Here is a 67,707-nt window from a genome sequence, read left to right on the forward strand (position 1 = left end):
AGTTCCAATTTCGCACCTTGGTTTGAGGTGTGGGAAATTCCCACACTTTGGACTGAGGAATTTCGCACCTTGATTTCCATCGTGCGAAATTATCCCTTAGCTTGATGCAGTTGTCTTCCGAAGGCCATATCTTCCTCATTTCAGCTTCAAATCGTACACGGTTTGAAGCGTTGGATTCTTGACTTCCTGAGCTTTGAAATGGTATATAGCATGTAGAAAATGGACTTCGGTAAGTGCTCCAAAAGTTCCAAAGAAGACTGCAGCTGCTGTCCTCTGTTTTCCTCTTTGCTTCTTTTTTCTTCTCTTTGCTTCTCTTTGCTTTTCTCCTTTTGTTGGCTTGCTTTGGTGTAGCTAAAAGCTTGCTTTAACTTGTCCAAGTAGCTCCTCCATCATTTGGCATGCTTGAATTGATTCATAAGCTAATAAAAACATGTAAACTTGCCACAAAATGGTTAAAACCAATTACTAAGGACCTTAATGAATTAATTGGGTTAAATGAATATGATTACTACACAAAGGTGCTTAAAACCATTATAATTAGGTCTACAAAATAGCACTTTTTGGTAGTAATCAATTTGCCTTTAAAAATCTCACATTGTATCAAAGCAATGATCAACATGGGGCCTTTCATTCTATCCATGGAATAATTGTGCATTTCATTAATGTTTTTCGCGGATCTAATTCTTGGGAGGTTTTTTGCAAAGAACTTTTGTTAGTCTGGATTTGTTTTGAAAAGGTCTTTCGACAACTTTGAAGTAGTTTTTTTTTTTAGGAAGAGGGGGGGAGGGGAGGGAAGAAGAAAGAGAGAGAGTTTCACAAGCATATTTCAAGATGTTTCTTTTGCAATCGTTTTAGAGGTTCGATTATTTGATATTCTTACTTGCTTTGTTTTATTAGGATTATATTGTGGTCAGATTATTACTTGATTATGGATGGTGAAAGATATGACTCTCTTCAATCCATTAGTGTCAGATTAAATAGAAATAATTACTTGTATTAGAGTTATGTGATGAGAAATTTTTTGAAGGGGAAATAAATAAGAGGTTATATCAGTGGTGTTTTGAGCAAACCTAAAGATATTAGGGATAAAAAAAATATGTTGATATGTTAAATAGTTGGGAACAACTCAAAGATTCTGACTTGGATTAATAATTCTATTGAGAATTCTATTAGCATACTATTGGAAAAATATGAGACTGCAAAACAAGTTTGGGATCATTTAACATGGTTGTACACATAGTCAAACTTTGTAAAACAATATCAGTTGGAGTCTGATATTCGAGCAATGCAACAAAAGGATATGAGTATCCAAGAGTTTTATTCTACGTTGTCTAATCTTTGGGATTAGTTGGCACTCACGGAATTCACATCTCTTTAAAGCAATGCTAAGTATCTTGCTCATTGAGAGGGCCAACGTCTTATTCAATTCTTAATGGCTCTTCATGATGATTTTGAGGGGCTTCGAGGAAATATTCTACATCGCCATCCTCATCCTTCTGTTGATACAGTGGTAATTGAGCTTATAGCTTAAAAGACACGTCTTAAGACTCAAGTAGGAAAGGGTCCTTCCTTAGCATCTAGCCCATCAATTCTAGTTTCTTAGCAAACCTTTCTTGAGCAACCAAATTAAACCACCTGCATAGGTTAGTTTTGATTAGTGCAACTTTTGTAAGAAGAAAGGACAATGGAACACTTAGTGTCCTAAATTGTTGCATGGAGCACAAACATCTCAATAGCCTCCTCCTACGCAGCAATAGTGGTGACCACCTCCTCCTACATAATAGTAGTGGCGACCATCTCCTCCTATGCAACAACAATGGTGACCACTTCCTCCTATGCAACAACAATGGCAACCACTCTCAACTTCACGACATTGGTGTCCTGGAGGACAACCTCAACAACAAGCTTATAGGTCATCGCAGCCTAATACTGCAACACTTATACCTAAACTTGCATCATCCTCATATCATAACATAGTGGTCATTCTAGAGCAATTTTAGAAGTTCCTTACCGCACAACCATCGCCACAATTGTATGCCATTTCTACTCAATATTTTTCAGGTCTACCCTCCCCTAACACTTCAAGTAAATCCTCCTCTACGTGGGTCTTAGAGTTCGGTGCCTCTGTAGACCCTCAATTTTGTCCCTCAACACTGACATTTATCCTTTGGGTGTCACCTGCACCCATCGTTCTCATATGGCACCACTAGGGCCCCTTTTGAGTTTAGTCGGTGTCTGAGCCTCGTGTGGGATTGTCTGTGGTCCATTATGGTGCGTATGTGGTTCATTTTGGAGGGTCATCGTGGCCATTTTCCTAGTCGTTCACATCACCCTATAGGAAGGAAGTGGGGTCATCCCGATGTTTTAGCTTAGTTGGAGTTTATAGGGGCATGTTGAGGTTCGGAGCACTCGGGCTTGTTTTGATCATATCTCTCTTTTACGAACTTGGAATTGGATACCGTTTTTTTTCATGGATTCCTCACTCTTCCAGGAACATTCTATCAAATGTTCAAAATTTTTTGCAACCGGTTCGACCGGTTGGCATCCAGTTCAGCCGATTCAGCCTGTGTAGAACACTGATTTTTTGTAATTATTTTGATCATATCTCCCTTTTCCGAACTTGGAATTGTGTACCATTTTTTTTATGGATTCCTCACTCTTCTAGGAACATTTTGTCAAATTTTCAAAATTTTTTTGCAACCTATTCGACCGGTTGGCATCCGGTTCAGCCGGTTCATCGAGTCAGCCGGTGTAAAACACTGATTTTGGTAATTTTGGGACCCAAATCCTACATGGCTCAGGCCCATAAGCTCCAGATCGGTTTTGGGCAATGTTGTAGGCCCATTTTGAGCCTTGGTTTGGGTTCCTTGCAGCCCACCATGAATCCATATGGATTCTTGGTGGTGAAGCAAGCTGAAAACTGAAGGGAGTGAGCTGACCTCGTAAGTGCAAGAGAAATAATAGGGGGTGTGTTTTCCATGCTGATGGAGGGGATTTTGGTGCTGAAGGGGAAGGAACCCAGGAGGCTCAAATGCTGAGAGGGGTATGAGTATAAAAGTTGAGAAGATAGGAGGGCAAAGAAAAAGAAAAAGAGGGCACTTTGGAGAGGGGATATTTTGCTGGTGAGAAAAACAAAAGGTCAAGACACTTTCTAAGTTAAGAGCGTGGGGGAAAGCTTCAGCACTCTGGTTATTTTGAAGAGGAGAGATACAGCATCTCATTTTTTGGAGGTCATCATCGGCATACACGGATCATATCTGGTGGAGATTCTGAGGTAAGTAGGCTGAATTTTTTTTACCTGCAGTTTATCTTCATCTTCTTCATATGCGTTTTCTCCTTCCGCATCATCTTTTATTTCCTTTGATATGAAGATTGTATTGCTTGGGTGTGGGTAATAAAGGCCACACATGATTTTTGTTGATTGGTTATGAATGGTTTAGAAATTTTCTGATCAAATTTAGGATTTTTCATCAACCAGCTAAACCGGTTCAACCGGTTCAGCGCCATAGCTGGCTGCCTCTGTCATCCATGAGGAACCCCTGACCTTTCTTTGTCCGGTTCTCACTCATCCGGGACCAGAATTGAGAACCGTTTGTTTTTTTTGTTTCCTTATTCAGTTAGAAACTTCCTGGACAAATTTGGGATTTTTTATCAACCGTCTGAACTAGTTGGGAACCGGTTTAACCAGTTCAACGCCATAGCTGGTTGCCTCTGTCTGCCATGAGGAACCCCTGACCTTTCTTTGTCCGGTTCTCACTCATCCAGGCTTGGAATTGAGAACCGTTTGTTTTGTTTATTTCCTTATTCAGTTAGAAACTTCTTGACCAAATTTGGAATTTTTTATCAACCGTCTAAATTGGTTGGGAACCGGTTCAACCGGTTCAGTACCATAGCTGGCTGCCTTTGTCAGCCATGAGGAACCCCTGACCTTTCTTTGTCTGGTTCTCACTCATCTGGGTTCGTAATTGAGAACCATTTCTTTTGTTTGCTTCCTTATTCAGTTAGAAACTTTTTGACCAAATTTGGGATTTTTTATCAACCGTATGAACTGGTTGGGAACTAGTTCAACCGGTTCAGCACCATAGCTGGCTGCCTCTGTCAGCCATGAAGAACCCCTGACCTTTCTTTGTCTGGTTCTCACTCATCTGGGCTCAGAACTGAGAACCGTTTCTTTTGTTTGAATCCTCACTCATTTAGGAGTTTTCTAGAAAAATTTGGGAATTCTTCTCAATAGGTTGTACCAGTTGAGAATTAGTTCAACCTGTTCTGCTAGAGGACTTTAGGTAGCCCTCGATTTTGGCATTTTTCGAGCCCTTATCCATTGGGGCTCAAACCCATTTGCTATAGGGCACTTGTGAGCCATCTTGAAGGTTTAAGTCAGTGTTTGATTTCAGTTAGTATGGGCAATTTTGAAGTTATGGGTGGTGTGGTCTAGATGAGTCTAGTTTGATTTGTATGACATTTGGGGAGTCCCTTACCTCATTTCAACCAGCTATCTTCCTTTTTGGCACAAGCTTTGATGCTTGATTTTGAATACATATTGCGTGGATGACTCACCCTCTACTGTAGCACATGGCTAGGGACCACAGGTATGCATCATTGGTTTTGATTGTTGAATCATATGCATGCATGGTGCTTAATCCTGAATGTTTGTTATGTGTTTATCTGTGTTTGGCTGACCTTTTATGCAGCACATGGCTGGGGACCACAGGTACGCACCCATTGTTTTGGTTGGTTGAATTCATATGCATGCCAAATACCAATTAGGATTGTGTGATTCATGACATCTATTTAGCCTAGGGTTTCATTTTTGACCCATATGCTCCCACATACCCAATTCATTAGTAGAGACCAAGTTCCGGGCCTAGAGGGGTGCTACCTCGCATGAGGTACCTTCCCAATGGGTAACCTGATCCCCGAACCCAGAATCTAGTTTTTGCAGACCGCTTTTTCCATACTAGGGTCATTAGGGGTTTTTGTTCTTACTTAATTTTCCCCATTTTAAAAATAAAAATAAAAAGTAAGTGGCAACTCCATACAACACCTTTCCTCACCGGGGGCGAGTTTTTCAAAACCAAAAAAGTCAACTTTTTCATTCTTTCTTTTCTTTTAAAAGCGAGTCGTGCCGGTCCGGTGGATCGGGTGAGGGTCCACAAATTGGCGACTCCACTGGGGATCGAACCTAGAATCTCTGGTTTCATAAGAAGATCAAGCTTGAACTTGAGTTGGGTATATTGGAGCACATGGTTCATTGATCAGTAGACTCTTAGGCTACATAGATGACTGATGATCACGTACTTGGTTGGTATTTGGCTTGCACCTGTGATGTGTTGTTGCTTGTGTGTTCACCTGTTGGATTCTAGCATGCTTGCTCATTGTTGATTGGTGTCTAGCTATGACATTTGGGATTAGACTTAGATGATTAGATTGTGTGTAGATGTGTGGTAGGTTATCTCTTTGTGCATGACTATTTGCTGTATGACTGCTCCTTCTCTTGCATGACTGCTTGTTGCTTGTGTTTGTGGGGCACGTGTGTATCCCCTTACTTCTAAATCACTAGTCTTGGTCAACTATTCCTCATGGATTGCTTGTGTTTCTTGGGAGTCATTCCCAATTGTTCGCCTTCGACCAAGCTAGGGGTTTGTAATAGGGTCTAGCATAAGGGCTATATCGATGTTTGTGAGCACTATGGAGAAGACGGATATCTGAGCAATGAAGACCTGTATAGCCCTGAGCTGGATTTCATGGATACATGTGTGGCCAGCATGTCACTTTGATTGTTGATTGATTGTTGGTTAGGACCTTAGGTTGCGTATCCCTGTGGGTACAGTCATCTAGTCTTTTAGGACTTGCCTCTTCTCTTTGTTGACTTTTGAGCCACATTACCCCTAAGGTATCACCATGTCAGAATCCCATTCCTGCCTGCAGAACCGTATATCGGTTTAGCTGTTGACATCACATGTCAGTGTATTTTCTCGGAAGATTTTAGTCATACATTCCTAGTTTGATGTCAGGATTGATAGTCATGGGGACTGGCGTACCCCTTTCCTTTTGTAGGATTATTGATTGAGATCGACCTGGGTTCCCGAGCTTGGATTCAGATTGGAGATAGACTGGTTAGAGGATCAGATCCACACAGCCAGTTAGAGCAGATACCAAATCATAGAGATATGGACCCTCAGTACGCTATTGTTGACCAGTTGGTTGAGATTACCGATACCATGGCGTCACTCAGGGATGCTATCTTAGGATTGGGTCAGAGGATTGATGGGCACCAGGCCCAGCCATTATCGATTCCGGGAAGCACCCCGCATGACTCTACCACACCACCACCACCACCACCTGGGCTATCTGGACCTACTATACAGCAAGACTACATAGTTCCACCACCACTAGTTCAATCAGCTCCCCAGGCTGGAGCATTTGTGTTGCACGGCCGAACTGAGACTACGCCGCATTTTGTTGTGGCACCTGCACATATTGTTGATGACACCCAGGCTCGTATTGACAGGATTGAGTAGAGAATGAGATCACTACATGTTTCTGATGGGATTATGAGTTGGGATGGATATGATGATCTGCCAGTAGCAGCTTTGCCTGTTGAGTTCCACATGCCAGACATTGAGAGATACACGAGGATAGGGTGCCCCCGTATTCACTTGCAGTTGTATAGCACTGTTATGCACGGGCATAGACTAGATGAGGCACAGATGATTATGTTATTCCCTCTGTCACTGAGTGGTGTTGCTCAACGTTGGTTTGCCTCATTGGACCCTTCGAGACGTAGGACATGGGCTAATTTGGGACAAGAGTTTATCAGACAGTATTCTTTCAATACTGTAGTGGATGTATCCCGGAGAGAGCTAGAGGCCCTCAAACAGGGGCCGGATGAGTCAGTCACTTCATTCATTTCCCGTTGGAGGGAAAAAATAGCATAGATTATTGATAGACCTTCAGAGCGCGATCAGGTCACTATGATTATGCCTAGCCTTCAGCCCCGCTTTGCTAGGCATCTCATGGGCTTCCCTTAGACAGACTTTGGCTCGTTAGTGCAGGCCCTCTATGGCATTGAGGAGGGTATATCTAGAGGTTTATAGGCAGATTCTTCCCATTCGGACTCAAAGGGGAAGAAGCTGGGATCAGGACCCAGGCCCTCAGATGTTGGTACTATTGGCATGACAGGACACAGGTCTGCACATCGTCCTCCATTTCAGAGTCAATTTTTAGGCACTCCTTATCAAATAATACAGCATGATCGGTACAGACCAGTTGCTCCCATTAGGCCGACAGGGACTACTTATCTGCACCCACCACCACAGTCGATATATGCTACACAGGCACCCCAGAGGCCGCCTATGCAATTCCATCATCAGTATAGAGCACCGCCTCCACCGAGGTCGGTTAGACAGTTCACACAGCTTGGGATGCCACTGAGCCGAGCTTTTCAGAGATTGGTTGAGGGAGGACTAATTGCCCCACTACCGCGTAGACCACCATTACAGCCTACCCCCCAGGATTTAGGACAGATCTTCACTGTGCCTACCATCAGAGAGAAGGCCATGATACAGACAGCTGTTCAGCACTGAGACATGCCATTCAGGATTTGATTGATCAGGGCTTGGTTGATTTGGGGCGCCCGGGTGTAGCCAAAGACCCGCTACCTACTCATGACATTAGAGCAGTACCTCCACCCCCGGAAGGGGTACATTTGATTGAGTTTGCAGGGAATGAGATATTTATGATGGGTTGGGATGGAAAGGCTCCTCTGTTGATCAGTCTATATGAGGAGTCAGATTTTGTTGGATATATACCTAGACAGCAGATCCCCAGGCCATTTATTTTGACCCCGGACAAGATTTATGGGCCACCTCCAGTATCACCAGTATATTTACAGCATGTGCCACCTATGACACCCTTCATTCTGTTCCCAGAGGAATATAGGCCCCCTCACAGAGATGTTCAGATAGTTACACGGAGTGGAAGGGTAGCACAACCTCCACTCGTTGACAGGCCATTTGCTGGTATAGCTGCCAGAGAGGAGGTTCAGAGGGAAGATGATGAGATATTACGCCAGCTGCGCACTACTCAAGCTCGCATATCTATTTGGAGCCTTTTGGCCTCATCTAGTACACACAGAGATGCATTGGTCAGAGCCCTTGGCCAGATTAGGGTTGACACTGCTACTACCTCAGAGGGGCTTATTCACATGTTGATAGCTAATAGAGCTACATGTATAGTGTTTTTTTATGATGACTTGCCACCAGAGGGATCAAATCATGTTCGACCCTTATTCATTGATGTTGTTTGTTCAGGCCGTTGGGTGTCGTCTATTCTACTGGACAATGGTTCTGCCCTGAACGTCTGTCCATTGGTTACTGCTATTGCACTTGGGTTTTCGCCAGCCGATTTTAGGGCTTCTACACAGACTGTTAGAGCTTATGATGGGACTCAAAGGACAGTTATGGGTACACTCAGTACACATGTCATGATTGGGCCAGTTAGTTACTCCATAGTATTTCAGGTTTTAGGGATTCAGTCATCCTTTAACCTGCTTCTTGGTCGCCCATGGATTCATGAGGCTGGTGCTATACCGTCTTCCCTTCATCAGGAGGTGAAGTTCATACACAAGGGGCGCATTATCATGATACAGTCTGATAGAGATATTATCACTTCGTCTGAGCCAGTGTTACATATCAGTCACAGTGAGAATGACTTACATTTGACCGAGTTTACGTTCGATGAGGTTCAGGTTGTCAGCTTAGAGGATGGCAGCAGAGATATGGTACCTATGTCATTCGACCAGCACAGTAGCACTTTGGTGCTCAGCATGATGAGAGGCATGTCTTATTTGCCTGGCATAGGATTGGGTCGCCGCCAGCAGGGGTCCCACGAGTTTACTTTCGCAGTTGATCACGACACACCCTATGGATTGGGTTACATCCCCATAGAGGCCGATGCACGTTATATGGCACGGCTGCGTAGGGATAGAGTGAGGGCTCGCATGACTGGCATTCCATTTGATTATCCCCTCCGCCCATACACCTTCCAATTGGCTAACTACTTCATCAGGGGTTCAGAGCATACACCCCACACAGAGGGGACTGTTCGCATTCCAGAGATAGTTGAGATTCAGGACATCCAGCAAGCCCTGGGCCAGATGCATTTGGACACCGAGACTACTGAGACGCCTGGTGCCATGATAGTTGCGCCCCCATCACCAGACCGAGCTAGTGTATTCTCTATGTGTTTCCCCGAGGAGGTCCCTGACTATGACCTACCTATGGATTTGGGAGATGGCACTGATTACTACTCAAAAAGTGCTATTTTGTAGCTTGTAATTAATCCTTTTAAACACTTTTGAGTAGTAGTCATTGCCTTTTAACTCAATTAACATGTTAAGGACCCTTGCAATCATTTCTAATCAAATTGTGTAAGTTTTGGTGTTTTTGATAGCTTTTTGATCACCAAAGCAATCCAAGAATGAGGGAGAGCCATATATAGTTCATGGCAAAGCTTTTGGAAGCTCAAATTCATAAAGAACCAAGCTTTGGAGCTCCATAGCCCTTTGCCAAAGTCGTTCAAAGTATGCAAGGAGAGAAGCAAGGAGAGAGGAAAAACAGAGTGAAGAAAACAGAGGAAAGCTAGCTGCAGTCTTCTTTTGCACTTTTGGAGCACTTCCCGAAGTCCATTTTCTACATTCTATATACCATTTCAAAGCTCAGGAAGTCAAGAATCCAATGCTTCAAACGGTACGTGATTCGGAGTTGAAACGAAGGAGTTACAGCCATTGCAAGCAGATCACTCCAAAGTGTTGCGAAATCAGCCTTTTGTTGCGAGAATTTCGCAGCCTTTTTGTACAGTGCTATGGAATTCCTCTTGAAGCTACCCGATACATGCCGCAAGCTGGAACGCTGAGAACCTCAAGGTGGAAGCCAATTTCGCAGCCCTGCGAGTTTAACTTGTTGATGCGAAAATATTTCGCAGCCCTCTTGAGTGTCTGCGAAATCTCGCAGACACCATTTTTCACCTGCGAAATGTTCCTGGAGCTTCCCGATATTTTTGCACCGACTCTTTTAGATATTTTTCTTCAGATTTTTGTGTCTAAATTTCCATTTTCTCCTTGTATTCAACCACTCATGTAATTCCTTAGCTAGGAAGTATCCAAGGAAGGGTAAATTACCTTCCTATATAAACTCTCTTGTAAACACTCTCAAGGGACGCTCGGGGAAGTATGTAATCTAATATATAGAATCAGAGAACAGAGCACTTGCTCTGTTTTTCATATATATTCTTGTCTTCTCTTTCATTTTCACTTTCTAGCCAACCAAACTCTGAGGATTTTTCCACAGAGGATGAGAGGCTAAGCTTTTTGTCTCTTGGAGTGAGGAAAGCCGGGTAAGTTTCCACATGCATAATTTGGAAGTTTTGTTGTTTTAGTTTTTAATGAAGAGAAAGTGTAACCCGTTAGTGATTTCTATGTTTTTAGTTAACTTAAAACACCTTAGAGTCACCTGGGCCAACACTTGGTAAGGCAAGTGATTTCCAACCATGGAAATGCACTAGTTTACCCCTTGCGAGCCTTTGGGAGGTGACTTGAAGGTAGGATTTTCTAGAATAGCCAACACTTGGTAAGCTTTTGGACTCCAAGGAGACATCCATTAGTTATCTCTTGCGAGCTTTTGACGGGTAATCCAAGGTTAAAGATCACCTTGAATGGCAAGTGCTAGGTGAGAGGCTTAAACCATTGCAAGTTGCATCAGTGAGAGGGATTTAGTGTTTGAACCCATTAATGGGAAGCATCTGTACAACACCGGTTGGAGAAGGAACTATATGTTAATTCTCTAATGCGAGGAAAAGAAACAAGTGACCGGAACTCTCCTTTTTGTATGAGGAATCCGAGCCTAGTGATCTGAACTCCAAGAAACACTTTTCTTTGTAGTTAAAATCAGTTACTATTTTTGGTTAGCTTAAAACCAACCTTTTCAACCAAAGATTATGTTTTCTTTTAAGCTAACCTTGAAATGAAAAGGCACCAATTCAACTTTGAATTAACATCATTTGTGAAGTGAAAACCCATCCCAGTGAACGATCCTAGAGCCACTATGCTATAGTAGCTTTGTCTTTGCTACCCTAGTATATGGTGTTATAGGTTATAAATTTTGTTGATTAATCCCTCAATCAAGGAGCACCAGCTGGACACGAATCAGCTGAGACACCAATTGGGCACGAATCAAATGGCGCCGTTGCCGGGGATCGAACCTTGAATCAAATGGTGCCATTGCCACTGCCACTGCTAGGGACGAGTCAGGCACTAACAAGATCGACATGATCGGCATAGGCCGTGATTCGTGCCCAATTGGTGTCTCAGCTGATTCATGTCCAGCTGGTGCTCCTTGATTGAGGGAGTAATCAACAAAATTTATAACCTATAACACCATATACTAGGGTAGCAAAGACAAAGCTACTATAGCATAGTGGCTCTAGGATCGTTCAATGGGATGGGTTTTCACTTCACAAATGATATTAATTCAAAGTTGAATTGGTGCCTTTTCATTTCAAGGTTAGCTTTAAAAGAAAACATAAAGATGTTTGAATGAAAAAGGTTTGGTTTTAAACTAACCAAAAATAGTAACTGATTTTACTTACAAAGAAAAGTGTTTCTTGGAGTTTCAGATCACTAGGCTCAGATTCCTCATACAAAAAGGGAGTTCCGGTCACTTGTTTCTTTTCCTCGCATTAGAGAATTAACATATAGTTCCTTCTCCAACTGGTGCTGTACAGATGCTTCCCATTAATGGGTTCAAACACTAAATCTCTCTCACTGATGCACCTTACAATGGCTCATACCTCTCACCTAGCACCTGCCATTCAAGGTGATCTTTAACCTTGAATTACCCATCAAAAGCTCGCAAGAGATAACTAATGGATGTCTCCTTGGAGTCCAAAAGCTTACCAAGTGTTGGCTATTCTAGAAAATCCTACCTTCAAGTCACCTCCCAAAAGCTCGCAAGGGGTAAACTAGTGCATTTCCATGGTTGGAAATCACTTGCCTTACCAAGTGTTGGCCCAGGTGACTCTAAGGTGTTTTAAGTTAACTAAAAACATAGAAATCACTAACGGGTTACACTTTCTCTTCATTAAAAACTAAAACAACAAAACTTCCAATTTATGCATTTGGAAATTTACCCGGCTTTCTTCACTCCAAGAGACGAAGAGCCTAGCCTCTCATCCTCTGAGGAAAAATCCTTAGAGTTTGATTGGCTAGAAAGAAAACTAACGAGAAAACAAAAATATATATGAAAAACAGAGCAAGTGCTCTGTTCGTTGATTCTATATATGATATATCTATCTCTATATCCCGTTGGATTACATGATTCTATATTACATGATCTCCCGAGAATAAGCTCCCGAGAGCTATATATAAAGAAAATTACAAAACAAAATATCTGAGGTTATTCACCCCTTTTCCAAACTTAATAACTAAGGAATCTTATGGTTGGTGGATTACAAGGAGAAGAATGGAAATTTATACAAAAATAACTGAAGAAAAATATCCAAAAGTGTCGGTCACAACTATTGGGAAGCTTCAGGAGAACACCCGTGCACTGTGCAAAATGGCTGTGAAATTCTCGCAACAAAAGGCTGATTTCGCAGCCGTGCAAAAATCTTCCTTCAGCTTGGAGTGATCTGCTTGAAATGGCTGTAACTCCTTCATTTCAACTCCAAATTGTGCACCGTTTAAAGAATTGGATTTTTGACTTCCTGAGCTTTGAAATGGTATATAGCATGTAGAAAATGGACTTCGGGAAGTGCTCCAAAAGTGGCTGACATGACTGTCATCAAGAATGCTTCATGGCAGATTTCTCTTTGCTTCCCCTCCTTGCATTCCAGATTTGCTTATGGAAAAGGACTTCAAAGCTTTAGTTCTTCATGTTTCTGAGCTTCCCATTGCTTTGCCATGGATTCCAAATAACTCTCCTCAATCTCGGATTGCTTTGGTGATCAAAAAGCTATCAAAACACCAAAACTTAACACAATTTGATTAGAATTGATTGCAAGGGTCCTTAACATGTTAATTGGGTTAAAAGGCAATAACTACTACTCAAAAGTGTTTAAAAGAGTTAATTACAAACTATCAAATAGCACTTTTTGAGTAGTAATCAGGTCGTATCTTCGATGCAGCCCCACGCGGGCCCCATACTGCTTTCGATATGTTTCGAGTTTCTATACTCGAGACTGATGAGGATGACTCTATTCTTGATGCCTACACTGATGATATGGATTTTATAGGCATTAGTCGTATCCTTGATGTAGCCCCACGCGAGCCCCATTCTGTTTTTGACATATTTGGAGTTTTCATACTTGATGATGAGTCAGTCCTTGATGTCGTTACTTCTGATTTTACTTCTGTTGAGGGAGTGTCCGACTCTATGGACCCGCCTCTTTCTTCTGACACTATGTCTAGGTTTGTCACCCACTTTGATGATATTTCTGATGATAATAATGATATGAGTATTTTCGAGTACTTGACTGTGCCACAGCATTTTCCTTTGATTGCACCACCAGCACCCACAACACATATATATGATGTTGATGATGTGGGAGATGCGGATGACCCACTAGGTGGTCAATCAGAGTGTGATTCTGACACAAAGGACGAGAAAGTCACACCCATTTTTGGTAGCACAGAGTTGATAGATTTTGGGGCACCAGATCAGCCCAAAGAGATTAGGATTGGCTCTTCTCTATCTCCTGATGAGAGGAGTAGGTTGATTGACCTGCTCAGGTCATACTTGGATGTATTTGCATGGTCATATGAGGACATGTCGGGCCTTGACCCCTCCATAGTGCAGCATCACCTGCCCATTTTACCACATGCTAGGCCTGTTAAGCAGAAATTGAGGAGACTACATCCTCGATGGAGTTTGCAGGTTAAGGAAGAAATTCGGAAGCAACTCAGTGTTGCCTTCTTGTCAGTGGTTGAGTATCCTGAGTGGCTGGCTCATGTCATCCCTGTTCCCAAAAAGGACGGCAAGGTTAGGGTTTGTGTTAACTTTCGAGATCTGAATAAGGCTAGCCCTAATGATGATTTTCCCCTCCCACACATTGATATGCTGATTGATAGCACTGGAGGGTATCCGATGTTGTCCTTCATGCATGGATTTTCTGGGTATAATCAGATTCTAATGGCTCCAGGGGATATGGAAAAGACTTCTTTCATTACTGAGTAGGGTACTTACTGCTACCGTGTTATGCCATATGGTTTGAAGAATGCAGGAGCCACTTATCAGAGAGTTGCTACTACTCTGTTCCATGATATGATGCACACAGATGTCGAGGTATATGTGGATGACATGATAGTGAAGTCCCGAGACAGGACAGATCACTTAGTAGCCTTACAAAGGTTCTTTGAGAGGATCAGACAGTTCAGGCTGAGATTGAATCCCAAGAAGTGCACCTTTGGGGTGGCTTCTAGAAAATTGCTGGGACACATTGTTAGTGAGCGAGGTATAGAGATTGATCCAGAGAAAATCAGAGCCATACTTGACATGCCTGCCCCGAGGACTGAGAAATAGATCAGGGGATTCCTAGGCAGATTGCAGTACATCAGTCGTTTCATTGCTAGACTGACAGACATTTGTGAGCCTATCTTCCACCTTCTAAGGAAGAATCAGCCTACAGTTTGGAGTGATGATTGTCAGCGCGCTTTTGAGAGGATTAAGGAGTGTCTCCTTTCTCCTCCAGTTTTAGTGCCTCCCACACCGGGGCGTCCTTTGCTTTTGTACTTATCAATTTCAGACATGGCCTTAGGATGCATGTGTGGACCCTCACCCGATCCACCGGACCAGAGCGACTCGCTTTTAAAAAAAAGAAAGAATGAAAAAGTTTGTGTTTTCCAGTTTTGAAAAACCCGTCCCTGGTGAGGAACGGTGTTATATGGAGTCGCCACTTACTTTTTTTATTTTTATTTTTAAAATGGGGAAAGTTAAGTCAGAAAAAAAACCCCTAATGACCCTAGTATGGAAAAAAGCAGTCTGCGAAAACTAGATTCTAGGTCCGGGGATCAAGTTACCCATTGGGAAGGTACCTCATGCGAGGTAGCACCCCTCTAGGCCCGGAACTCAGTCTCTACTAATGAATTGGGTATGTGGGAGCATATGGGTTAAAAATGAAACCCTATGTTAAATAGATGACATGAATCACACAATCCTAATTGGTATTTGGCATGCATATGAATTCAACCAACCAAAACAATGGGTGCGTACCTTTGGTCCCCAGCCAAACACTGCATAAAAGGTCAACCAAACACAGATAAACACATAACAAACATTCAGGATCAAGCACCATGCATGCATATGATTGAACAATCAAAACCAACGATGCATACCTGTGGTCCCTAGACATGTGCTACAGTAGAGGGTGAGTTAGCCACGCAACATGTATTCAGAATCAAACATCAAATTTTGTGCCAAAAAGGAAGAAAGCTGGTTGAAATCAAGTAATGGACTCCCCAAATGTCATACAAATCAAACAAGACTTACCTAGACCACACCGCCCATAACCTCAAAATGGGCCCACACTAATTGATATCAAACACTGACTTAAATCTTCAAGATGGCTCACAAGTGCCCCATAGCAAATAGGTTTGAGCCCCAATGGATACGGGCTTGAAAAATGCCAAAATTGAGGGCTACCCAAAGTCCTCTTGCAGAATAGGTTGAACTAGTTCTCAACTGATACAACATGTTGAGAAAAAGTTCCCAAATTTTTTTAGAAGACTCCTAAATAAATAAGGAATCAAACAAAAGCAACGACACTCAATCCCGAGCCCAGACGAGTGAGAACCAAACAAAGCCCGATCAGGTGCTCCTCATGACTGATAGAGTCAGCCAGCCATGGTGCTGAATCGGTTGAACCAGTTTAGCCGGTTGATAAAAAATCCAAGATTTGGTCAGAAAGTTCCTAAATGAATAAGGAAGCAAACAAAAGAAACGATTGTCGATTCCAAGCCCGGATGAGTGAGAACCAAACAAAACAAGGTCAGGTATTCATTCCTCATGACTGATAGAGTCAGTCAACTATGGTGCTGAACCGATTGAACCAGTTTCCAACTGGTCCATCCGATTGACAAAAAATCTCAAATTTGGTCAGAAAGTTTCTAAATGAATAAGGAGCAAACAAAAGAAACGGTTCTCAATTCCGAGCCCGGATGAGTGAGAACCAAACAAAGCAAGGTCATGTGTTCCTCGTGACTGACAGAGTCAGCCAACTATGGTGCAAAATTGAAATCGATGAATGAATTAAACTTGAGCCTAAACGTGATTCTAACACATCAAGAAAACAATCATCCTCAACTGTAATCCTCAACCATTCATAACCAATCAACAACAAACATGTGTGGCCTTTATTATCCACACCCAAGCAATACAATCTTCACATCAAAGGAAATAAAAGAGGATGAGAAAGAAGAAAAAGCATACGAAGACGATGAAGATGACCTGTAGGTAAAAAAAAATCCAGCATACTTATCTCAGAATCTCCGCCAAATATGATCCATGTACGCTGATGATGACTTTCAGAAACCGAGATGTTGTAGCTTTCCTCTTCAAAAAACCACAGTGCTAAAGCTTTCCTCCACGCTCTCAACTCAGAAGATGCTCCTCACCCTCTGTTTTTCTCACCAACAAAATATCTCATCTCTCAAAAATGCCAAAAGGTCCTTTGCTCTCCTATCCTCTCACCTTTTATACTCATACCCCTCTCAGCATTTGAGCCTCCTGGGTTCCTGCCGCTTCAGCACCGAAATCCCCTCCATCAGCATGGGAACCACACCCCCCATTATTTCTCTTGCACTTACAAGGCCAGCTCACTCCCTTCAGTTTTCAGCTTGCTTCACCACCAAGAATCCATATGGATCCGTGGTGGGCTGCAAGGAACCCAAACCAAGGCCCAAAATGGGCCCACAACATTGCCCAAAATCGATCTGGAGCTTATGGGCCTGAGCCACGTAGGATTTGGGTCCCAAAATTACCAAAATCAGTGTTTTACACCAGCAGACTTGATGAACCGGCTGAACCGGCTGAACTGGATGCCAACTGATCGAACCGGTTGCAAAAAATCTTGAAAATTTGATATAATGTTCCTGGAAGAGTGAGGAATCCATGAAAAAAAGCGGTAGACAATTCCGAGTTCGAAAAAGGGAGATATGATCAAAATAATTACCAAAAATCAGTGTTCTACACCGGCTGACTAGATGAACCGGCTAAACCGGTTGCAAAAAATCTTGAAAATTTGATAGAATGTTCCTGGAAGAGTGAGAAATCCATGAAAAAAAGTGGTACACAATTCTGAGTTTGAAAAAGGGAGATATGATCAAAATAATTACCAAAAATCAGTGTTCTACACCGGCTGACTCGATGAACCGGCTGAACCGGCTAAACCGGATGCCAACCAGTCAAACTGGTTGCAAAAAATATTGAAAATTTGATAGAATGTTCCTGGAAGAGTGAGGAATCCATGAAAAAAAACGGTACACAATTCCGAGTTCGGAAAAGGGAGATATGATCAAAATAATTACCAAAAATCAGTGTTCTACACCGGCTGAACCGGATGCCAACCTATCGAACCGGTTGCAAAAAATCTTGAAAATTTGATAGAATTTTTTTGGAAGAGTAAGGAATCCATGAAAAAAAAACGGTACACAATTCCGAGTTCGGAAAAGGGAGATATGATCAAAATAATTACCAAAAATCAGTGTTCTACACCGACTGACTCAATGAACCAGCTGAACCGGTTGAACCGGATGCCAACCAGTCGAACCGGTTGCAAAAAATCTTGAAAATTTGATAGAATGTTCCTAGAAGAGTGAGGAATCCATGAAAAAAAGCAGTACACAATTCCGAGTTCGGAAAAGGGAGATATGATCAAAATAATTACCAAAAATCAGTGTTCTACACCGGCTGACTCGATGAACCGGCTGAACCAGATTCCAACTGGTCGAACCGGTTGCAAAAAATCTTGAAAATTTGATAGAATGTTTCTGGAAGAGTAAGGAATCCATGAAAAAAAATGGTGTGCAATTCCGAGTTTGAATGAGGGAGCTATGATCAAAACAAGCCCAAGTGCTTCGAACCTCAACATGCCCCTATAAACTCCAACTAAGCTAAAACATCAGGATGACCCCACTTTCTTCCTATAGGGTGATGCAAACGACTAGGAAAATGGCCATGATGACCCTCCAAAATGAACCACATATGCACCACAATGGACCACAGACAAGCCCACACGAGGCTCGGACACCGATTAAGCCCAAAAGGGGCCCTAGTGGTGCCATATGAGAACGATGGGTGCAGGTGACGCCCAAAGGATAAATGCTAGTGTCGAGGGACAAAATTGAGGGTCTACAAATATGCCCCTCTTCAGTAGAGTGAATGAACGAGTGAATTGTGAGTGCGATGTGCAAGCAATGCAAGAGTGAAATGAACTCTAGTGAAAAACCCAAATGACCAACAATTTTGTCCCTACCCAATAATAAAGAAGGCTAAGGGAAATAAGTCATGCTGACCGAACGGACTATGGGATACAGGTACGATGCCGGAGAAAGATACAAGGAGATCTGATCACAATGTCGAGAAAGATTAGGGATCCGATTTGGGTAAGTACCGTAAAAAAGGTGGAATCCGGGCGAGTACCAGAGAAGGGTCCGGGTGAGTGCCGGAGAAGGGTTCGGGCAAGTACCGAAAAAGCTCTGGGCCAGTACCGAAAAAGGGTCCGGGCCAGTACCAGAGAAGGGTTCGGGCAAGTACCGAAAAATCTTCGAGCGAGTACCGAAGAAGGTTCCGGGCAAGTACCGGAGAAGGGTTCAAGCAAGTACTGAAAAAGCTCCGGACAAGTACTGGAGAAGGGTTCGAGCAAGTACCGAAGAAGGGTCCGGGCAAGTACCGGAGAAGGGTCCAGGTGAGTATCAAAGAAGGGTTCGGGCAAGTACTAAAGAAGGGTCCGGGTGAGTACCGGAGAAGGGTTCGGGCAACTACCGAAGAAGGGTCCGGGCGAGTACCGGAGAAGGGTTCGGGCAAGTACCGAAGAAGGGTCCGGGCGAGTACCGGAGAAGGGTTCGGGCAAGTACCGGAGAAGGGTCTAGGTGAGTACCGGAGAAGGGTTCGGGCAAGTACCAAAGAAGGGTCCAGGCGAGTACCGGAGAAGGGTCCGGGCGAGTACCGAAAAAAAAAAGGTGGAATCCGGGCGAGTACCGGGGAAGGGGATCGAACTCGGGCGCGATGCCTAGGAACCACTGAACTAAAAGGGGTAGGGATGCAAAGACTAAGGCTCTAGACGCCTAAACAGACGGGAGATGCCTTAAAACAAAACTTAGAGCATAATAGGGAGACTCAAGATGCAACCGCTGATGTACTAACCTTGATGACAAAGGGGTATGCCCCAATATGACTCTCGGGATTGCCAACAAATGACTCGAAGAGGCCAGAAATCAAACACCTCCATCATGACAAAAGAAAGGGGTATGCCCCGATGTAATACCAGAAAATGACGACAAATGACAAGAGAAAAAAAAAAAAAAACAATCACCATTAACAGATGGAAAGCAAGGGGTATGCCCCTGCAAGACAAACTCACAAATGTGACCAAGGGTGACAAGAAGGAGTTATGCCCTAGTCTAAGATATCAATATCATGTCAGAATCCCGTAACCACACATATGGTTAAATTCAGAGAGCTGAAAATATCACAAACATCCATCCTTGAAGAAAAAACCCTCAACTCTAACCCATAACATTCAATATCCACAAAAATTGATAGGGGGTATGCCCCAGTGTGTACATCTGAAACTCAAATATCTCAATGAAAACTCTGAAATACACCATTGAAGACCCACTCGTTTGAACTAACGAACAAGAAAATGAATGGGGTATGCACCCCTACTGGGTCGATGAATATCGTGAATTTGATCTCGAGTCAGATCCTAGAAGCACTCTGTTGTATGAAGAAACTGAGCTGAATGCGGGGCTTACTCAAACTCTGATGCCCATAACATCGCTAGGTGAAACAGAATGCCTACGTACATGTACAAAAACCACAGCCAGCATGCAAGGATGGGAGGGCATGCCCCAGTATGAACATGTCAAAACATTGAGTAAAGGTGCCCTCAATGGTCCCAACTCTCTGTATCATCTGTCTCTGATCACGGGCCTGAGGCAAGTAAACTGAATGGAAAGACAATATGTGACCCTCGATATCCCCCGAAGTAATGGAGACCTGTCAACATCCCATACTCAATCAATAGACGAAGCCTATCCGAATGAACCGCATCGAAGCAAACACGAGACCTCATGGCCTCAGGGTGGTCTTATGACTCAGACCGTAATGTAGGCCAAGGGTAAAATGTGAATGAAACGATGGGAAACAAAGGCCCAAATCTCCAAATAGATAGTGCCAAACCCCTGTGTGCGTAATGTCAAATATCACAGAACCATGTGAGTGAGGTGACTCAACCATGTATCTAAATAAAAAAACAACAAACAATAGGTGACATGCACCAAAGAACTCATCGTTCATGAAGCGAGACGACGATCGGTGAGGGTAGCTGAAGATGAAGAGGGATCAGACAAATAATGAATGGAGGTATAGGAAATGGAGAAACAAGCTGGGAAACAAGTGTAGCAATGTGTGACAATGAAGAACAACTCATATTAAAAACGGCAAATCAAAGCAAGTCACTATATGATGGGAATGGTGATGTAGATAATGATCCAGGAAACCTAGTGCAAAGGAAACCCAAAACCTCACTCCCAATGTGTCACCCAGATCCAGGGTGAGAAGGATCGTTCAATGCTCTCACCTGACTCTTAAAGGAAAAAGAAATCCCTCAAACCCAAAACCACCTCTGATGATCCCAAGTATATCAACGAATACCAAACAAGCACAATTTTTTATTTTTTTCATTTTTTATTTTATTTTTTCCTTTTCCAATTTTTTTCTTTCTTTTTTTTTTTCATTCATTTTTTTTTTCAAAGTAGGTCGAATACCCCACTAGCATAGTCCAACCAAAAGAACCTCAAATCTCAAACCCAAATGGTCTCCTCAAACTAAAACTCCTGGATCAAAACCTAAGGGTAGAACGAAAGATGTGACAAGCCTGACTTGTAGCCTTGAGACGAGAGAGCGTCACCATCACACAAGGGAAAACAGAAGCGAAATGAATACGGTGTGAAGATGCAAAACGGAGAAGAAAAGAAACAAGCAATGATGCAAAAAAGAACAAACGAAGAATAACACAATGCTCCCAATGCTCACAGATCTAATCAATAAATACAAAGCGCATAGGGCGGGCCCCCAACCCGGGTCAAAAAAAGGTATGCAAGGCTGAATGAAAGAAAAGGCCATAATAAACCGCGTGAGGCTCAAAGGGCTAGCAATAGGGTATATCGATGTATGGGTGTGCAATAGGGAATATGGCTACTCGAAGTGACGACCACCCATCCTCTGACCATGATCTCACACATAAAACTTCTTCAGCTGATCCACATTGATTGGCTCTGTGAACTGATTTCCGTCTAGGTTTGTCAACCAAGCAGCTCCCTCTCGAATCAGATCTCGGATGACATAAGGCCCGCTCCAAATCGGTCTAAACTTGCCTCTAGGGTCGCTGATCAATCCCCTAAGGACTTTCAAGACTAGGTCACCTCTTTGGAATTTCCTAGGCCTAACCCTCTTTCTGAATGCACAGGTCATCTTCCTCTAATAGGCCTGAGCATGATCTGATGCCCTCAATCTCTTCTCATCCAACAGGCTAAGCTGATCGTAACGAGACTGGACCCACTCGGCCTCGAATACATGTTGCTCTAGTGCTAATCTTAAAATCTCATCTCAATCTCAACAGGTAACACTGCCTCCATACCATACACCAAAGAATATGGGGTAGCTCCAGTAGAGGTACGAAAAGATGTACGATAAGCCCACAATGCGAAAGGGAGCTTTTCTTACCAATCTTGAGAAGTCTCGACCATCTTTCTCAAAATCCTCTTGATATTCTTATTTGCGGCCTCAACTGCCCCATTAGTTTGCGGCCTGTACGCAGACGATCTGTGATGTTGAATGCCATACTCCTGAATCAACGTGTCCACCTCGCCCCTGAAATGCACCCCTCTATCAGAAATCAGCTCGTGAGGGACCCCGTATCGGCAGATAATGTGCGATCTGATGAATTTGGCCACCCTGGCCGCTGTCAATCTAGCATAGGAAGCGGCTTCCACCCACTTGGTGAAATAGTCAATGGCTACTAAGATGTACTCATGACCATTGGAGGACTTGGGCGAGATCTTCCCAATAATATCAACACCCTATACTGAAAATGGCCAAGGGGATGTGAGTGCATGCAACTCAGAAGGTGGCACGTGTATCAAGTCTCCATGCATCTGACACTCCTGACATCTCTGTACAAACTGGCAACAATCTGTCTCCATGGTCAACCAAAAGTAGCCAACCCTCATGATCTTACGTACTAGCATATGACCTCCCATGTGTGGGCCACAGACCCCTGCATGAACCTCTCTCATCACTCGATCTGCAGATGTACGGTCTAGACATAATAACAACAGGCCATCAGGTGATCTCCTATACAGTGCATCCCCGCAAATAACAAATCTGGTGGCCAACTATCTCAATGCTCTCCTATCCTTGGCCGAGGTTGACTCTAGGTAAGTGTCGCATGACAGAAACTGATAAATATTGTGAAACCATGGCAACTCAATCTGATCCTCTATCTCTCCAATCAGACAATAGTAAGCTGGTGCAGACCTAGTTTCAATCAGCAATGGCCTAACAGTCACCCCCGTGGGGATCACAATCATAGAAGCCAAGGTGGCTAATGCTTCGGCAAACTGATTCTCCGCCTTGGGCAGATGTATATACCTTAACACATCAAATCCATCACTCAACAGGTCCAAGTAAGCATGGTAGGGTTTTAGCTTCTCATCCCGAGTCCTCCAGATACCCTGAGTTTGCTGTATAACCAAATTGGAATCCCCGTGGATCTCCAACTGTCTAATGCCAAGATCAAGTGTAGTCTCCAAACCTGTAATGCAAGCCTCATACTCCACAATATTATTCGTCAACCGGTGATGATCGGAAAATGCTAACCGGACTGATCTGGGGATATGATCACCCTGTGGTGATATCAACAAGATACCAATGCCAAACCTCGACTGATTGGCGGCACCATCAAAGTACAACCGCCATCCCATAATACTAGTCATTGAAATGATCTGCTCATCAGGGAAATCATCATTAACCGATCTGTCATCGGATATCGGCAAAGAAGCTAGATGATCTACAACAATGCTTCCTTTTACTGACTTTTGTGTGACATAATGAATATCAAACTCTATCAACAATACCAGCCATCTCATGAGCCTACCGGTCAGAACAGGCCTGTCAAATAGATATCTCAACGGGTCCAATCGTGAGACCAAGAGCACGGAATACTCTGTCATGTAATGTCTAAGTCTCTTAGTGGCCCAAACCAATGCCAAGCAAAGGCGCTCAATCATAATGTACTTGCACTCATACTCAAGCATCTTCTTACTCAAATAATAGATGGCACGCTCCTTCCCCAAATCATCAAGCTAAGCTAACATGCATCCTAAGGCCATGCCTGTAACTGATAAGTACAAAAGCAAAGGACGCCCCGGTGTGGGAGGCACTAAAACCAGAGGAGAAAGGAGACACTCATTAATCCTCTCAAAAGTGCGCTGACAATCATCACTCCAAACTGTAGGCTGATTCTTCTTCAAAAGGCGGAAGATAGGCTCACAAATGTCTGTTAGTCTAGCAATGAAACGACTGATGTACTACAATCTACCTAGGAATCCCCTGATCTCTTTCTCAGTCCTCGGGGCAGGCATGTCAAGTATGGCTCTGATTTTCTCTGGATCAATCTCTATACCTCGCTCACTAACAATGCGTCCCAGCAATTTTCCAGAAGCCACCCCAAAGGTGCACTTCTTGGGATTCAATCTCAGCCTGAACTGTTTGATCCTCTCAAAGAACCTTTGTGATTACTACCAAAAAGTGCTATTTTGTAGACCTAATTATAATGGTTTTAAGCACCTTTGAGTAGTAATCATATTCATTTAACCCAATTAATTCATTAAGGTCCTTAGTAATTGGTTTTAACCATTTTGTGGCAAGTTTACATGTTTTTATCAGCTTATGAATCAATTCAAGCATGCCAAATGATGGAGGAGCTACTTGGACAAGTTATGGCAAAGCTTTTGGAAGCTCAAATTCATGAAGAACCAAGCTTTGGAGCTCCATAGCCCTTTGCCAAAGTCGTTCAAAGTATGCAAGGAAAGAACAATGGAAAAGAGGAAAAGCAAGCAAAGTGAAGAGAAGCAAAGAGGACAGCAGCTGCAGTCTTCTTTCGCACTTTTGGAGCACTTTCCGAAGTCCATTTTTTATATGCTATATACCATTTCAAAGCTCTGGAAGTCAAGAATCCAACGCTTCAAACCGTGTACGATTTAGAGCTGAAATGAGGAAGATATGGCCTTCGGAATCCAACTGCTCTAGGTTGTGCGAAAATTTCGCACGACACAAGGTGTTATGCGAATTTCGCATAACACCTTCAAAATTCGCATAACCCATGCGTGGTGTGAATTTTGCTCTGTTTTTTCCGACTCCACTTTAGATATTTTCTTATGCATTTTTTGATGTAATTTCCTTTCTTATCCTTGTAACTAACCAATCACAAGCTTTTGCTTTTGTAAAGACTATATAAGGGGTGGAAATCACCTCTTGAAGATATAAACGCATATATACAGAGACGGAGCCTTGCTCTATTTTTCTCTCTTCTCCTGTTCTTCCCCATTTCTATTTTCTTAGTAGCCAAACAGCCTCTGAGGGCTTTTCCTCAGAGGATGAGTGGCTAAAACTTTTAGTTTCTCAAAGTATGGATGTTATGTGATGGCTTGGATGCATTCCCATGGAAATTTCTCGCACCCGGAAGGTAAGGTAGTCATTTTTCATTAAAGGTTCATTAATGCAAAGTTTGGTTTTTATTTCCTTTGGACAACTTCCAACGGCCAATACTTGATAAGCTTTTCGATTTCTATCCATTAGTTATCTCCTACGAGCTATTTGATTACTACCAAAAAGTGCTATTTTGTAGACCTAATTATAATGGTTTTAAGCACCTTTGAGTAGTAATCATATTCATTTAACCCAATTAATTCATTAAGGTCCTTAGTACTTGGTTTTAACCATTTTGTGGCAAGTTTACATGTTTTTATCAGCTTATGAATCAATTCAAGCATGCCAAATGATGGAGGAGCTACTTGGACAAGATATGGCAAAGCTTTTGGAAGCTCAAATTCATGAAGAACCAAGCTTTGGAGCTCCATATCCCTTTGCCAAAGTCATTCAAAGTATGCAAGGAAAGAACAATGGAGAAGAGGAAAGCAAAGTGAAGAGAAACAAAGAGGACAGCAGCTGCAGTCTTCTTTCACACTTTTGGAGCACTTCCCGAAGTCCATTTTTTACATACTTTATACCATTTCAAAGCTCTGGAAGTCAAGAATCCAACGCTTCAAACCATGCATGATTTGGAGTTGAAATGAGGAAGATATGGCCTTCAGAAGCCAACTACTCCAGGTTATGCGAAATTCGCATAACATTCGCATAACACCTTCAAAATTCGCATAACCCATGCGTGTTGCGAATTTTCCTCTGCCTTTGCCGACTCCACTTTAGATATTTTCCTTTGTATTTTGTGATGTAATTTCCTTTCTTATCCTTGTAACTAACCAATCATAAGCTTTTGCTTTTGTAAAGACTATATAAGAGGTGGAAATCACCTCTTGGAATATATAGAATATAGAATATAGAATATAGAATAGGTTACGTTTAACACTTAGAATATTTTACAGAGCTCTCCCATTTCTATTTTCTTAGTAGCCAAACAGCCTCTAAGGGCTTTTCCTCAGAGGATGATTGGCTAAAACTTTTAGTTTCTCAAAGTATGGATGTTATGTGATGACTTGGATGCAATCCCATGAAAATTTCTCACACCCGGAAGGTAAGGTAGTCGTTTTTCATTAAAGGTTCATTAATGCAAATTTTGGTTTTTATTTCCAACGGCCAATACTTGATAAGCTTTTGGATTTCTATCCATTAGTTATCTCCTACGAGCTATTGGAAGGTGAGGTTTTCAATTCCAAGTTTTGCATTAATCCGTTAGAACCAATTTCAATGGCCATTGAAAGATGAGTTTATCACTTGGAATGACTTTGAGTTGCCAATATTTGGTAAGCTTTTGGCTTTAGACCATTTTGTTATCTCTTACGAGCCATTCAAAGGAAGTCTAAGGTGAATAACCATTGATGAAATTCACTACCATCTGTTTTGTCATTTTAAAGGATTAAAACTTGATTTGCTAAATCCATACCGGTTCGGGAAGCAAGCATCACCATAGTTGCAACCCCAACGCGAGGAGCCTATCCTGAGATTTCCAATTTGCATAAGAGCCAGAGCATAGCTATCCTATCTTTGAGAAACTTGTTTTTACACCCTTTCATTTTAGTCTTTCATGTTAGCTTAGATTGGTTTAAATCTTTCTAAAACATTTACATTTTCTTTTAAAGCTAACATCCATAAGAAAATCACCTATTTTCCTAATTTGAATATCACTTGTGTTTGCGAAAACCCTTCCCAGTGAACGATCCTAGAACCACTATGCTATAGTAGCTTGGCTACTTTAGTAATAGTATTCAAGGTATAAATTTTGTTGATACGCCTTTAAAGCTAAGCTACCATGAGTCGAATCACTATTGGAAGGTGAGGTTTTCAATTCCAAGTTTTGCATTAATCTGTTAGAACCAATTTCAATGGCCATTGAAAGGTGAGTTTATCACCTGGAATGACTTTGAGTTGCCAATATTTGGTAAGCTTTTGGCTTTAGACCATTAGTTATCTCTTACGAGCCATTCAAAGGAAGTCTAAGGTGAATAACCATTGATGAAATTCACTACCATCTGTTTTGTCATTTTAAAGGATTAAAACTTGATTTGCTATATCCATACCGGTTCGGGAAGCAAGCATCACCATAGTTGCAACCCCAACGCGAGGAGCCTATCCTGAGATTTCCAATTTGCATAAGAGCCTGAGCATAGCTATCCTATCTTTGAGAAACTTGTTTTTACACCCTTTCATTTTAGTCTTTAATGTTAGCTTAGATTAGTTTAAATCTTTCTAAAACATTTACATCTTCTTTTAAAGCTAACATCCATAAGAAAATCACCTATTTTCCTAATTTGAATATCACTAGTGTTTGCGAAAACCCTTCCCAGTGAACGATCCTAGAACCACTATGCTATAGTAGCTTGGCTACTTTAGTAATAGTATTTAAGGTATAAATTTTGTTGATACGCCTTTAAAGCTAAGCTACCATGAGTCGAATCACTTTATAAGGCTGCTAAGTGATCTGTCCTGTCTCGGGACTTCACTATCATGTCATCCACATATACTTCGACATCTGTGTGCATCATATCATGGAACAGAGTAGTAGCAGCTCTCTGATAAGTGGCTCCTGCATTCTTCAACCCAAATGACATAACCCAGTAGCAGTAAGTGATTCGTGCCCACTTGGTGTCTCAGCTGATTCGTGTCCAGCTGGTGCTCCTTGATTGAGGGAGTAATCAACAAAATTTATAACCTATTACACCATATACTAGGGTAGCAAAGACAAAGCTACTATAGCATAGTGGCTCTAGGATCGTTCACTGGGATGGGTTTTCACTTCACAAATGATGTTAATTCAAAGTTGAATTGGTGCCTTTTCATTTCAAGGTTAGCTTTAAAAGAAAACATAAAGATGTTTGAATGAAAAAGGATTGGTTTTAAGCTAACCAAAAATAGTAACTGATTTTACTTACAAAGAAAAATGTTTCTTGGAGTTTCAGATCACTAGGCTCAGATTCCTCATACAAAAAGGGAGTTCCGGTCACTTGTTTCTTTTCCTCGCATTAGAGAATTAACATATAGTTCCTTCTCCAACTGGTGTTGTACAGATGCTTCCCATTAATGGGTTCAAACACTAAATCCCTCTCACTGATGCACCTTGCAATGGCTTGTGCCTCTCACCTAGCATTTGCCATTCAAGGTGATCTTTAACCTTGGACTTCCCTTCAAAAGCTCGCAAGAGATAACTAATGGATGTCTCCTTGGAGTCCAAAAGCTTACCAAGTGTTGGCTATTCTAGAAAATCCTACCTTCAAACCACCTCCCAAAGGCTCGCAAGAGATAAACTAGTGAATCTCCATGGACGGAGATCACTTGCCTTACCAAGTGTTGGCCCAGGTGACTTAAAGGTGTTTTAAGTTAACTAAAAAGATAAAAACCATTAACGGGTCACACTTTCTCTTCATTAAAAACTAAAACAACAAAACTTCCAAATTATGCATGTGGAAACTTACCCGGTTACCTTAGCTCCAAGAGACGAAAAGCCTAGCCTCTCATCCTCTGAGAAAAAATCCTCAGAGTTTGGTTGGCTAGCAAGAAAATGAAAATGAAAGATAAGGAAAAACAGAGCAAGGCTCTGTATATTCTATATATTTATATATCTATCTCCCGTTGGATTACATGATGCCCTGAGAACAAGCTCCCGAGAGCTATATATAAAGAAAATTACAAAACAAAATATCTGAGGTTATTCACCCCTTTTCCAAACTTAATAACTAAGGAATCTTATGGTTGGTGGATTACAAGGAGAAGAATGGAAATTTATACAAAAATATCTGAAGAAAAATATCCAAAAGTGTCGGTCACAACTATCAGGAAGCTTCAGGAGAACACCCGTGCACTGTGCAAAATGGCTGCGAAATTCTCGCAGCAAAAGGCTGATTTCGCAGCCGTGCAAAAATCTTCCTTCAGCTTGGAGTGATCAGCTTGCAATGGCTGTAACTCTTTCATTTAAACTCTGAATTGCTCACTGTTTGAAGCATTGGATTCTTGACTTCCTGAGCTTTCAAATGGTATATAGCATGTAGAAAATGGACTTCGGCAAGTGCTCCAAAAGTGCAAAAGAAGACTGCAACTGCTGTCCTCAGTTTTCTTCACTCTGTTTTTCCTCTCTCCGTTGTTCTTTCCTTGCATACTTTGAACGACTTTGGAAAAGGGCCATGGAGCTCCAAAGCTTGGTTCTTCATGAATTTGAGCTTCCCATTGCTTTGCCATGGATTCCAAAGAACTCTCCTCAATCTTGGATTGCTTTGGTGATCAAAAAGCAATCAAAACACCAAAACTTAACACAATTTCATTAGAATTGATTGCAAAGGTCCTTAACATGTTAATTGAGTTAAAAGACAATAACTACTACTCAAAAGTGTTTAAAAGAGTTAATTACAAGCTATGAAATAGCACTTTTTGAGTAGTAAGCACTCCCCCCAACCGACATATTGCTAGTCCCTTAGCAATGAAGGAGAGAAAAATAAAAATAAACAATACTATAATTTACAACATCATGCTTGATCAAAAAAACAATTTTCAAGTGGCATGATGATCTAACTCTCACATGGAACATTAAAGAAATAAAACTCAAACTTCAACAAGAGTTATCAAATAACTTGTCTAATCACAATTCTTAAAGAGAAGGCATTATGCAAATTTAAGCTTTAAAAAGAGTTTCCACTCCCATAGGGTCAAACCTTACTCTTCCACAAAAATCTAAGTGTTATTTATTAGTTTCCGAATATAGTATGTTGAACTAATCTCTCCCCCCAACCTAGTTCTTTTTCAAAGCTTAGCAAACTAATCAACCTCCAATAGGCTAAGAACGCACCTCTTTTTTCACAATTTTTTTCATTGTAGGAGTACAAGGCTTAAAGGTATTCTTTTCTAAATTGTCCATGTAACGGGGGTCCATCGATGACTCCAAACCAATTAAGGTTTAGGGCATCAAGCTTTAAGGGTCTTTCAACCACTAACTCCTCGGATTTTACCCCAGATTTTTTAGAATGAATTTTAATACCCAAGCGCCTACAGTATGTTAAACTCCACCTATTAACCCTTGTAACGAGCATTGAGGTCAGTGACTCCCAACCAATGAAGGCTTAGGGCACCAGGTTTTAAAGATTTTCACCATATACCCCTCAGACCTTGCTCGGGTTTCAAGGCAAGCAAACATTTTTCTTTCTTTCTTTTTTTCTTCAAAGACTCATTGGCCTTTTACAAGGTGTCCCAACACTATTAAATAAGGTCAAAGGTACCAAGTCTAAAATTTTCCTAAATCAAGAGGGAAATAGTTTTTCATCTTATACTCGGAACCTATTGTGCACAGTGTGTGAATAGCTTAAAGTGGAAGAACTAAGGTTGAATTCAAAAGAAGTTTCAACAATTCATCAACTTTAGTAAGCATAATACAAAATCTAAGTCAAGTAAAAAGACAAAAATTCAATTTCTCTCTTTTCATTTTGAAAATTTTTCCTTAATAACCATGGAGAGTAGAGTAAAAACTTTAAAAAAAATTTTAAAAATTAAGCAAAAAGCAACTAAATTACCAAAATAACTTAGCATTATTAACAATACTTACTTCCTCAACTCTCCCTCCAACCAAGCTGAACATTGTCCTCAATGTGATAAAAGCGATTGAAAAATAGGGAGGAAGTGGTACCTCCTGAGTGACATGGAGTCTGAGTCGTATAGGAGAAACCACATGTTTCAAAGAAAACATAAGAGTTAGTGAGTAGAGGAAATAGAAAAATGCCAAGTTTAAACAAAAATGATGTCTATGTATGATGTATCATCAGTAATACATCCAATCCCAGAATATAAGACATCAAAATATGGAATTATCTATACTAATATAATATGTAAAGACAAAAAGTAAAGAGATGATCAAGTAATGGTAAGGTCCTGTGGAGCTGATGCGTCTGTAGTGGCCTCTTGAATGGGTTGGATCAGGACTTTGGCCTCTATTCTGGTAGTCTCCTTAGGTGGCATAGTGAGTGAGAGGCTTAGTGTGTAATCCCAGGGTACGCGGGGCTTTCCTCTTCAGATGCATGGTCGCGGGGCTCTATTGGCATTTTAGCAACTTCCCTTGGCTTTTCAAGGTGTTTTTGCAAACCTTCCTCCATTTCGCAAGTCAATTTCACAATTTGAAGGCCATTTTGAAGCTTGGAGGTCATTTCATAGCCATTTCGCTGCTCAAAGTGATTTCGCAGCTAAGTGGCATTTTCGCAGACCATTTTTGAAGCTTTGAGCATTTTCGCAGCGGGGGGTGGATTTCGCAGAGGAGGGGAATTCTTACAGCCCATTTCACAGCTTAAAAGTGATTTCGCAGCTCAAAGGTGATTTCGCAGCCATATCGCAGCTTCAAAATGAGGGGAACTGTGCTGTAAAATGGCACTCGTGTGCCAAAAAGTGGTTTCGCAGCTGCGAAACACCCTTCCAAATGGCGTCTCGGCTGCGAAATTCTCTCTCAGCTTTGCGCGCTCGTCTTTAAATGACCATAACTTCTTCGTTTCAACTCCAAATTGTGCACCGTTTAAAGCTCTGGACTCCTGACTTCCCAAGATTTGAAACAAAATATGGTATGCATAATTTGAGCTCCAGGAAGTGCTTCAAAAATGTGTCCAATAGTAGCAAAATGGAGGTGCAACATTTCCGCTCATGGTTTGCACAGTCATCTTCAAATGGCCATAACTTTTCTGTTTCAAATCCAAATTGAGCACCATTTTAAGGTATGGACTCCTGACTTCCCAAGCTTTGAAACGAGATATTGCATGCATAATTTGAACTTTGGGAAGTGATCAAATTGTGTCCATCAGTTGCCAAAATGGGGGTGCGACTGTGACATGTCTGTTCATAGTGTGCGCGCTGAAGGATTTTAAGGTGTGGAGGTTTCACAGCCATTTCGCAGCTGCGAAATGAGTGTACGGGGCTTCCAAATGGCACTCGTGTGCCAAAAAGTGGTTTCGTAATTGAGAAACTCCCGCGGAATGGGGCTTTGGCTGCGAAAATTAGGAGTTTTTACGCTTTGGCATTTCGCAGCCGTTTCGCAGCTGCGAAATGAGGGTCACTGTGCTGCGAAATGGCACTTGTGTGCCAAAAAGTGGCTTTGCAGCTGAGAAATCCTCTGTGAAATGGAGCTTTCCCTGCGAAAATGAGATCTTTCATGCTTTGGTGGTTCGCAACCGTTTCGCAGCTGCGAAATGGGAGCTCCTGTGCTGCGAAGTGGCACTCGTGTGCTAAAAGTGGTTTCGCAGCTGCGAAAATTTTCGCAGAGAGGGGCCTGAGGCTGCGAACTGGTTTTGCAGCAAAGTGTCGATTTCGCAGAGGCTGCGAAATCTCGCAGACCCCTGTTTTTGCCTTGTTTTTGCTCTGTTTTTGCTCCGTTTGACTCCGAAAGACTTCCTTTCAATTTCTTTGCATTTCCCCTTGATTTTGATCATCCAAAAACCTATATTACATCAAAACAATCAGAATTAAAGCATTGAAATCAAAATTAAAACAAGTAAAAAAAACAAAACAAAAGGATATGGACTAGCTAGTCTTTAAAAAGACTAAGTCCATCAAAAAATTTGATCCTGATTTAGCTTGCCCGGATCCCATATGAAGTTTGCATCCTTCACTTGAGACTTGGTTTGTATGATTTTTCCATACAAAGCTTGGAGAAAAGGTGGAGACATGTGTTTCTTCATCAATTCTTCCTTGATGACTATCCTCTGTGGTTCTCTTTGTACATTAACATCATAGCCATCTTTCTCTATGCTTTTCCCCTTTTTCTTTCCTTTGATTTTCTCCCTCTTTTCTTTCTCTGTTTCACTCTCTACCTTATGCTCTAGCTTGCACGTGGGCAGATCAACCTCTTTACCACTCCTCAGAGTGATCACTTCTTCAATTTCCTTCACCATTTAAGATTCTCCCTCTTGAGCCTCCATTTCATGGATACTCATGGAATTTTGATAAGGTTGAGAAGGAGAGTTTTCTTTCTCTTGCACTGTGTTGAGGTTGGCAAACCTTGAGATTGAATCTTGGAGATTATCTATCTTCTGAGATAGATCATTTTGCACTTCATCCATCCTTTTAATCAATGAACTCTCTACACTGTCAATTCTTTGACTGAGCTGAGCATTGATGGATTTCTGAGCTCCAACAAAGTCTCCCACGACCTTGCTAAGATTCACCATAGCTTGTTTAAGGCTTGAGGCTTGCAGAAGTGCTTGAACATGTTGCTTATACTGAGGCGGCTGTGGTTTCCAAGAGAAATTTGGATGGTCCCTCCAATTGGAATTGTAGGTGTTGCAATCACCAAACATTTCCCTCTCGGCTGGAATGGTAGGACACTCATCCACCAAGTGCTCATATGATCGACAAATGGAACAAGGCATAGGTAGCAATGGTGTTTGAGAGATGGCTTGCACTTCTTGCATATTCTTCATTTCTAGCTCTTCCAATCTCCTTTCCATAGCTGCAAACTTTGTTCTCATGTCTATGCCGTCATTTAAAATATACATCTCACCCTTAGCATTAGGTTGAGATGTCATTCTCCCCATATCACTAGCATTTGGTTCATCCCATCCTCTTGAAAATTCAGCCACATAACTCATGAAGTTCATGGCTTCCTCTGCTATCTCGTATTCAACATGACATGCACAACTAGCAATTTGTGAATTAAAAACAGAGAACACAAAAGAAAACAAAAGAAAAACAATTCAAAGAAAGAAAATTAAGGTAAACTAAAAACTAAATAAAAGGTATACCAAAATATGAATAATAAAGAAATAAAAAGAGTTAGTAAAAGGAAAATAAAAGTCACCAAACTTGTGATGAAGATCACAAGTACTCTAGAAAGGTGATATCACTGTAAAGTGGCACCATCCCCGGCAACGGCGCCATTTGATTCGTCCCCAGCAACGGCGCCATTTGATTCCTGCCCACTTGGTGTCTCAGCTGATTCGTGTCCAGTTGGTGCTCCTTGATTGAGGGAGTAATCAACAAAATTTATAACCTATTACACCATATACTAGGGTAGCAAAGACAAAGCTACTATAGCATAGTGGCTCTAGAATCGTTCACTGGGATGGGTTTTCACTTCACAAATGATGTTAATTCAAAGTTGAATTGGTGCCTTTTCATTTCAAGGTTAGCTTTAAAAAAAAACATAAAGATGTTTGAATGAAAAAGGATTGGTTTTAAGCTAACCAAAAATAGTAACTGATTTTACTTACAAAGAAAAATGTTTCTTGGAGTTTCAGATCACTAGGCTCAGATTCCTCATACAAAAAGGGAGTTCCGGTCACTTGTTTCTTTTTCTCGCATTAGAGAATTAACATATAGTTCCTTCTCCAACCGGTGTTATACAGATGCTTCCCATTAATGGGTTCAAACACTAAATCCCTCTCACTGATGCACCTTGCAATGGCTTGTGCCTCTCACCTAGCATTTGCCATTCAAGGTGATCTTTAACCTTGGACTTCCCTTCAAAAGCTCGCAAGAGATAACTAATGGATGTCTCCTTGGAGTCCAAAAGCTTACCAAGTGTTGGCTATTCTAGAAAATCCTACCTTCAAACCACCTCCCAAAGGCTCGCAAGAGATAAACTAGTGAATCTCCATGGACGGAGATCACTTGCCTTACCAAGTGTTGGCCCAGGTGACTTAAAGGTGTTTTAAGTTAACTAAAAAGATAAAAACCATTAACGGGTCACACTTTCTCTTCATTAAAAACTAAAACAACAAAACTTCCAAATTATGCATGTGGAAACTTACCCGGTTACCTTAGCTCCAAGAGACGAAATGCCTAGCCTCTCATCCTCTGAGAAAAAATCCTCAGAGTTTGGTTGGCTAGCAAGAAAATGAAAATGAAAGATAAGGAAAAACAGAGCAAGGCTCTGTATATTCTATATATTTATATATCTATCTCCCGTTGGATTACATGATGCCCTGAGAACAAGCTCCCGAGAGCTATATATAAAGAAAATTACAAAACAAAATATCTGAGGTTATTCACCCCTTTTCCAAACTTAATAACTAAGGAATCTTATGGTTGGTGGATTACAAGGAGAAGAATGGAAATTTATACAAAAATATCTGAAGAAAAATATCCAAAAGTGTCAGTCACAACTATCGGGAAGCTTCAGGAGAACACCCGTGCACTGTGCAAAATGGCTGCGAAATTCTCGCAGCAAAAGGCTGATTTCGCAGCCGTGCAAAAATCTTCCTTCAACTTGGAGTGATCGGCTTGCAATGGCTGTAACTCTTTCATTTCAACTCCGAATTGCATACTGTTTGAAGAATTGGATTCTTGACTTCCTGAGATTTCAAATGGTATATAGCATGTAGAAAATGGACTTCGAGAAGTACTCCAAAAGTGCAAAAGAAGACTGCAGCTGCTGTCCTCTGTCTTCTTCACTCTGTTTTTCCTCTCTCCGTTGTTCTTTCCTTGCATACTTCGAACGACTTTGGCAAAGGGCTATGGAGCTCCAAAGCTTGGTTCTTCATGAATTTGAGTTTCCCATTGCTTTGCCATGGATTCCAAAGAACTCTCCTCAATCTTGGATTGCTTTGGTGATCAAAAAGCTATCAAAACACCAAAACTTAACACAATTTCATTAGAATTGATTGCAAGGGTCCTTAACATGTTAATTGAGTTAAAAGACAATAACTACTACTCAAAAGTGTTTAAAAGAGTTAATTACAAGCTATGAAATAGCATTTTTTGATTAGTAATCAGTAAGTACCCCACTCAGTAATGAAAGAAGTCTTTTCCATATCCTCTAGAGCCATCAGAATCTGATTATACCCATAAAATCCATCCATGAAGGACAACATTGGATGCCCTGTAGTGCTATCAACCATCATATCAATGTGTGGGAGGGGAAAATCATCCTTAGGGCTGGCCCTATTCAGATCTCGAAAGTCAACACAAACCCTAACCTTGCCGTCTTTTTTGGGAACAGGGACGACATTAGCCAGCCACTCAGGATACTCAACCACTGACAAGAAGCCAACACTGAGTTGCTTCCGAATTTCTTCCTTAACCTGCAAACTCCATCGAGGGTGTAGCCTCCTCAATTTCTACTTAACGGGCCTAGCATGTGGTAAAATGGGCAGGTGATGCTGCACTATGGAGGGGTCAAGGCCCGGCATGTCCTCATATGACCATGCAAACACATCCAAGTATGACCTGAGTAGGTCAATCAACCTACTCCTCTCATCAAGAGATAGGGAAGAGCCAATCCTAATCTCCCTGGGCCAATCTGGTGCCCCAAAATCTATCAACTCTGTGCTACCAGAAATGGGTGTGACTTTCTCGTCCTCTGTGTCAGAATCAAACTCTGACTGACCACCCAGTGGGTTATCCGTATCTCCCACATCATCAACATCATATATATGTGTCGTGGGTGCTGGTGGTGCAATCAAAGGAAAATGCTATGACACAGTCAAGTACTCGAAAATACTCATATCATTATTACCATCAAAAATACCATCAAAGCGGGTGACAAACCCGGACATAGTGTCAAAAGAAAGAGGCGGGTCCACAAAGTCGGACGCTCCCTCAACAGAAGTAAAATCAGAAGTAACGACATCAAGGACTGACTCATCATCAAGTACGGAAACTCCAGATATGTCAAAAGCAGAATGGGGTCCGTGTGGGGCTGCATCAAGGATACGACCAATGCCTATAAAATCCATATCATCAGTGTAGGCATCAGGAACAGAGTCATCCCCATCAGTCTCGAGTATAGAAACTCCGAACATATCGAAAGCAGTATGGGGCCCGCGTGGGGCTGCATTGAAGGTACGGCCTATACTGATCATGTCCATCTCATCAGTGCCATCTCCCAAATCCATAGGTAGGTCATAGTCAAGGACCTCCTCGGGGAAACACATAGAGAACACACTAGCTCGGTTTGGTGATGGGGGCGCAACTATCATAGCACCAGGCATCTCAGTAGTCCCGGTGTCCAAATGCATCTGACCCAAGGCTTGGTGGATGTCCTGAATCTCAATTGTCTTTGGAATGCAAACAGTCCCCTCTGTGCAGGGTGTATGCTCTGAACCCCTGATGAAGTAGTCAGCCAACTGGAAGGTGTATGGGCGGAGGGGATAATCAAATGGAATGCCAATCATGCGAGCCCTCACTCTATCCCTGCGCAGCCATGCCATATAACATGCATCAGCCTCTATGGGGATGTAACCCAATCCATAGGGTGTGTCGTGATCAACTGTGAAAGTAAACTCATGGGGCCCCTACTGGCGGCGACCCAATCCCATGCCAGGCAAATAAGACATGCCTCTCATCATGCTGAGCACCAAAGTGCTGCTCTGTTGGTCGAATGACATGAGTACCATATCTCTGCTGCCATTCTCTAAGCTGACAACCTGAACCTCATCGAACGTAAACCCGGTCAAATATAAGTCATTCTCACTGTGACTAATATGTAACACTGGCTCAGACGAAGTGATAATATCTCTATTAGACTGTATCATGATAATGCGCCCCTTGTGTATGAACTTCACCTTCTGATGAAGGGAAGATGGTATAGCATCAGCCTCATGAATCCATGGGCAACCAAGAAGCAATCATGACATGTGTACTGAGTGTACCCATAACTGTCCTCTGAGTCTCATCATAAGCTCTAACAGTCTGTGTAGAAGCCCTAAAATCGATTGGCGAAAACCCAAGTGCAATAGCAGTAACCAATGGACAGACGTTCAGGGCAGAACCATTGTCCAGCAGAACAGACGGCACCCGACGGCCTGAACAAACAACATCAATGAATAAGGGTCGAACATGATTTGATCCCTCTGGTGGCAAGTCATCATCAGAAAACACTATGCATGTAGCTCTATCAACTGTCAACATGTGAATAAGCCCCTCTGGGGTAGTAGCAGTGTCAACCTTAATCTGGCCAAGGGCTCTGACCAATGCATCTCTGTGTGTACTAGATGAGGCCAAAAGGCTCCAAATAGATATGCGAGCTTAAGTAGTGCGTAGTTGGCGTAATATCTCATCATCTTCCCTCTGAACCTCCTCTCTGGCAACTATACCAGCAAATGGCCTGTCAACGGGTGGAGGTTGTGCTACCCTTCCAGTCCGTGTAACTATCTGAACATCTCTATGAGGGGGCCTATATTCCTCTGGGAATAGAATGAAGGGTGTCATAGGTGGCACATGCTGTAAGTATACTGGTGATACTGGAGGCGGCTCATAAATGTTGTCTGGGGTCAAACTGAATGACCTGGGGATCTATTGTCTAGGTATATATCCAACAAAATCTGACTCCTCATATAGACTGATCGGCTGAGGAGCCTCTCCATCCCAACCCATCATAAATATCTCATCCCCTACAAACTCAATCAAATGTACCCCTTCCGAGGGTGGAGGTACTATTCTAGTGTCATGAGTAGGTAGCGGGTCTGTGGCTACACCCGGGCGCCCCAAATCAACCAAGCCTTGATCAATCAAATCCTGAATGGCATGTCTCAGTCCTAAGCAGCTGTCTGTATCATGGCCTGCTCTCTGATGGTAGGCACAGTGAAGATCTGTCCTGAATCCTGGGGGGGTAGGCTGTAATGGTGGTCTAGGTGGTAGTGGGGCAATTAGTCCTCCCTCAACCAATCTCTGAAAAGCTCGGCTCAGTGGCATCCCAAGCTGTGTGAACTGTCTAACCGACCTCGGTGGAGGCGGTGCTCTATACTGATGATGGAACTGCATAGGCGGCCTCTGGGGTGCCTGTGTAGCATATACCGACTGTGGTGGTGGGTGCAGATAAGTAGTCCCTACCAGCCTAATGGGAGCAACTGGTCTGTACCGATCATGCTGTATCATTTGATAAGGAGTGCCTAAAAACTGACTCTGAAATGAAGGACGATGTGCGGACCTATGTCCTGTCATGCCAATAGTACCAACATCTGAGGGCCTATGTCCTGATCCCGGCTTCTTCCCCTTTGAGTCCGAATGGGAAGAATCTGTCCATAAACCTCTAGATATACCCTCCTCAATATTAGAGGGCATGCACTAACGAGCCAAAGTTTGTCTAAGGGAAGCCCATGAGATGCCCAGCAAAGCGGGGCTGAAGGCTACGCATAATCATAGCGATCTGATCGCGCTCTGAATGTCTATCAATAATTTGTGTTATCTTCTCCCTCCAACGGGAAATGAATGAAGTGACTGACTCATCCGGCCCCTGTCTAAGGGCCTCTAGCTCCCTCCGGGATACATCCACTACAGTATTGAAAGAATACTGTCTAATAAACTCTTGTCCCAAATCAGCCCATGTCCTACGTCTCGAAGGGTCCAATGAGGCAAACCAACGTTGAGCAGCACCACTCAGTGATAGAGGGAATAATGTAATCATTTGTGCCTCATCTAGTCTATGCCCGCGCATAACAGTGCTATATAACTGCAAGTGAATACGAGGGCACCCTATCCCCGTGTATCTCTCAATGTCCGGCATGTGGAACTCAACAGGCAAAGCTGCTACTGGCAGATCATCATATCCATCCCAACTCATCATCCCATCAGAAACATGTAGTGATCTCATCCTCTGCTCAATCATGTAAATCCGAGCCTGGGTGTCATCAACAATCTGTGCAGGTGCCATAACAGAATGCGGCGTAGTCTTAGTCCGGTCATGCAACATAAATGCTCCAGCCTGGGGAGCTGACTGAACTGGTGGTGGTGGTGGTGGTGGTGTGGTAGAGTCATGCGGGGTGCTTCCCGGAATCGGTAATGGCTGGGTCTGGTGCCCATCAATCCTCTGACCCAATCCTAAGATAGCGTCCCTGAGTGACGCCATAGTATCGGTAACCTCAGCCAACTGGTCAACAGTAGCGTACTGAGGGTCCATATCTCTATGATCTGGTATATGCTCTAACTGGCTGTGTGGATCTGATCCTCTAACCAGTCTATCTCCAATCCGAATCCAATCTCGGGAACCCAGGTCGATCTCAATCAATAATCCTATAAAAGGAAAGGGGTACGCCAGTCCCCGTGACTATCAATCCTGACATCAAACTAGGAATGTATGACTAAAATCTTTCGAGAAAATGAACTGACATGTGATGTCAACAGCTAAACCAATATACGGTTCCGCAGGCAGGAGCGGGATTCTAACATGGTGATACCTTAGGGGTAATGTGGCTCAAAAGTCAAAAAAAGAGAAGAGGCAAGTCCTAAAAGACTAGATGACTATACCCACAAGGATACGCAACCTAAGGTCCTAACTAACAATCAATCAACAATCAAAGTGACATGCTAGCCACGCATGTATCCATGAAATCCAGCTCAGGGCTACACAGGTCTTCATTGCTCAAATATCCATCTTCTCCATAGTGCTCCCAAACATCGATATAGCCCTTATGCTAAACCCTATTCCAAACCCCTAGCTTGGTCAAAGGTGAACAATTGGGAATGACTCCCAAGAAACACAAGCAATCCATGAGGAATAGTTGACCAAGACTAGTGATTCGGAAGTAAGGGGATACACACGTGCCCCACAAACACAAGCAGCAAGCAGTCATGCAAGGGAAGGAGCAGTCATACAGCAAATAGTCATGCACAAAGAGATAGCCTACAACACATCTACACACAATCTAATCATCTAAGTCTAATCCCAAATGTCATAGCTAGATACCAATCAACAATGAGCAAGCATGCTAGAATCCAACAGGTGAACACACAAGCAACAACACATCACAGGTGCAAGCCAAATGCCAACCAAGTAGGTGATCACCAGTCATCTATGTAGCCTAAGAGTCTACTGATCAATGAACCATGTGCTCCAATATACCCAACTCAAGTTCAAGCTTGTTCTTCTTATGAAACCAGAGATTTTGGGTTCAATCCCAAGTGGAGTCACCAATTTGTGGACCCTCACCCGATCCACCTGACCGGCATGACTCACTTTTAAAAGAAAAAATTTGTGTTTTCCAGTTTTGAAAAACCCGCCCCTGGTGAGGAACGGTGTTATATGGAGTCACCACTTACTTTTTTTTTTTTTTTTTAAATGAGGGAAATTAAGTAAGAACAAAAACCCCTAATGACCCTAGTATGGAAAAAAGCGGTCTGCGAAAACTAGATTCTGGGTCCGGGGATCAGGTTACCCATTGGGAAGGTACCTCATGCAAGGTAGCACCCCTCTAGGCCCGAAACTCGGTCTCTACTAATGAATTGGGTATGTGGGAGCATATGGGTCAAAAATGAAACCCTATGTTAAATAGATGTCATGAATCACACAATCCTAATTGGTATTTGGCATGCATATGAATTCAACCAACCAAAACAATGGGTGCGTACCTGTGGTCCCCAGCCAAACGTTGCATAAAAGGTCAACCAAACACAGATAAACACATAACAAACATTTAGGATCAAGCACCATGCATGCATATGATTCAACAATCAAAACCAACGATGCATACCTGTGGTCCCTAGCCATGTGCTACAGCAGAGGGTGAGTCAGCCACGCAACATGTATTCAGAATCAAACATCAAATTTTGTGCCAAAAAGGAAGAAAGCTGGTTGAAATCAGGTAATGGACTCTCCAAATGTCATACAAATCAAACAAGACTTACCTAGACCACACCGCCCATAACCTCAAAATGGGCCCACACTAATTGAAATCAAACACTGACTTAAACCTTCAAGATGGCTCACAAGTGCCCCATAGCAAATGGGTTTGAGCCCCAATGGATACGGGCTTGAAAAATGCCAAAATTGAGGGCTGCTCAAAGTCCTCTTGCAAAATAGGTTGAACCAGTTCTCAACTGGTACAACTTGTTGAGAAAAAGTTCCCAAATTTTTTTAGAAGACTCCTAAATAAATAAGGAATCAAACAAAAGCAACGACACTCAATCCCGAGCCCAGACGAGTGAGAACCAAACAAAGCCCGATCAGGTGCTCCTCATGACTGATAGAGTCAGCTAGCCATGGTGTTGAATCGGTTGAACTGGTTCAGCCGGTTGATAAAAAATCCAAGATTTGGTCAGAAAGTTTCTAAATGAATAAGGAAGCAAACAAAAGAAACGATTGTTGATTCCAATCCCGGATGAGTGAGAACCAAACAAAACAAGGTCAGGTATTCCTCATGACTGATAGAGTCAATCAACTATGGTGCTGAACCGGTTGAACTGGTTTCCAACTGGTCCATCCAATTGATAAAAAATTCCAAATTTGGTCAGAAAGTTCCTAAATGAATAAGGAAGCAAACAAAAGAAATGGTTCTTAATTCCGAGCTCGGATGAGTAAGAACCAAACAAAGCAAGGTCAGGTGTTCCTCGTGACTGACAGAGTCAACCAACTATGGTGCTGAACCGGTTGAACTGGTTCCCAACTGGTCCATCCGGTTGATAAAAAATCCCAAATTTGGTCAGAAAGTTTCTAAACGAATAAGGAAGCAAACAAAAGAAACGGTTCTCAATTCCGAGCCCGGATGAGTGAGAACCAAACAAAGCAAGGTCAGGTGTTCCTCATGATTAACAGAGTCAACCAACCATGGTGCAAAATTGAAAACAATGAATGAATTAAACTTGAGCCTAAACGTGATTCTAACACATGAAGAAAATAATCATCCTCAACTATAATCCTCAAGCATTCATAACCAATCAACAACAAACATGTGTGGCCTTTATTATCCACACCCAAGCAATACAATCTTCACATCAAAGGAAATAAAAGAGGATGAGAAAGAAGAAAAAGCATACGAAGACGATGAAGATGACCTGTAGGTAAAAAAAAATTCAGCATACTTACCTCAGAATCTCCGCCAAATATGATCCATGTATGCTGATGATGACTTCCAGAAACCGAGATGCTATAGCTTTCCTCTTCAAAAAATCACAGTGCTGAAGCTTTCCTCCACGCTCTCAACTCAGAAGATGCTCCTCACCCTCTGTTTTTCTCACCAACAAAATATCCCCTCTCTCAAAAATGCCAAAAGGTCCTTTGCTCTCCTATCCTCTCACCTTTTATACTCATACCCCTCTCAGCATTTGAGTCTCCTGGGTTCCTGCCCCTTCAGCACCGAAATCCCCTCCATTAGCATGGGAACCACACCCCCCATTATTTCTCTTGCACTTACGAGGCCAGCTCACTCCCTTCAGTTTTCAGCTTGCTTCACCACCAAGAATCCATATGGATCCGTGGTGGGCTGCAAGGAACCCAAACCAAGGCCCAAAATGGGTCCACAACATTGCCCAAAACCGATCTGGAGCTTATGGGCCCGAGCCATGTAGGATTTGGGTCCCAAAATTACCAAAATCAGTGTTTTACACCAGCTGACTCGATGAACTGGCTGAACCGGATGCCAACCGGTCGAACCGGTTGCAAAAAATCTTGAAAATTTGAAAGAATGTTCCTGGAAGAGTGATGAATCCATAAAAAAAAAAGCGGTACACAATTCCGAGTTCGAAAAAGGGAGATATGATCAAATTAATTACCAAAAATCAGTGTTTTACACCGGCTAACTCGATGAACCGGTTGAACCAGATGCCAACCGGTCGAACCGGTTACAAAAAATCTTGAAAATTTGATAGAATGTTTCTGGAAGAGTAAGGAATCCATGAAAAAAAAAGGGTACACAATTCTGAGTTCAGAAAAGGGAGATATGATCAAAATAATTACCAGAAATCAGTGTTCTACACCGGCTGACTTGATGAACCGGCTGAACCGGCTGAACCGGATGCCAACTGGTCGAATCGGTTGCAAAAAATCTTGAAAAATTGATAGAATCTTTCTGGAAGAGTAAGGAATCCATGAAAAAAAAAAGGGTGTGCAATTCCGAGTTTGAATGAGGGAGCTATGATCAAAACAAGCCCGAGTGCTCTGAACCTCAACATGCCCCTATAAACTCCAACTAAGCTAAAACATCGGGATGACCCCACTTTCTTCCTATAGGGTGATGTGAACGACTAGGAAAATGGCCACGATGACCCTCCAAAATGAACCACATATGCACCACAATGGACCACAGACAAGCCCACACGAGGCTCGGACACCGACTAAGCCCAAAAAGGGCCCTAGTGGTGCCATATGAGAACGATGGGTGCAGGTGACGCCCAAAGGATAAATGCCAGTGTTGAGGGACAAAATTGAGGGTCTACAGCATGTTAGCTCAGCTTGATGATTTGGGGAAGGAGCGTGCCATCTATTATTTGAGTAAGAGAATGCTTGAGTATGAGTACAAGTACATTATGAATGAGCGCCTTTGCTTGGCATTGGTTTGGGCCACTAGGAGACTTAGACATTACATGACAGAGTATTTCGTGCTCTTGGTCTCATGATTGGACCTGTTGATGTATTGATTACTACCAAAAAGTGCTACTTTGTAGACCTAATTATAATGGTTTTAAGCACCTTTGAGTAGTAATCATATTCATTTAACCCAATTAATTCATTAAGGTCCTTAGTAATTGGTTTTAACCATTTTGTGGCAAGTTTACATGTTTTTATCAGCTTATGAATCAATTCAAGCATGCCAAATGATGGAGGGGCTACTTGGACAAGTTATGGCAAAGCTTTTGGAAGCTCAAATTCATGAATAACCAAGCTTTGGAGCTCCATAGCCCTTTGCCAAAGTCGTTCAAAGTATGCAAGGAAAGAACAATGGAAAAGAGGAAAAGCAAGCAAAGTGAAGAGAAGCAAAGAGGACAGCCGCTTCAGTCTTCTTTTGCCTTTTTGGAGCACTTTCAGAAGTCCATTTTTTACATACTATATACCATTTCAAATCTCTGGAAGTCAAGAATCCAACACTTCAAACCGTGCATGATTTGGAGTTGAAATGAGGAAGATATGGCCTTCGGAAGCCAACTGCTCCAGGTTATGCGAAATTCGCATAACACCTTCAAAATTCGCATAACCCATGCGTGTTGCGAATTTTCCTCTGTTTTTGCCGACTCCACTTTAGATATTTTCTTTTGTATTTTGTGATGTAATTTCCTTTCTTATCCTTGTAACTAACCAATCACAAGCTTTTGCTTTTGTAAAGACAATATAAGGGGTGGAAATCACCTCTTGGAATATATAGAATATAGAATAATAGGTTACGTTTTACACTTAGAATAGATACAGAGCTCTCTCGTTTCTCTTTTCTCTTTAATATTTTATTTTCTTGGAAGCCAAACAGCCTCTGAGGGCTTTTCCTTAGAGGATGATTGGCTAAAACTTTTAGTTTCTCAAAGTATGGATGCTTTGTGATGGCTTGGATGCAATCCCATGGAAATTTCTCGCACCCGGAAGGTAAGGTAGTCGTTTTTCATTAAAGGTTCATTAATGCAAAGTTTGGTTTTTATTTCCTTTGGACAACTTCCAACGGCCAATACTTGATAAGCTTTTGGATTTTTATCCATTAGTTATCTCCTACGAGCTATTGGAAGGTGAGGTTTTCAATTCCAAGTTTTGCATTAATCCGTTAGAACCAATTTCAATGGCCATTGAAAGGTGAGTTTATCACTTGGAATGACTTTGAGTTGCCAATATTTGGTAAGCTTTTGGCTATAGACCATTAGTTATCTCTTACGAGCCATTCAAAGGAAGTCTAAGGTGAATAACCATTGATGAAATTCACTACCATCTGTTTTGCCATTTTAAAGGATTAAAACTTGATTTGCTAAATCCATACCGGTTCGGGAAGCAAGCATCACCATAGTTGCAACCCTAACGCGAGGAGCCTATCCTGAGATTTCCAATTTGCATAAGAGCCAGAGCATAGCTATCCTATCTTTGAGAAACTTGTTTTTACACCCTTTCATTTTAATCTTTAATGTTAGCTTAGATTAGTTTAAATCTTTCTAAAACATTTACATCTTCTTTTAAAGCTAACATCCATAAGAAAATCACCTATTTTCCTAATTTGAATATCACTTGTGTTTGCGAAAACCCTTCCCAGTGAACGATCCTAGAACCACTATGCTATAGTAGCTTGGCTACTTTAGTAATAGTATTCAGGGTATAAATTTTGTTGATACGCCTTTAAAGCTAAGCTACCATGAGTCGAATCATGTATCTATTTGACAGGCCTATTCTGACCGATAGGCTCATGAGATGGCTGGTATTGTTGACAGAGTTTGATATTCATTATGTCACACAGAAGTCAGTAAAACGAAGCATTGTTGTAAATCATCTAGCTTCTTTGCCAATATCCAATGACAGATCGATTGATGATGATTTCCCTGATGAGTAGATCGTTTCAATGACTAGTATTATAGGATGGCGGTTGTACTTTGATGGTGCCGCCAATCAGTCGGGGTTTGGCATTGGTATCTTGTTAATATCACCACAGGGTGATCATATCCCTAGATCAGTCCGGTTAGCATTTTTCGATGATCACCGGTTGATGAATAATATTGTGGAGTATGAGGCTTGCATTACAGGTTTGGAGACTGCACTTGATCTTGGCATTAGACAGTTGGAAATCCAAGGGGATTCCAATTTGGTTATACAGCAAAATCAGGGTATCTGGAGGACTCGGGATGAGAAGCTAAAACCCTACCATGCTTACTTGGACCTGTTGATTGATGGATTTGATGTGTTAAGGTATATACATCTGCCCAAGGCGGAAAATCAGTTTGTCGATGCATTAGCCACCTTGGCTTCTATGATTGTGATCCCCGCGGGGGTGACTGTTAGGTCATTGCTGATTGAAACTAGGTCTGCACCAGCTTACTATTGTCTGATTGGAGAGATAGAGGATCGGATTAATTTGCCATGGTATCACGATATTTATCAGTTTCTGTCATGCGACACTTACCCAGAGTCAACCTCGCCCAAAGATAAGAGAGCATTGAGACAGTTGGCCACCAGATTTGTTATTTGCGGGGATGCACTGTATAGGAGATCACCTGATGGCCTGTTATTATTATGTCTAGACCGTACATCTGCAGATGAGTGATGAGACAGGTTCATGCAGGGGTCTATGGCCCACACATGGGAGGTCATATGCTAGCACGTAAGATCATGAGGGCTGGCTACTTTTGGTTGACCATGGAGACAGATTGTTGCCAGTTTGTACAGAGATGTCAGGAGTTTCAGATGCATGGAGACTTGATACACGTGCCACCTTCTGAGTTGCATGCACTCACATCCCCTTGGCCATTTTCAGTATGGGGTGTTGATATTATTGGGAAGATCTCGCCCAAGTCCTCCAGTGGTCATGAGTACATCTTAGTAGCCATTAACTATTTCACCAAGTGGGTGGAAGCTGCTTCCTATGCTAGATTGACAGCGGCCAAGGTGGCCAAATTCATCAGATCGCACATTATCTGCCGATACGGGGTCCCTCACGAGCTGATTTATGATAGAGGGGTGCATTTCAGGGGCGAGGTGGACATGTTGATTCAGGAGTATGGCATTCAGCATCACATATCGTTTGCATACAAGCCACAAACTAACAAGGCAGTTGAGGCCGCAAATAAGAATATCAAGATGATTTTGAGAAAGATGGTCGAGATTGGTCAGAAAAGCTCTCTTTCGCATTGTGGGCTTATCGTACATCTTTTCGTACCTCTACTGGAGCTACCCCATATTCTTTGGTGTATGGTATGGAGGCAGTGTTACCTGTTGAGATTAAGATGAGATCTTTAAGAGTAGCACTAAAGCAACATGTATCCGAGGCCGAGTGGGTCCAGTCTCGTTACGATCAGCTTAGCCTGTTGAATGAGAAAAGATTGAGGGCTGCAGATCATGCTCAAGCCTATCAGAGAAAGATGACCTGTGGATTCAGAAAGAGGGTTAGGCCTAGAAAATTCCAAAGAGGTGACCTAGTCTTGAAAGTCCTTAGGGGATTGATCAGTGACCCTAGAGGCAAGTTTAGACCAAGTTGGAGCGGGCCTTATGTCATCTGAGATCTTACTAGAGAGGGAGCTGCCTGGTTGACAGACCTAGATGGAAATCAGTTCACAGAGCCAGTCAATGTGGATCAGCTGAAGAAGTTTTATGCGTGAGATCATGGTCAGAGGATGCCTTACATACCTTTTTTGACCTAGGTTGGGGGCCTGCCCCTGTGCGCTTTGTATTTATTGATTAGATCTGTGAGCATTGGAAGCATTGTGTTATTCTTCGTTTATTCTTTTTTGCATCATTGATTGTTTCTTTTCTTCTCCGTTTTGCATCTTCACACCGTATTCATTTCGCTTCTGTTTTCCCTTGTGTGATGGTGACGCGCTCTCGTCTCAAGGCTACAAGTCAGGCTTGTCACATCTTTCGTTCCACCCTTAGGTTTTGATCCAGGAGTTTTAGTTTGAGGAGACCATTTGGGTTTGAGATTTGAGGTTCTTTTGGTTGGACTATGCTAGTGGGCTATTCGGCCTACTTTGAAAAAAAAAAAAAAAAAAAGAGGGCACTTTGGAGAAGGGATATTTTGCTGGTGAGAAAAACAGAAGGTCAGGGCACCTTCTGAGTTAAGAGCGTGGGGGAAAGCTTCAGCACTGTGGTTATTTTGAAGAGGAGAGCTACAACATCTCATTTTTTGGAGGTCATCATCGGCATACACGGATCATATCTGGTGGAGATTCTGAGGTAAGTAGGCTGAATTTTTTTTACCTGCAGTTTATCTTCATCTTCTTCATATGCGTTTTCTCTTTCCGCATCATCTTTTATTTCCTTTGATATGAAGATTGTATTGCTTGGGTGTGGGTAATAAAGGCCACACATGATTGTTGTTGATTGGTTATGAATGGTTTAGAAATTTTCTGACCAAATTTAGGATTTTTCATCAACCGGCTAAACCGATTCAGCGCCATAGCTGGCTGCCTCTGTCAACCATGAGGAACCCCTAACCTTTCTTTGTCCGGTTCTCACTCATTCGAGCTCGGAATTGAGAACCATTTCTTTTGTTTGTTTCCTTATTCAGTTAGAAACTTTATGGCTAAATTTGGGATTTTTTATCAATCGTCTGAACTAGTTGGGAACCAGTTCAACCGGTTCAGTGCCATAGCTGGCTGCCTCTGTCAGCCATGAGGAACCCCTGACCTTTCTTTGTCCAGTTCTCACTCATCCAGGCTCGAAATTGAGAACCGTTTCTTTTTTTTATTTCCTTATTCAGTTAGAAACTTCCTGGCCAAATTTGGGATTTTTTATCAACCGTCTAAACCAGTTGGGAACCGGTTCAACCGGTTCAGCACCATAGTTGGCTGCCTCTGTCAGCCATGAGGAACCCCTAACCTTTCTTTGTCTGGTTCTCACTCATCCAGATTCGGAATTGAGAACCGTTTCTTTTGTTTGCTTTATTATTCAGTTAGAAACTTTTTGGCCAAATTTGGGATTTTTTATCAATCGTCTGAACCAGTTGGGAACCGGTTCAACCGGTTCAACACCATAGTTGGCTGCCTCTGTCAGCCATGAAGAACCCCTGAACTTTCTTTGTCTGGTTCTCACTCATCTGGGCTCGGAATTGAGAACCGTTTCTTTTGTTTGAATCCTCACTCATTTAGAAGTTTTCTAGAAAAATTTGGGAATTCTTCTCAATAGGTTGTACCAATTGAGAACTAGTTCAACCTGTTCTGCTGGAGGACTTTAGGTAGCCCTCGATTTTGGCATTTTTCGAGCCCTTATCCATTGGGGCTCAAACCCATTTGCTATAGGGAACTTATGAGCCATCTTGAAGGTTTAAGTCAGTGTTTGATTTCAGTTAGTATGGGCAATTTTGAAGTTATGGGTGGTGTGGTCTAGATGAGTCTAGTTCGATTTGTATGACATTTGGGGAGTCCCTTACCTCATTTCAACCAACTATCTTCCTTTTTGGCACAAGCTTTGATGCTTGATTTTGAATACATGTTGCGTGGCTGACTCACCTTCTGCTGTAACACATGGCTAGGGACCACAGGTATGCATCGTTGGTTTTGATTGTTGAATCATATGCATGCATGGTGCTTAATCCTGAATGTTTGTTATGTTTTTATCTGTGTTTGGTTGACCTTTTATGCAATGCATGGCTGGGGACCACAGGTATGCACCCATTGTTTTGGTTGGTTGAATTCATATGCATGCCAAATACCAATTAGGATTGTGTGATTCATGACATCTATTTAGCCTAGGGTTTCATTTTTGACCCATATGCTCCCACATACCCAATTCATTAGTAGAGACCGAGTTCCGGGCCTAGAGGGGTGCTACCTCGCATGAGGTACCTTCCCAATGGGTAACCTGATCCCCGGACCCAAAATCTAGTTTTCGCATACCGCTTTTTCCATACTAGGGTCATTAGGGGTTTTTATTCTTACTTAATTTTCCCCATTTTAAAAATAAAAATAAAAAGTAAGTGGCAACTCCATACAACACCGTTCCTCACCGGGGGCGGGTTTTTCAAAACTGGAAAACACAACTTTTTCATTCTTTCTTTTCTTTTAAAAGTGAGTCGCGCCGATCCTATGGATCGGGTGAGGGTCCACAGCCTCACATCATATGTCACCTTCTTCATACTCTTTTGTATCTATGTGTGATTCTCCTTTCTCTATGTTAGTCATGACTGCTAATGGCACTCACATGCCTTTAGCAGGTGTTGGTTCCATATGCACACCTCATTTGTCTCTTTCTGATGGTTATTGCTTTCTTGAACTTACTATGAATCTCATATATGTGAGTCAACTTTGTGATTCTGGTTATTCTGTTCACTTTCTTCTGCTTCTTGTCATGTCCAAGATCCTCAATCCCAGAGGGTGATTGGGATAGGCAATAAACAAGGGGAATTATATGTCATAGATGAGCTACAACTTCCACAAGTTCTAGATGTAGCTGCTTTGAGTGTTAACTTGTCATCTTTCCATTTAACTTCATATTTCTCTAGTTTTTATTTGTGGCACTCTAGACTTGGCCATGTTTCAGCCCCTTATTTAGAATATTTAATTTCTAAAGAATCTTTAGGCAATTTGCAAACTCATGATGTTTCTGATTGTAGTGGTTGTAAATAGCAAGGTTTTCTACTCTACCCTTTAATCAAAGTGTTTTCTCCTCTATTGCAACCTTTGACTTGATTCATTCTTATGTGTGGGGACCCTCTCTTGTTTCCATAAAAGGAGGGTCCAAATATTATGTCTCATTTATTGATGATCACACTCGATATTGTTGGGTTTATCTAATGAAGCATTGATCTGATTTTATACATGTTTATATTATTTTTCACTCATTTGTTAAAACTCAACACTCTGCTATTATCAAGTGTTTTCATTGTGATTTAGGTGAGGAATATACATCTACAGCCTTTTCTGAATTACTTGTCTCTGATGGTATTTTGCACCAATCCTCTTGTATTGACACTCCTTAACAGAATGGGGTTGTTGAAAGAAAACATAGACATATTGTTGAGACCGCACGCTCCCTTCTTTTGTCAATTGTGCATTTGATCAATAAAATACCATCTTCTCATACATTAGGTCTATTTCCCTATGAAAAGTTGTATGGTCACCCTCTTAACTACTCTTTACGTGTTTTTGGTTGCACTTGTTTCATTCTTCATCCTAGTGCATAGCATAACAAGCTATTTTCACACGCCACCATTGTTTTTCTTGGTTATAGCGAGGGCTAAAAAGGTTATTGTTGTTATGATCTTGTTGCTTAAAAGTTATATTTCTCGTCATGTCTTCTTCCTTGAGCATATTCATTTCTTCTCTATTCTTACCAAGTGTCATACCTGATCAAAGTATGATATTATCTGCATTAACTCTTTTCTTAATGATCTTCCTGACTCTATGCCTCCTACTAGCTCACCCATATCACATGATGTTCCCTTTCTTGTCACTCCATCATCTCCTTCTATACAACCTTTTCCTTATCATTATTCTCGCATGACTCGACAACTACGAATGATGTAACTCATGGTATTTCTTATCCTCCTTTAGTCATCTCAGCACCTCCTGTGATTGCAGATCTTCCTCCATCTTGTTATCTAAAGCGTATTTGTAAGTCTACTCAGTTACCAGATTTTGCTTATTCTTGTTATTCTCCTTCATTTACTTCATTTTTAGCATCTCTTCGTAATCTTTATGAGCCTGCCTCCTATACAGAGGTTGTTTTTTTATCTCAATTGGCAATAGGTAATGGCTAAGGAACTTTCTAATTTGCATTAGACAAATACTTGGGATTTGGTGCCAGTTTCTCTTGGTAAGGGATCTATTTGTTCTCATTGGGTTTATAAAATCAAAACAAAGTAAGATGGTTCAGTTGAGCAAGAAAAAACTAGGTTAGTTGCAAAGGGTTTCGCTTAGAAATATGGTATTGACTATGAGGAGATTTTTGCACTAGTTGCTAAGATGACCACTATCTGTGCTCTCATTATGGTTACCTCCGTCCGCCAATGGCATATCTCATAGATGGATGTTAAAAATGCTTTCTTAAATGTAGATCTTAAAGAGGAATTTTATATGGTACCTCCTTTTAGTGTTTCTCACAACCCTGGAGAAGTTTACAAACTTAAAAAGGTTTTGTATAGTCTCAAACAAGACACTCAAGCTTGATTTAAGAGGTTTTCTACAGTGGTTACTTCCATTAGTTTTTATTCTAATGCTCATGATTCAGCTCTTTTTGTTAAGTCTATCATTACTGGTTGTATTCTTCTTTCACTTTATGTTGATAACATGATTATTACTAGTCATGATGTTGATGGTATTTCACTACTAAAGACTGAATTGGCTCAATAATTTGACAAGAAAGACTTAGGTCCTTTACGTTACTTCTTGGGTATTGAGGTTGCCCATTCTCCTAAGGGTTAGCTTCTTTCTTAGTTTAAGTACATAGTGGATATCCTTCAGCGAGCTCGATTTATAAACACTCAAACTGTTGATACTCCTTTGAAGCTTAATGCTCGATATGCCCCTACAGATAATACTCCTTTGCCTTATCCCACTTTGTATCGGACCCTGGTTGGTATATTAACTTACCTCACTATTAGTCATTCATATATTTCTTATATTGTGCACATTGTCAGTTAGTTCGTTGCATCTCCCACTACAATTCATTGGGTTGTTGTTATTCTCATTTTACGCTATCTTCGGGGCACTCATTGTTAGAGTCTTATATTTCCTTCAACTTCCTCTTTAGAGCTTTGCGCATATTATGGTGCTAATTGGGCTAGCGACTCAACTGATCATAAGTCTACTATTGGTTTTGCATCTTCTTAGGTGGATCTCTTATTTAGTGGAAAAGTAAAAAAAAAAAACAAAATGTTGTCTCTCAATCTTCCATTGAGGTTAAGTATTGTGTCATGGCAACTACCATAAATGAGATTGTCTGCTTGCATTAGTTATTAGCAAATATAAGTGTACCTATTACTACTCCCACTTCTCTTTACTGCAACAACAAGAATGCCATTCAGATTAGCAACAATTTGGTTTTTCATGAGCAAACCAAAATCATTGATATTAATTGTCATACTATTTGGTAAGAACTCCAATGTGGGACAATTCATTTGCCCTTTGTCTCTTCTTCCATGTATATTGTTGACTTTTTCACAAAGTCTCGGTGATCAAATGGTTTTTCATCGTTTATTGGATCAAAACAAAATTTATAACCTAATTCAACTATGCTAAGGTAACTCTTGCCTGATCAAAAAGGTTTTTTAGCAAAAGCTACGATAGTATAGCGGTCTTAGGTGTTATCCACTGGGATGGATTATTCTCGATAATTAAGGCTTAAATGGGAGAAAAAAAAATTATTGCGATAAAGTGATTGATTTGACAATTCATGATAAAAGTTCAAAATAACAATGATTCCAAATTGAGAGGAACAATAAAATGTAAAATAAAAGGAATTTAATAAGAAAAAAAACTTTCAAAGTTAGGATTTTCTAAAAAATAATCTCTATGGTGAATGGATGTTGAGATCTATTTTTCATCAAGTTAGATTGAAAATCTAAATTTTCATCTAAACCAATTTTTTATTTAGCTTTAGATCTAGATCTAATTTCTCTTCAAATTAGGTTATTTAATCCAAGAGATCAATTCAAATCATATATTTCAATTCATCTTAAATTATCTTCTAATGATTCACACAATGCAATTATTCAATCTCATCAAATCTAGCTTTAAGAATTTAATGAATCTACCTAGTTTGCATTGTAGTAGTCATCCAAGGCAATTTGAAGAGAAAAATCCTCGAAATTCAATTAATCAATCAATTGGATCAAATTACCTTTGCAATTAAAGCTCATTTCTCTCATTCACCATAGATTTTGCCTCTAAATCCTCCTTCCTCTAAGAAAAATCAGATTTAGCCACTCATACTTGGAGATTTGGTCTTACAAGGCATGTTTAGCTAATGATAAAATGAAGGAAAATGAAAGAAAATAGAGAATTATATTAAGAGAGAGAATTTAGAAAATTCTATAATCAAAAGTGTTCCAAAAAGCTCCTTACATGAGAAATTCAAGTTTCTATTTATAGGCCAAGGTCAAGTGGACACTTAGCATCATCTAAGAGCTCTTCCGGAAGCTTCTTCATCAAGCAATATGGAGTTTAACAACAAAATTATCATTTCGCACGAGCTCAACTAATTTCTCATGGTTGTGTGAAATCAAGAATTCGGCATTAGTAGTTACAGCCTCCTGGACCATTTCGCATGACTGTGTGAAATTTTCACATGATCATGCGAAATCAGCTTGCACATCTTCCTTAGCCTGCAACCAATTTTCCTCATCTGGTCCATTTCTCACAATCATGCGAATCTGCAACATTTGGCTTTTTAGCTTCCCTTTGTCATTTCTTCCATTTCCTTCTTTTGATTCCACCTTAACTACCTCTAATTAACCCAAATCCTGGTTGAAACAAATTGTATTACTTCTTTCATTATGCATTTAGATCACCATCAAAACATTATTTGTTCTCTTCAATTTGATTCATCTCTTTTGTCACCAATTTATCAAAATCATACCTTGAAATGACTCCAAAACTTCATAAAACTTGTTACTAACTCTTGTAAGGGCAACAAAATGTCAATTGAGTGTTTTAGGCATAATTACTACTCAAAAGATGTGAAACTCATGAGAATTATTATCTAAAATATGCTCTTTTTGAGTAGTAATCACTCAAAATATTCTATGGTTTTGTTTATTTGTTGGCAAACTCTCGATGTTTCTTGCTACTACATCATGAGTTTGAGGGGGCATGTTAGATAGTATTTTAGCTTAGTTACTTCATATTATCAATAAAGGTAGAATAGTCTTTTAGCTCTTCATGTTAGCCTATATAAATCTTTTTATGTAATATCTTTCTTAAGCCTTTGGTTAATGAAACCCAAGTTTTCTTTTTTCTCTTCTTCTTCTTCTTTGTCTTTACAATTCTCACAAAGAGTATGTTTTTTCTATATATAAATTTTTTCTAAAACAATATAGTAGCTAACCCTATTCATATCAAGTGGTGCTAATTTGATCCTTGATCCTTGTTCTAACTTGCAACACAACCGAATGAATGGAGGAAAAATATGAAAAAATGAAGATTAAGATGTGGTTTTTGGAATACAAAATATTTAAGACAAGGGTATGGTAGCAATATTCAAATCAGTGGAGTTGGATTCCTTTTGTGCATACATTATGACCTTTAACTTATTTCTTTCTTTTTTTTCTTCACACAACTAGTATTAAAGTTTTTCTCTTCCAACAAAGAGATTCTCCCATTAAGAACTTTTTTTTTTTTTTTTTTTTTTGGTAATGCATACCTTACTTTTAATATTAGGCTTTTTATCCTAGAAAAACATTATCAAAGGTAACCATACTAAAAGTATGAATGCAAAATATAGTTTTCATGCATTCATATAGTGCCAACTATTATCACTAAGCTCTATTGAAGAGGAGAAAAATGTTTTATTTTGGAGTCAAACATATACTAGGTGCTAACCTTTGACCTTTCACTCATTATATGTTATAGGTACATAGGCACATCAAATTATTTGTTCCAACTTAAATAAGAACTCTTTTAGGTTTTATTTCAAGAAACATCCACCACAATTTGGCACGGCTATACTTCTAATTTTCCATTAATTCATCACAACTTGAAGACATAACACGGATTTAATGAAAACTAAGACTATAAGATGCTAAAAAACATGATATCAATCATACTAAAATTAATAAGTAAGACAACAACATAATAACCTAAAATTAATTAAACTAAGAAACTAAAAATGTACAAAATATCTAGACTAAAAGAACAAATCAAAGCTAAACTAAGAAAAGAAAAAAAAAATTGATCACATAGGATTAATTAACTAATAAACTAGAATAATTAAAAAAAATCTAGCTCATTAAAATCAATAGGAATTATATCATATGAAGAAACTAAATTAATAAAAACAACCTTAAACTAAATAATATGAGTCAATATAGTTTTACAAATAAATATATTGTCACATGGAGTTCATTAAACCACCAAATTAAAATAATAGTAATAATAAAAAGAATTTTTACTAACCAAAACGAACCAATACAGTTTCGAAAATAAAAATATGATCACATGGAGTTGATTAAACTACCAAACTAAAATAAAAAATTTAAACAAATGATTCAGTGCCCAGCTGGTGTCTTCTAATTCGGTTCTCAGACAGGAGTAACCAACAAAATTTATAACTTATTTCACCATGTACTAGGGTAGCCTCATCTAGCATAGCATAGTGGCTTTAGGATCGTTCACTGGGATGGGTTTTCATTTCACACCTGATATTAGTTTAAAGAATTGGATTGGTGCTTTTTCTTTTCTAAGTTAGATTTAAAAGAAAACATAATCTTTGGTTTGAAAAGGTTGGTTTTAAGCTAACAAAAAAATAGTAACTGATTTTAATTACAAAGAAAAGGGTCTCTTGGATCTTTAGGTCATTAGGTTTAGGCCCCTTATACAAAAATGGAGATTCCAGATCTTTCCTCGCATTGGGGATTTAACCTATAGTTATCCTCCCAACTGATGTGTTACAGTTGCTTCCCATTAATGGTTTCAACGCCAATTCCCTCTCACTGATGCATCTTGCAATGACTCGTGCCTCTCACCTAGCACTTGCCATTCAAGGTGATCCTTAACCTTGGATTACCCTTCACAAGCTCGCAAGGGATAACTAATGGATGTCTCCTTAGAGTCCAAAAGCTTACCAAGTGTTGGCTATTCTAGAAAATCCTACCTTTAAACCACATACCAGAGGCTTGCAAGAGATAAACTAGTATAACTCAATGAACGGAGTCCACTTGCCTTACCAAGTGTTGGCCCAAGTGATTTTAAGGCATTTTAAGTTAACTAAAAATATAAAAACCATTAACAGGTCACAATTTCCTCTTCATTAAAAACTAAAACAAGGAAAACTCCCACTTTTGTAGTCGAGTCCCTTACCTAGCTCCCTTCCGTCCAAGAGACAAAAAGTCTAGCCACTCATCCTCTGAGAAAACATCTTCAGAGGTTGTTTGGCTAGAATGAAAAATACAATCAAAACAAGTAGGTAAGGTAGAGCAATGCTCTGTATATTTCTTACTAAAAACATGTACAAGTGATCCCTTCTCTAATGTCTTCCCTTCTTCAGATAGATGAGAGATATCAAAGATGTCTCAGAGATATGGGATTGTATCCGGGATAGATATTACAAGGAGATATCTTAGGATATATAAAGAGAGATATTTTCAACCTCTTAATTAGATATCCTAAATATCTTAAAAGATCTTCAACTGATTACAAGGAGAGAATTGATAATTACACCAAATATCTTAAGGTAAAAAAATCTAATAGAGTCGGTGTAAAATATCTAACTATTACATTTTCGCATTGGAGAAAGGATGCGAAAAATTTCGCATCGGAGAAAGTTAGTGCGAAAATTTTCGCATTGGGAAAGTGTGCTGCGAAAATTTTCACATTGGGAAAAGTCAGTGTGAAAATTTTCGCATCAGGGAATGTCAATGCGAAATTCCTTTTTAGCTTTGTGCAGTTGCTTTCAAATGTCCATAACTTCTTCTTTTCAGCTCCAAATTGCATACCATTTGAAGCGTTGGACTCCTGACTTCCCAAGCTTCGAAATGATATATAACATGTAGACAATGGACTCCAGAAAGTGCTCCAAATTTGCCTTGCAACTACAATCCTTTGAATTTCACATAGCATGTGAAGATTTCGCATTACCATGTGAAATTGCTTTATGATGGATTTCTTTCTCTGATCCTCTTCCTTGCATCTCTTGATTGGCTTGGAAGCTCATTCCCAAGGGTTGCACAAAGTTCTCCCTCATTCTTGGCTTGCTTCAATGATCAAAAAGCTACCAAAAACAACAAAACTAGCCAAAAATTGATTTAAAACATTTGCAATGGTCCTTAACGTGCCAATTGAGTTAAAAGGTATTAATTACTACTCAAAAGTGTTTAAAAGAGTTTATAACAAGCTATAAAAGAGCACTTTTTGAGTAGTAATCACTAAATTTTGAAATTATTTCACATGGAATCTAATAAAATGTCAAAGTAAAACAATAAAACTTATAAACTAAATAAAATTAATACAAACAAATTTAAAACTAAAGGTTATATCACATGAAATCTATTAAATCAATGAACTAAAATACTAGAAAAAAAAATGAACTGAGATAGATTTAAAAATAAAGACTTTATCACATGAAAATCGAACAAACTATCATTTAAAAATAATAAAATGAATTTAAACTAATTAAAACAAATCGAAACAAATTTAAAAATTCTGTCTCATGAAATCTATTAAAATGTCAAAGTAAAACAATAAAAACATCTAAACTTATTACAATGAATCCAAACAAATTTAAAACTAAAGATTATATCGTATGAAGTCTATTAAAAGAGATTAAGGTCTTCAACCCACGATTCAAATATTCAAATCCTTGAATGACATATCAGGAATGGTATGACAATTAGACTTTCTCTTAAGGAATCCATTTCTTAAGAATGAGAGGTCTCTCAAACAATACTGTGGACCCACATTTTTTAGGATGCATTCCCACTCGACTAACAATACTTGCTTTTCACTTGTGAAAAAAAATATGTATTTTCATTAAAAATTGGGGTCCCCACTTAGTTTTATTTTTTTTTTTTTAAGAGGAAATCAAGTAAGAACAAAACCCCTAAAATGACTCCTGACTTTTGGAAAAGCTACCTACGAAAAACTCAAGTCTGGGTCCAAAGAGGTAGCACCCTCTAAGCCCTAAAGAGGTCTCTACTAGCTAAGTTGAGGGGAAATATGGAAATTAGTCAGTTGATTAAGGATACCTAGATGGGGTAAGGTGATTTCAAAACTCTATTATCCTTGCATGCCAAACAAGAATTCACAACACAATCATAAAGGAATGATAGTATGTGTATCTAAACTGCAACTTAAGCGCTATCATAAGACATTAAAGTTTGTTCAAATAGTAAGATATATATCATACAACAGGCATTCTATTCTATTTAAGAGATCAAGCACTAGTCAAAGCAATTGAAAACACAATCGAACTTGAGGGTATTTTACACACAAAGCATATCTATTTACGTAACTAAAAGGATGAAAAGAGATAGAGAGTCGTACCTGGATAGCATAGATAACTCATAACGTGCTTTCACAAAACATGGAAGGTTAGATCAAAATTATAGTAATAAATAATAAAAGAAAGAAATCCTAGCATGCTTGGTATCTAAATAGCATAGAAAAAATGATTAGATTATATAGAGTCATCAATATTCACACAAGTCATATATACAACTCCAAGAATCAAGGGTTATGATTAAAACATGTAGCAAGAAGGGTAACACACTATTACCAAAAGAAAAATTATAGATTAATACCTAGGAACATCATTTGATCATGAAAAATTAGGACAAACCTCTATATTATGTTTATGTCACAATACAACAACCAACGAAAATTCATGATATGTCAAATAGTTTAGTCTTAAACATCAAAGTAGGCACAATGCAAAACTTCCAGTATACAATAAGGATAAGGCATCTTTAAGAATAAATCCCAAGCAAATGCATAAAAATGGAATTTGATCATACTAAATCACAGAAGACTTCTCGTCGATGTCCATAATAGCATACAAAAGTCCAAGAATTCAATTAAACAACATATTCAATTCCAAATATCCAAAAGTTCCAAAAGGTCCAGAAGTAGGCAGAAAACAGTCATTAATGTAAACTCAAATTTAAAAAAATACCTAGAAACCTTCTAAATTCATAAGAAAAAATCTAGAAGGCATTTAAGATGCCTAGATTGTAATAAAAATAAACCCATGGTCAGAAAGAATTCAAAATCATTTTTAAAACACCATAATTGATCAGTTGTCCATATTCGGTCATGTGCAGTAGGTGCGAATTTGAAAAATCACATCTCCCTCCATAAAGAATTTTTTTTAATATTTTATGTATCAAAAATTAAATTTAAGAAGCATAGATTAAGATAAAAATATTCAAAGAGATTAAAGAGATCGTTTAGTAATTTAGTTTTGCAAAACAAAACTGAGTGCCAAAAACAAAGTGAAAACTGAACCTTCTGAAAGATTGATTTATATCTCCTAATTAAAAACCATATTTGATCTAAGAGAGATTCTATAATCAAGTTCAAGGAGTCTGGAATGTCATGGAATAGTTAGAAAAATTTTAAATGGTTTCTAAGTTGTCAGATTCCAATTTACGAATACAGAAGTATAGTGAATTATCCACGATTTCAATGAAAAACTATGTGTTGAAAAAAAAAAAAGAAACTTTGTGTGTAGGGATCTATTAAATCCCATTTTAATTTTCATAAATTTATCTATAAAGACTCCATTGATTGGAGCTATGAAATTTAATTCATGTATATTCAAAACCAAAATTTATTTTAAAACTTTTTTCAAATACACATACCGAATAAAATTAGTTGCAAGAATTTTTGGAAAATTGAATTTTCATAACCTAACAATGTCCAAGATGAATTTGAAAATTTGAGAATTAATTTTTAGAAAGGTAGATTGATAAGCATTTTTAATCACTAACAAACACAAATACTCACATAAAATCACACAACCAAAAGAAGAAAAAAATTTCCTATAGAAACAAAGTAGTGCGTGCTAAATGTGAGTGAAGCATGTTGAGTTGTGTGTGATGAGAGTGGAAGTGTGGTTGATGTGTGTGTGTTCATAGTGGCAACTTGGTGGTCTTAAAATATGATGGTGTGATCATGTGCTTGTTGCTTTTCTCCTCACAGTCATGAAAACACGCACTAAAGTGGCTGAAATTAATCAAGCATCAACACAACATCAATGTGGCAAAATGGAGTAGCACGTTTGCAACTTGTTTCTCCACAGAATTCATGCACTAATACACGATCATTATATATATATGTGTTACGCCCCAAATTCTGGGTAACCCAGAACTCGACTTGTGACCTCAGGTCAAAGGTTTGACTCTAAAGATTACTCCTATCTACGCTGGCAATCAATCAAAACACCCTGAATTTTTTTTTCTTTTTCATTAAAGCATTTAATCTTAAATAAATTTATTAAGCTAAGATTTACTGTAACATATTATTTTATTTTTTTCCAAAACCAACCATCACACTATCTCCTGATCACAATTTTAATAAAACCACCAATCATCTTCCTACCCAAAAGCTCAAATATTTACAATAATCTCTAAGTCCAAAAAGAATATTTCCAAAAATGTTTTAAAGACTAACAAAATCCCATATAACTTAATTAGTACATTTCAAAAGGGTAATATAAATTTAAAAACAACCATTATTATGATTCTTTTGCTTTCTAGAACACTTCCTGATCTTCCTGTGGTCCCCTCAAAAACTATATATGCATCTAAAAATTTTAGAAAATAAAGGGGTGAGCATTTTCACGTTGCTCAATAAGGTGTTTTACACCCAAATAGGTTAGAAATTCTAGGTCAATAACACAACCATATGCCAAAATATAATATTACATTTACAATATACACACTAAAAGAAACCTCAACCATATAAATTTAAACCAATCAAAATTATCATTTTCCTTATTCAATCATATGTCTAGCATATCAATTCTAAATTTCCAAAATAAACAAGTCATTTTAGTCTTGAGTAATATATTCAAACATGCACTTGATAAATAATACAAATCCTTCTTCCAAATGCAACCATGATGCAAATGCTTACATGCAATTACACAATGCACTATCATTCTTGGGCTTTCATCGAATGATACGCATCCGCACCCAAATACACTCCCCATTCGGAGTCTTCCTGAGGTAAACTTTTGGGTCTTTCACCTTAGGAATCTCACTCCCTTCTTAATTCGCCCTCTCTAGGGTCATTTCATTTCTTTTTTCTTTTTTTTCTTTTCATTTTTGCCCTCTTCGGGGTCTTTTCATTCTAATTCCACTTCACATAACCATTTCTTTAAATTTTTTTTCTTTACACAACCATGATGCATATGAAGTGTAATAAAATCATATTTCAACATTCATAATTTTCCAAGACATAATTCTATTTACTCCCATTATATCTCATAATTTCCAATAATCCACACAACGATTTTTCTTCACTTTAATTATCACAAATATCAAAGAAAATTCACAATTAATTGTATAGCATCAAAACATAGTTTTAAATCGTAGCCACATAAATTCTATTTATTCCCGACATGCTTAATAATTTCCAACAACCAACATAACCATTTTTTTTCTTCAATTACATAACCACACATATCCAAGAAAATTCTCACTAATACAAATATCAACAAAAACACAATTTATGTCATAATTTATTTATCTCCAATAATCTCAATAATATTAACGCCCATACAAAAATTTTCCACAATTACGCCACCACAACATTTGGGAAATATTTTTCCAATAATTCAAATATTAACAAAAAAATCAATTTATATCATCAATTTATTTATTTCTAATAATATTAATAATTTTAAAACAATCATTTTAAACATATCTCAATACTCAAATTTTTCAATAAATATTTTCCATTATTTTCAACACTAATATATCACCAATAATTTATATAATTTCAAACATAACAACAATCACAAAAATATATTAACCAATATTCCAATAAAAAGAATTTTCACAACCACAACAATCCGGTAAATGTTATCACAGGAACAACAATTAAATACTAACAATTCTAATATTTTTATTTTGCATTAAACTTTCATTCACTTCCCATTTAACATTTTCAAAGCAAAACCAAATCATTTTACACGTTTAGGGTTTCCAAAAACAACCTAAATAAAAATTATATGATAATCTACTACAACCCAACAACTCACCCATTTCCATGGAGTTTTTTGAAGTAAATAAAAGCAAAACGAAAAGCCCAAAAAAAGTCGAGAAAGAAATTTAGGAAAAACACACCCCTACCTATACAGTAAAATCCAACCGTGAGATAAAAAAATCCGACTCCGTAGAAGTGTTCACCACGTTGAAGACTATCACCGTGTGAAATTTCATCACGATCGGAGGTTGTTTAAATGTCGGATCGATTGAGGCATGCGACGGAGAACCTCCCCTGCATCTCCTCTACGTCTCCCTTTACCTTCATTTCTTTTTTTTCTTTTTCTTTTGCCTCCCGCACCCAACAAGCCACTTATAATATATATATATAATTAAAACAAATCTTAAAATACCACGCATATCCATTTCTCAATAAATTAAAACCATTATTCTTAAATTCACCTTTCGTAATTATGAATTATACCCAACTTATGATTTTCCACCTCACGAAAAATACTCTTATATTCGTAATTTAATTTACTACAATCTTGCTCTTCAAAAAGTATAATTTGACTATAATTTCTTGAAGCATTTTTTTTAAATCTAAAATTCACTTAAAACATGATATAATTAACTATTAACAAAATTCAATTCCATAAAAAATTTTAAAATATAAAATAATTTTTCGGCAACCGAGAAGTTGAAATTTGTAATAACCCTTAACCCGTTAATTTTACCAATATTTATTTACCAACAAAAATTTAAGTAATATTCTAAAAGTTAATTCCATAAATTAATTAGTTCTTCAATTTATAAAAATAAAATTCTCAACCCTTTGGTATAACTTTTATTTAATTTACTTCATTTGTCAAATTATTCAATTGCATTAAAATTTCAAAAGTTAAATTCACATTTAATTAATTTATCCCTTTGTATATTTTTCTAAATTCACATATCATAATTTAATCTTAATTTAACTTCGATTCAATTTTTTTTGATGTTTTGTAATTCTATAAGGTTTAATTCCAATTATAAAAATTAAATTCAATTTCTTTTTAATTACATTATAAAATTTTGATATAATATAAATTTTTATCAAGTTTTTCTTACTACGATTTCTTATAATTATCCAATAATAATTAAATTTGTTCTTATAACATACTTAACATTCAAATTTTCAAAACCTAATCTCTATTATTTGATGGTTAATTTTTTTACTCTAAATCAAAATTTAATTTCTGAAATTCCCACTCCTTACATCTAACGTGGCAAAATTTTCAAACTATTGACTTTTGACCAACTTTCCAAAATCTCTCCCATTTAGATACTAACACATGGATCTTCACCACTCTTTTTTACCATTTGACCCACAATTTTATGAAAGACTTTATGCTCCTAGAATCTGACGTGTCCTTAAAAACCTAGGTATTACAATATGATTCTCCACAAAAATTCAGCTATGGAGATTTAACATACAAAGTCACTACGCATCCATGAATCCTTCATGAATTCACCATTAAAAAAAATCAATAACCAAAGCCACTACACATTCATGAATTCTTTATGGATTCTTATAAAAATACTCCATTCACGACCACAAAACTAACAACCACATTTTTTCATAAATCAGTCATGAGAGGAACACTCCATACACGGCCACAACATCCCCATTGTTTCATTTTTAAACATCAAAGCCACTAGCATGATCACCATGGCTGCATATAAATTCAACCATTCATTTTATTTTTAATTCCATCCACCATGTCATTGTCTTATGAACCTTCGTTAAATTCTCTAAATATTCGACCATGCAACATTCACACTTTCATTTCTTTTTATTTTATTTTTTATTTTAAATAATCAATAAAAATTGAAGCCACTAACATGATCTCCACTCAAACACCAACACAACATGAATTTTAGCCACATAACGGCCAATTTCACTTGTATTTCTTTTCTCCATTAGTGCAGCAACGTGGCTTCACATGAAAGTGGTTGTATTCTCAATTAGATCTCCACGTGAAAACAATTGCATCTTCCATTAAATATTTACTCAATGTGCCACCATTTTCAACCATAAAAAATAAAAGATCCACTAACCTACATGCATGGTCTCCAATAAATCAACATGGTTGAATCATCTAATTTTCCTATCGAATTCAGCCACGAGAACACACGGTTGCAACTCTCCAAAAATTCATTTCTTCATTAACAGAAAGTATCTTCACCAAAATCATCCAAACACACTCATAACTAAGGCATTATACCCAGAAGAATCGCATGGTGGTAAACTACTTGTTGCACACTACGGGATAGACACCAAAACTAAAGGAAAACAACAATAATATAGCAACAAAAGAAACAAGTTATAAACACAAATCATTAAGCCATTAAATGAAGCTTCATCTCATGGAATATAAGTAAGCTTATAAGCCAAGTGAGAGAGACCATAAATTCTAAGAAAAAAAATGATAATAATAAAAAGATGATCTTTAAGCATCACATAGTGAAACTAGACCAAATTTGTATTATTTATCTAGCATAAACAAAGAAACAATAGTTGGAAAAAATGGCAACCAACTTGCAAATGTCTCAAACATTAATAAATAGCATATGGTCATTTGCTACTTATACCTTAAATTGACAAATAAACATCCAAGAATAGCATACAATGAATGAGAAACATGGTAATAATGAAAATGAATAAGAAATCTACAATAGTCATACCTTAAGGTGTTCCTCTTATTCTACTCCTTTGTTTTGCTTTTTCTTTGTTTTACTCCTCAAAACCTACTTTAACGGAACCTTTCTTTATCCTCAGAAAATCTTTTCCCCGTGTCAGTCTTTCTTCCTTCATGTGTTGTCTCTCTCTCTCTTTACTTTTTTCCCACTCTCAAACCCGCTTTTTGTTTCTTTCTTCTTTCCCTGCTATCCTTCTCCCAAAGATCCAAAGACCTTTTTTTGTTGTTCTAAAGACCACGTCCCAAAGCCTTTCTCTTCCTTCTTTTCCTATGCTCTTCCTAAAACCCCAAGAAAATTCAAGTTCTCTTTTCTCTGTTCCTTTCCTTTTGGGTTTTTTTTTCTGTTTTCACTTACTCTCCCTCTAGCTCTCTCTTTCTCCATCTCAAACTCACGTCTCTTGCCCAGTTCTTTCTTTCTCAAAACCTACTTTCCATTTTTTTTTCTTTTCTTTTACCTTCTTATCCTCCTAAAGGTTTCTCTTTGCCCCCTCGAAAATCAGAACCTTTCTTCCTTGTGTAGGAACCCTTTGGAAATCCCCTTCTTTCTCATTCCCCATCCTCTCTTGCTTCTATCATAAGTTTTCCCACCTTCCAATTTTTTTCTTTTTTTTAAATAAATAAATAATAAAATAAAATAAAATAAATGATAACAATAATAATATTAATAATAGAAATAAATAAATAACATATATTAAAAGGTACTAATAATAATAATAATAATAATATTAATAGAAACAATAATAATAAAAAAAATCCTTACAATGATAATAAAAAAAATGTTAATCACAAAATAAACAATTACTAAAAAAAATTAAAAAAAAATAATTAAACATAAGTACGTGACACACATTCATAAAGATCATGCAAGCCATGTAATCCATGCAAGCTACATCAGCCATGCAAATCACTTATGGGTGATGGGGTAAGACTAAGCAGACTAGGCACACCTAGATGGATTAGGTGCACCTAGACGGATTAGGTCTACCTAATGGGCCTAAATATGTCTAACCAAGTTATCATAAAAGTGTACCTAATATCCAGAGTGACTCAAAGAGGTAAGTTGTATGAGTAGCAATAGGCCACAAGGAACTATTGTGGAGTACTAAAAGAACACTTAATAGTGCATGTGCTAAGAGGACAAAATGGAGGGTCTAAAAATATGCCCTTCTTCGATAGAGATCATGAGTGTAAGGAATACGAGTGGGAACACGAGTAATGAGTGGAACAAAGTGAACTATACCGAAGAACTAAGAAAGACCAAAAATTTTATCCTAGCATATGGCATGATAATCTCAAAGATAAATTAAACAAAAGGGAAAAAGTACTTTAGATAATAGGAAAACTAGAAAGCCCATGCAATGAAACAACAAGAACAATGAATACAATGAAATGATGAGAATAAGGAGTGGAAAACTATCATCTTTTAATACTATGAAACTATTGCTTTAAATGCTACGAGAATAGCAGATCGATATAGGTACGGTCACAAAACTGAAACTCAATCCAAACTAATGATAAAGATGACTGATCGATATAAGTGTGGTCTCGAAAACTCAAATTGAACACAAACTGGCAAGAAAATGGTCGATCGATAAAGGTGTGACCCCAAAAGCTCAAACTCAAACTAATAAGAAAATTACTAATCGATATAGATGCAATCCCAAAAACTCAAACTGAAATCACATTGACAAAAAAATGGTCGATCAATATAGGTGCGACCCTAAAACTCAACCTCAACTAATAGGAAGATGGTCGATTGACATAGGTGTGGCCCTACAACTCAAACTAACAAGAAAATGACCAATCAATATAGGT

At 39.5% G+C, this 67,707-nt stretch overlaps 2 protein-coding genes across 2 annotated transcripts; one reads left to right on the forward strand and one right to left on the reverse strand.

Annotated features, from left to right (window-relative positions):
- Window positions 1–22,669: 22,669 nt before the first annotated feature.
- LOC104877743 (uncharacterized) lies at window positions 22,670–23,506 on the reverse strand. Its single transcript, XM_010646538.1, has one exon. It carries the CDS (start codon window positions 23,504–23,506, stop codon window positions 22,670–22,672), a length of 837 nt encoding a protein of 278 aa, XP_010644840.1.
- A 22,695-nt stretch (window positions 23,507–46,201) lies between these two features.
- On the forward strand, window positions 46,202–46,900 carry LOC104877742 (uncharacterized). Its single transcript, XM_010646537.1, has one exon. The coding sequence runs from the start codon at window positions 46,202–46,204 to the stop codon at window positions 46,898–46,900; it is 699 nt and encodes a 232-aa protein (XP_010644839.1).
- The last annotated feature ends 20,807 nt before the right edge of the window (window positions 46,901–67,707 follow it).

Source organism: Vitis vinifera, chromosome 19 (assembly GCF_030704535.1).
Source record: "Vitis vinifera cultivar Pinot Noir 40024 chromosome 19, ASM3070453v1".
NCBI lineage: Eukaryota > Viridiplantae > Streptophyta > Magnoliopsida > Vitales > Vitaceae > Vitis > Vitis vinifera.

What these genes read in the sequence shown, in the direction of transcription:
- LOC104877743 (XM_010646538.1), bottom strand. Translation starts at nt 23,506, where the DNA reads ATGACAGAGTATTCCGTGCTCTTGGTCTCACGATTGGACCCGTTGAGA.
- LOC104877742 (XM_010646537.1), top strand. Translation starts at nt 46,202, where the DNA reads ATGACTAGTATTATAGGATGGCGGTTGTACTTTGATGGTGCCGCCAAT.